Genomic DNA, 68,541 nt, shown 5'->3' on the forward strand with positions numbered 1-68,541 from the left:
ATTCAAGCTTCAGATCCGTGTAAAGTTAAGCCTAATGGCTTCAGCGTATGGCTTTCATCCTTGCTGTAGCAAGGATGTATGTATGTATGTATTGCTGTATGTGATATATACCTGCAACACAGCAGAACAAACCTTCATTCACATGTTCAGAGAAGAATGGGCTTCGGAACCTACAATGCTGTTACATTGTCAGAAATGATCGCATCGAAGTGATGGAAACGGTTTAATCATAATAATGTTTAGGGACTGGTTTGTACGGTTTAATCATAATAATTTTGAGGGACTGGATTGTACTGTCATCTGAGATGCGGCACAGTTGCGCCCCTTAGTTGTTCTGGGATCAGCTGATCAGATGACGGTACAATCCAGTCCCTATAAATTATAATGATAAAATAAAAACTGAAGATAACATCCTAGGTATTTAGTGACACACTTGTAGCATAAGTCTTTATATCTTCGTTGATCAATGCTTAATTTGACTTTTTCCCCTATATGTTTGATGATATGTATATTTATTTTTTAGGTGAGCGCATTTGCCACTAATGAGCTAGGATTCGGGAATTTATCTACCCTCTGATATAGCTCTTCCAATATATATCTTGACAAGGTGACTTTGCCACGAAGGGCTTTTTCACCGCCATCAATTATCATGTATCAAAGCAGATGTTCGTCTACGCCAAGATAAAACATGCCTGTTATAGGGCTTATTCCTGATAGCACTGCCGTGTTAGTTTGTTGAACCATTTGTCCTCATCCACGTGTAGCCGGCTTAAATGAACTGGTCCACCATTGTGTAGTGAAGTCAAGGACTCCAGCTTGCGGACATATACCGTATTTACCATCATAGACACTGTGTCTCTAAAAGGCACTGGATCAAGCATAAATCGAAGAATCAAAGCATAGTCTCCACAGCCGGTCCGGTCAGTGAAAGAGTATGTTTTTACGCCGCTTTATCCACGTCTGGTCAAGAGTACAGACACCAAGGGCAGGGTTTAGTAAAACAACATATGAATTATATAACAGATGGTTACTAATTGACGATGAAGAAATACGCATATGGTTCTTTACAGATATAGGGGTCCTGTTCAACAAAGTGATCTAAAAAATGAAGCATACAACTTCATGGATGACAACTTCTTGTCTGCTTCTATTACCGTAAGTCCATGTTAGATTATTGGAGGCCGGCCTCGACAATCGTAAGTCGACGTTATAGTATAGGATTTACGCTACGGCAGTCGTAGGTCTATGATAGAGTTTGGGAGTTAACATACGTACGACTATCGTAAGTCCATGTTCGCGAATGGGAGAAATGCTGCAACTATCGTACGTCTTTATTAGAAAATGAAAGTTACGCTACGACTATAATAGGTCTATCTTCGAGTATGGGGGATAAGCTACGACTACCGTAAAAAAGTCTGTTTTAGAGTATAGAAGTTATAGGCAACGATTTTCAAAACTCAGCATTACAGTATGGCTCGTTAGCTACGACTATAGTAAGTCTGCCATGGAGTATAGGAGGTCGGCCAAGTATATAATATAGGAGTACTGTTAATCAGTGTTATAGAACAATACTTACGATACAGCGCAAAAACCGCTAAAACTTGGTAAAAACCCTAGTGGCCTATTAGAGGATATACGGTAATATATTTACCTCACTGACACCTACTTATACACGAGTAGTGTCCAGTAACAGTTCCAGCATATGGGCAGGCAACCTGGACTAGCTCAAATGACCTTGGTTGATGGCGAGCGAGCGTACAGCGAATCTTTACGATGCATATCAACACAGCCGAGTAACTGCTTCCATTATAAGAAGACGTGTTATGATGGGCAAAGATACACAGCATGGGCCCTGGATAGTATGGAAGTGATTACCTGGCAGATAATTAACTAAGCCGAAAGCAATGTACAACGTTGTACCTACAAAGTGGGGAGGTATCACCTTACGTACGTTAAAGTCACTGTTTTGTAACCTGAATTGCCAACACACGTCATGGATGTTGACGTTAGGACATATTTGTGTGGTCTGCGTCGGATAAAATCGTTGTGTCAGGGTATTGATGGGTTAAAATGAGGGTGCAGGAAGAGTTGGAAATTCTGGCTGGAGTCATCAGTAGCGCAGATGGTGTAAGTATGAACCCTGGGTCCTGTTTCACAAACGATCGTTAAGTTACTTTTGTTTTAACAAAGACTTGAGTCAGTCGCAGTGCTACGCTCGTTTTGTGAATCGGCACCCTGGAACTGTGGACTGTGATGGTGTTAGATTAGATGGACGACATCCGAACGCTCAGCGCTTGGTTGAGTTGAAATGGATTTATAAGTTGTCACTTTGAAATTTGAAAGTTAAGATCGATCGAAGATTGCTTTATGGAATAGGTTGAAAGTCACGCCTATGTGAGTGAATGAGTGAGTGGAGGACGGATGGGGATGAGGATGGAAATTGGGGGGGGGGGACCCATTTTCATCACTTCGAATCAATCGTTTCTGTCAAAATTACAACATTGTAGGTTCCAAAATATACTCATGCCAATAATGGTTGTCACCCCCTCCCATCCCAACCCCTCACACACCTCACACACCACCCCACACCCCCTCTCCAATTAAAAAAATTGAAGGGGGTGACAACCATTATTGGCATGAGTATATATCCAAAGACAACTATTATCGTCCATTCTTCTCTGAATATGTGAATAAAGATTTGTTCCTGAGTATTGAAACTATATCACATCTGGCTACAGCAAGGATGAAAACCATAAGACTTAACTTAACACGGATCTGAAGCTCAAACCTTACGCATCGACGCATTACTTTTACTAATTTGATTTTCAGTAATAGAAACCTAATCCAGTATAGAACACGGTGTTTGGGAGTAATAAATCGAGCTTACTTTTGTACTATCTACCAAAGCATTTTGTTAATCCGTAATTCTGATTGGTTCACACGCGTACACATATTCGGCTGGCGACATAACTATTATATTGATCATGCCATGATCATGTTTCCTTAACATTTAGTAGAAACACTTCGGTTTAGTTCTCCGTTGCAATGTGTTAACAGGCGGTTGTCATGGAAGCGTTTGCGCAACACATTGCCTGATGACGTCATTGCATTCCACAGTGACGCCATGAATGTTTCACATATGTTTGGTTGCAAGAGTACTTGGTATGTATATGTGTATGACTTATATACATTGTATATCCTATTAAAAATGTTTGCAAATGGCCGATATGAAACTCGTTGCAATTTCACTGAAGCAATGCCAGTGCGGCTGATCATTATACGGATTCGCCTCTACAGTATAATATAGTTGTCATTTGTCATTGAGGGTATCTGGGGCGAAAGTGTGCTTGTTGTTTTGCTCCGCTGATCGCAATATTACAACCAAGTCCTGTGAATATTCCAAAGATCATCGATCATCCAGATCAGTGACTACAAGCAGCAGCAATTACGTATGCAAGGAGCCAGGTCACAGACTCTGAACTACCTCGTGTCGATTCTTTCCAGTATATCTTATTGGGCCTGTTCTGAATCATGTTCGAATCATGTTCGAGTTTGGATTTACACCGCTTCTAGCAATATTCCAGCAACATCACGGCGGGGGACACCAGAAATGGGCTTCACACATTGTACCCATGTGGGGATTCGAACCCGGACACGTGTATGAAGACACACAGACACACTCAGATGTACAACATATCACCTTACACATGCACATGCATGTATATATACAGTGGAAACCTGATAAGTAAAATGTCAAGGGACTCGCCAAAATTGTTTACTTATCAGGTATTTTACTTAATCCAAACTTATAAAAACCAGCAAATGACAACCATAGGCATGTATATGTATGCATATGTAACAATGAACACATTATCAGGGCTGGCCTCCAGTTGTCAGTGTATTGTCAACTGCTTGACGTCAGCGGGCTGTAAGTAAGATGTTTGTTTGACTGGAGACTGACATGACTACCCCTCATGTCGGATTATGTGGTGATCGCTAATTTAGTTATCAAGTATCTTTTGTTAAGTAATTTACTTCCAGGGACAGTGAGAAGACGTTTATTTAAGCGGTATTGTTTACTTATCCGAGTTTAGTTAACCGGACTGTAATAGTGATAACTTATGAAGAAATTTGCCGGGACCAAAGAAAAGTGTTTACTTATCAGGTCTGTTTAGTTAAGCGGTCTTTACTTAGGCGGTTTCCACTGTATGTGAAACATTCCGCTGAATACACATATGACACAGACCTTCGGGGGAAGCAACATGTAGCATGTGCCCTGTGCATAACATACAGCGTCACATTCCAGAGACCGATCTTCGCGGGTTACCGTAACTCCCATAACATGAAATAGTCTTACGACTGTTGTAGATGGCTATGAGGAGCAGGATGCAGGTCTTTGTGGAGCGGGGTTCAAGCATTTTGTGGCGCGGGATCGAGGTACGTTGTGGAGAAGGATCCTGGTGTCTTGTGGAGAAGGGTCTAGGTGATGTTTTGAGCAGGATCCATGAGTGGTGTAGAGCAGGATCCAGGTGCTCTTGGAAGCAGGATCCATGAGTTTGGTGGCGCAGGATCCAGGTGCTTGGTGGAGCAGGATCCAGGTGCCTGGTGGAAAAGGATAAATGTGCTTTTGGTTTAAGAATAGCGATGCTCATCAGGCCGAAGTAAAGAGAGTGCGAGAGCTGGGTTTAACGCAAGTTAGTTTAGATTTGGATCTAACTCTACAGATTCCGGTTAGAATTTATGTTTGAAAGAACCATACCTGTGTTTGGGGATTACTAATATGATGTAATATAAAGTCACGCAATGACATAACTGAAAAGGTGTATTCGTCGATGTAGTCGTCGTATCGTTGTCGTCATTGATGATGATAATTGTTGTTATAGTTCATATTGTTGATCATATATTAGCAGAGCATACTGCGGTAGGATTAACCGGAATAGTTCAAATCAGCAGATACCATTCTTGTTTGAAATGTAAGACAAACGCAGAACACTGCTGCAAGACGGAAACATGGCATTGAAATGACTTTGTGCCAAGACAGTTTACCCTCAGTGCCATCACAGCCCACCAACATTTAGACAAGGTTCGCGGGTTTGCGAGGTGTTTACCTTGCTATCTAAACTGATCTTTTCGCAACAGGAAAACTACGTTCTCATCGTTATCTACACATCTGGATCTGTGGCTTCTAAAGGTTCGAATCTAATTATTTACCTCGTTATGAGGTGGATGATCCCCTACAGCAGGTGTAAATGCAACGGTGGTTGTACCACGCTCAATGTAGCAGTAAGTGAGTGAGTTTGGTTCAGCGCTGTGCTGAAGTATGTCGGTTGCATCACTTAGTGTCAGCACGGCGTGCGTGGAACGACCGGAGTTATGACGGTTCCAGACATTTACCATTTTGATGAAACCATAAGAACCAGTATGGTGTTGACAAATCTGAAACGCATAATCAGGGACAATTTAGGATTCGAACCCACGATCTTAGGTTTCCCAGCACCTCTAAGGGACGCAACTCTGTACACAGTACACTGATACGACTTATTGCGGAGTGCGGCGTAAAACAAATAATTCATCATAACTCGACTGATCTTATTAAAACTTAAAAGACATTGTGGCCCCATGAGTCCCGATCAACAGAGCATTCGAAACGTTACGAGCTGTCGTAACTTTACAGTTTCCCATAGGCTTACGAATGTCTACAGGCGGTCATTGATTCTAGGATTATTTACACATAACAGATATTGTGGGCTTCGGTGATAGTTATATATAGCAGAGGCGTTTTGTGTATCGGATTCCCTGGGAGTTTCCCACCTCTAAATGATCTCCGTCACATCATAAAGATGTAGAACAGCCCTTATGTCTGACAAGGTCATTTCATTAAGGTGCTTCGAATTATATTTCCATTACCAAAGATATGTTAATCAAACTGCACTTACGTTGCCTCATCAGATGCAGGTAACGTGATGTCTACAAGCGCCGAAACAAGTTCTATCCACCTGCACGGTTCTCACTTCATATGGCATGGAACGCCCATCAACATGTTTCTTTAATTACACGAACTTGGAGATAGGCACACAAGCCAATCTGGAATTTCATTTGAACTTATCCAAGCAGATCCCAACGCTTCGGGATGTTAAAATAGATCATGAAGTGATTTATGACATGAAGCGAGATATATTTTCTGATTAAGTGACGTGGAGTGGCATATCTTGTGCTACTGACATTTAATTATGCAAAGGAAATGAAGGATTAGATGTGGGGTTACATACACAGAAACTGGGTACCGTTATCGACCTTCACGACTGCATAACCGGTTCACTGTTGTTTGTGCTGAAGGTTATTCTGCTTCCGTGTAACACGATAGTATATCAGTGTTAAAGACACGCCTGGAATTAACCTGTCAAGATTATCAAAGTCATAACCTCAGGAACTGATGCTTTAAGCAGGTGTTAAGTCAATCATAAGTCAATCATTTTCTGAATTATTTATTCGGGCAAAGAGCATCACTCGAGGGATGACAGGATGAGGTCGGTAGCTCAGTGCAGTCACTTTGGGAGAGGGTGGTAGCTTAATGATAGAGGCGAGGAGAAATGATGAGATCGGTATAATGGTGAGAGGAGAGGCTGGTAACTCAATGTTGTGACGAGATGGTGGTGAGTTCAATATGTGATTACACAATGCCATTTTCAGAAAGTGGTCAAATGTAACATATGTTATATTTGGGATTACACTTTCTTAGTAAAGTACAAATTCTAGTACCTTTTGGGGTTGAGTCCCATCCGGGATTCGAAGCCACACCCTCAGAATCCCGGATGGGACTCAACCCCAAAAGGTTCTAGAATTTGTACTTTACTATGAAAGTGTAATCCCAAATATAACATATGTTACAGAGTTCAATATAGTGATGAATATTAGATACCTAGGGAGAGTAGATCAATATAGTGATCGGAAGAGGGTTGGTAGCTCAATGTAGTGATGAGAGAAGACTGGTAGCTCAGTGTTGTGACGAGAGTCGTTGTGAATTTAATATAGTGATGAATATTTGATACCTAGGAAGAGTAGCTCAATGTAGTGATGAATAGATACTTAGGGAGAGACACTCAATGTAGTTTTTTTATTATTATTATTTATTAATTTTTTATTTTTTTTTTTTATTTTATTTTATTTATTTATTTTTTTTTTTGGGGTGTAGTGTAGGTCAGTGATGATCAGGAAAGAGGAAGATCTCTCTACCTCAGGGTAGAGATGAGGACAGGGTGGACGGCCCACAGGTGGCAACAGAGGGTGGCAGATCAAAGACTGTGAGATGGGTGGGTAGGCAGTGACGATGTTAGCAAAGTCTGATCGGTGGTAAGGGTAACTGCAGACTGGACAGCTCAGTTTAAAATGGATACGATCGTAAAGAAAGACAATTATTAACTTACTTCATTTTAACAAGCAAAATATTAGGTTCTGCAGATTCTGCGAAATATGTAACAAAACGTAAACAGGAAGTCGAATAATGATCAGCAACATATCATTTAGGAATCTTCATCAATGTGGCACACGCATGGGCCAGAATGGACGTTTGGGGTACTAAACTATAACAAGTGGGTTTGAGGATAGTTAACGTCAAAAGGTTCCTCTAAACGACATGTATACATGATGTACTGCCCTGCACGCTGTGATTGCTTCAAACAGCCACTGCACGTCACTACACAATACATATAGAACCTGGAATCCTTGGAGTGAGTGAGTGAGTTTTAGTTTTACGCCGCTTTTAGCAATATTCAAGCAATATCACGGCGGGGGACACCAGAAATGGGCTTAACACATTGTACCCACGTGGGGAATCGAACCCGGGTCTTCGGCGTGACGAGCGAACGCTTTAACCACTAGGCTACCCCACCACCCCTGGAATCCTTGGAATTATCATCAGCTGACCAGGGGCTAGGGGTCTGTGAGGTCCGAATATCAATGCGAGTAATTTGACGGCAGCCAGACTTGTGATGAAAGTCAGCAGCTGCCTATATGGCACCAAGCTCTACCTGTGATACAATATCAAGCATTTTTGGTCTCCTCATGCAAAACACTTTTTAATTGCTTTTAAATTCAAAGTATATTTTACTCGCCGTTAAATATAGGTTTTGGGACATTTACATTGTCACTTATTGTGTCGATTGCTGCAATGTTCAGCTAAGAACATTGGTTGTTGATGTTCAGTTACACGTTAACGGATCATTTCAGTACTATCGGGGTGTATCCGTATTCCTATTACATATAACGCATGTTCATGCTTTGTACAAACTTATAACTCATGTCCACTCATGGTAATTATGTAATCCTCATATGATAATTATCCTGGACCCATCACTACCAATTAGCATCGTTAGGGGAACGACTTGACCACCTCATCCCTTTTCTCGTCTCGTCCATTGATGTAATTTGATTGGTCGGCTATTTTCTTTACGCACTGTCAGTTGATTCCAGCTGGGAGAAGCTGGTGGAGATGAGGACAGTATCCTACAAGCAATAAACTGACCTTTGGCCAAGGTGTCTTGAATGAACACACTATTTACTGTACCACCCAACTGCTGTAATGCAATGAGGGCAGATAACTTGAACCTTCAGTGCGTGTATCGTAGGTTGTATACAATGTGCATGTACATCCAGGAGGAGAACGTCATCCTGCTGACACTAAAATAAACGTCTTGGCAATTACTCCGGGGAATGTTAACGAATGAGAAATAAGTTTACTAGTACATAGTTTATTCGATTTTCAACATTGTCGGGAAAAACACTCCATTCCAATCCAGTTGCTGGAAAGCGTGCCTGGAGCGTTCACAATTGAATACGATACTGTGAGGAGGCAAAAGCAGCCCAGTCCATGTACAAATAATGGTCCTGTGGCTTACCGATACATTCCTTCGAAGTCCAATGAAACATACTTTCTAATACTAATCACATTGACATGTAAAAACATGTCATGATAATTTGGTGTATGTTTCAACCAAAAACAAACTACCCACAAAATGATATTTTGATAGCAAATGCTTTACCCTAGTATGTGCATATAACTCTAGCATTTTAACAGCATTCTCCCCAAATTTGTTCCTACGTTTATTGTTGAGTAAAGGATCTTTTACACTGCTGAACAACTAAAACTGTAAACAGCATATTTAAAAGAAAGTGGTTTTACGCAACAAGAAGCAGTGGTCCATCACATGGTTTGCCAACATGCCCCTTTAAGTCGACTGAATCCTACTCGAACTCCACCAGATGCCCATATCCATGAAGACGATGATACTAAGAGGTCATGCGTAAATCTTGGCCACTAGATGGGTGGTAGGAATCGTTGGTTGATAGCACGTTATCATAATGACTGCATTGTCTGGTCCATGCTCAGTTATATACAGGCTGACCCATTGCTGGAATATTACGATTGTCAAGCTTAACAAAACCTAACAACTCGAGATACGTCCTTTATCGGAAAAATGCACCAAGCGATAAAGCAGGATCGGAAGCGTCAGGAATTTAACAAATGTGCCTATAATGAACTCCAGCACTTCTTTGACCACCATTACAGTCTGGAGTAGGGGGATCGGGTGAAATGTTCACCTCTCTCCGAACTCATTCCAGTTTCTAATTGGATTACACCAGGTACATTAGGTTGTATACCACGTAATCAACTTGAGAAGCAGTTCTTTTTCTGCCTCATTGAAACACTTCAGAGAGTTTTTCGTGCGTTGGATTAGTTTCGTGACGTCATTGAAGTCACAAAAAAGCCCCTTTACACCATTTGAATAGTTCAAAGACATCTATATATTTGCATTGCAGAGAAAACACAGAAAAACTGAGAGCAGGATAGTTGAGATAATACTTGGTGAATTACAGTTGGTTGGCAGTGCTTTGATGATTTAATTCAATGAGGGAATCATCTTCTGGACAACTTGGGTGGTCTAAAGTAAACAAGTTGGCTGACGCCATAGTACAATATCATACCACATGAAATAATTGTATACAACAGAACTAACAACCTCAGACGCCTTGTTGCAACTGAATCAGCTGATTTGCTTGGCGCTGGTGGATCTTACAACCCTTCTGACTCTTTCGACGAAAGAAGTGGGCCTAACGGTGAATACCTTTTGTGACATTTTTAAACACATGGTCTGTGCTTAGGCATATTACTATTCCAAATCAACCTTTTCAACTGTAATCCTGCGGAAAACAGATTTTCAAACGGACTGCATATCTTGTTAGATTCGTGGCTACCTCTTGTGGTTTAGAATGGTGAAGTATGTTCCTTGTAGTGTCATAATCTAATTGTGGTGACCGCCTCCGTGGTGTAGTGGTTAGAGCGTCCGCCCGGAGAGCGGAAGGTCGCGGGTTCGATCACCGACCGCGTCATACCAAAAGACGTTGAAATATGGTACTTGTTGGTCCCTGCCTGGCGCTCGGCATTAATGGGTACAACAAGGACTGGTCGGCTCGGAGTCAGTATAATGTGTCTGAGTGGGGTATTCATGCTTCACTGCGGCATGGTATCTCAGTGGGCTAGCACTATAAAACCAGCTTAAGTCTGGGCTAGTACAAGCAGCCGCACATACACATACACACGCATGCACGTCGTCATATGAGCGAAATATTCTCAAGCACGACGTTAAACCCAGTTTCACCTCACCTCTAATTGTGGTACATGCAAAATTATTGTTCTTGTGTGCATGCTGGATAGATAAACAATTGGCTCAGTGAAATGAACCCTTAAAATGTCTCCATGTTGATTATATGTTTGTAAACAGGTACTAAAGGAATTAATCTACCCTCATTTTATTCTAGAGGCACAAGTAGTCGTTTGAGGTACCACAAGTCTCTGTGAAGGGTGGAGAAATCAATGAGAGTGGGCTGGAATCCCGATTCGGCCTGATCAGGTTTCTAGGTTTGTCAGCACCTTAGCCCTGCTAGGGGATTCACCAAGGTGGAAAACATCCACAATGTCCATTTTGATCACATTCATCCCCCATTAAGTCGACAGTGGCTGAACAGGTTAGGCGGCTGACTTTGTGTGCTGCCGAATAGGTGCCGGAGTCTGAGGGTGGGGGTTCAAATCCGGTTGGGACTCAACCCCCCAAGAGTACTAGAATCTGTACTTTACTAAGAAAGTGTAATCCCAAATATATCATATGTTACATTTGACCACTTTCTAAATGGCATTGTGTATTCATAGAATGAGGAAGTCACCAAGCCTGACCACCGGCTCCATTTAGTCGACTCTTACAATTTGCAAAGTTTGACAGCAGCCTGCTCTGTTCATATAGATTCCCTATAGCTTCCCCATTTCGTTAACTCCTATACTCAGCAATCGAGTGCTGGGTTTACATTCTACACCAGGTCATCACTGAGGGCTAATAGCGAGAGTGTTGAGGTCACTCTGTTCCTACTTCCAACAGTGGGTCTTTATTGTACATCTCTTGCCAGTTTAGACCCTCAGTACACATTTTGGTGACTTGGACATGCCACACGGTATATCAGCATAGGTATTAAATCCATTTTCACATTTTGATGTTATCGGATGCAAAGTGATTGCCCTTGTTTTTGCAGTTTCTCAATTATGTTGTTGGAGGTAAAGCTCTTACCCATGTTTCTGTATTTTCCCCTGATGTTGGAGGAAAAGACATTTTCCCCTTATTTCTCCCTGATGTTATTGATGGAAAAGTGTCCTTTTCCCTGATGTGGCTAGAGGAAATGAACTTGTCCCTTTCCTGCTATTTCCCCTGAAGTTGTTGGAGGAAAGGAAGTTGAAAGTTGAAAATCTCTTGACATTAATCCTTTGTTTCCCTAATGATTTTGCTGACATTGACATTAATCCTGTATCTCCCTGATGTTGTTGCAGGCAAAGCTCTTGACATTGATCCTATACTTCCCAAATGTTGTTGCAGGCAAAGCTCTTGACATTGATCCTGTACTTCTCTGATGTTGTTGCAGGCAAAGCTCTTGACATTGATCATGTATCTCCCTGATGTTGTTGCAGGCAAAGCTCTTGACATTGATCCTATACTTCCCTGATGTTGTTGCAGGCAAAGCTCTTGTAATTGATCCTATCTCTGTTGTTGCAGGCAAAGTTCTTGTCATTGATCCTATACTTCTCTGATGTTGTTGCAGGCAAAGCTCTTGACATTGATCATGTATCTCCCTGATGTTGTTGCAGGCAAAGCTCTTGACATTGATCCTATACTTCCTCTGATGTTGTTGCAGGCAAAGCTCTTGACATTGATCATGTATCTCCCTGATGTTGTTGCAGGCAAAGCTCTTGACATTGATCACGTATCTCCCTGATGTTGTTGCAGGCAAAGCTCTTGACATTGATCCTAATCTTCCCAAATGTTGTTGCAGGCAAAGCTCTTGTCATTGATCCTATACTTCTCTGATGTTGTTGCAGGCAAAGCTCTTGACATTGATCATGTATCTCCCTGATGTTGTTGCAGGCAAAGCTCTTGTCATTGATCCTATACTTCTCTGATGTTGTTGCAGGCAAAGCTCTTGACATTGATCATGTATCTCCCTGATGTTGTTGCAGGCAAAGCTCTTGACATTGATCCTATATCTCTCTGATGTTGTTGCAGGCAAAGCTCTTGACATTGATCATGTATCTCCCTGATGTTGTTGCAGGCAAAGCTCTTGTCATTGATCCTATACTTCTCTGATGTTGTTGCAGCCAAAGCTCTTGACATTGATCATGTATCTCCCTGATGTTGTTGCTGGCAAATCTGTTGCCCTTGACATTGCTCGTGACATTTTCCCTTTCTTTCTGATTTAAAAACCAAAGTCTTTTTAAAAAATATATTATTCCAGTAAAAACAGTAAATATAACTCATATTATGACGTAGATATCTAGTGTGTAATATTGGATCTGACTATTTGCACATAAGGAAATATTTGGCAGACAGTTGAAAAGCAATGTCCGATCCAACCTTGAATAGAAAGATATTTCAATAAAATGTTTCCAGTTGAGAGGCAAATATTATTGGAATTTGAGACAGCAAACTGTCACAGAGAAATGGACATCACATTGACAAGGCACACTAACTTCCCTGACCAGATACCTGTCTGGGATGACTCAAACTGACATGGCTGAATAGATACAAGTATGGCTCATTCAGACGAAATGGATATGCAGGTATCTCATTTTGAAATAATTCCAGGAGAGATGTCTCTTCCATTAAAGATTCCAGGGATGGCTCATTCAAAAGTGATATCAGGAGTCTGGGGACAACACATATAGAAATGACACCAGTAGACAGGAGGCTACACATTTAGAAAGGAGACAGGGGACAAAACATTTAGAAAGGAGACTGTGGACAACACATTAGAAAGGAGACTGGTAATGACACATTTAGAAAAGAGACTAGGGACAACACATTAAGAAAGGAGACTGGGGACAACACATTTAGAAAGGAGACTGGGGACAAAACGTTTAGAAATGACACCAGGAGACTGGGGACAAAACATTTAGAAAGGAGACTGTGGACAACACATTAGAAAGGAGACTGGTAATGACACATTTAGAAAAGAGACTGGGGACAACACATTAGAAAGGAGACTGGGGACAACACATTTAGAAAGGAGACTGGGGACAAAACATTTAGAAATGACACCAGGAGGCTGGGGACAACACATTAAGAAAGGAGACTGTGGACAACACATTAGAAAGGAGACTGGTAATGACACATTTAGAAAAGAGACTGGGGACAACACACTTAGAAAGGAGACTGGGGACAAAACATTTAGAAATGACACCAGGAGACTGGGGACAACACATTAGGAAAGGATACCGGGGACAACACATTTAGAAAGGAGACTGGGGACAAAACATTTAGAAAGGAGACTGGGGACAACACATTTAGAAAGGAGCCTGGGGACAACACATTTAGAAATGACACCAGGAGACTGGGAACAAAACATTTAGAAATGACACCAGGAGACTGGGGACAAGTCATTTAGAAAGGAGACTGGGGACAACACATTTAGAAATGACACCAGGAGACTTGGGACAAATCATTTAGAAAGGAGACTGGGGACAACACATTTAGAAATGACACCAGGAGACTTGGGACAAATCATTTAGAAAGGAGACTGGGGACAACACATTTAGAAATGACACCAGGAGACTTGGGACAAATCATTTAGAAAGGAGACTGGGGACAACACATTTGGAAAGGAGACTGGGGACAACACATTTAGAAATGACACCAGGAGACTGGGGGTGATTTTTTCAAAAATGGCTCCAAGATTCATCTTTGAATACTGAATCTATTTTTCTGGCAAGATATAAGGCAAACTTTTATCAAATGCTCTTCACAAAACTACAAAATTGTCATAACCAAACACAACCCTACACATCATGTTTGGATTATCATTGAATCAAACCTAATTATTACCCATTTGGGGTCAATAATAACATTGCTCAAATATACAATGGATATGTATTAACAAAACCTGTGTTTACTGCTATGGAAACTCACACGAATCTCTGGATTCACATTCCGTGAACAATTCACCTAAATCAACTAATCATATCTTTGTAATTTCATGGAATCTTACTGGTAAATGGGGAAAAACAATAACTACTAGAATCAGATAATATCTCAGGTATTTCTCTTGAACACAAGACTTTTAAATGTAATTGTCCAAATCCACATGAAACTGTGGAGTCACAGAGGTCAATATGTCTTATATCTTGAACTGAATGTCAATTCATAACTACAATTTGCTAAAATCATCTTCTGGTTAGTCGGTGAATCTGTTCCAATCCAGCATTTACTGTGCCTTGGCTTTCTTGGAAGGTGAGCCCTGGTTTTCCTGTGACACAACATACAAAAGTAGCAACAGATTCATCTTAAAACAGAAACACAATCAGGCGAGGATAATGACTTAAGCAGGATGGTTACTGTATGAGGAGTCTTAAATGTTTATTCTGGTGTCCCCGCCATGATATTGCTGGAATATTGCTAAAACTGGTGTCAACCTAAACTAACTCATTCACTCACTCACTCATTAAGGTATGTTCAATTAGGTAATTTAAACTACACTTCAGACAGCAGTTATGGAATGAGACACCAGGGAGCCGTCTATCTTAATCTTTGATACACCAAAGTTACAATGTGATATAACGACATAGAGATTAGAGGTCTGTAAATTAATTTGATATATCAAAAAGGAAAAAAGATTTGAATGCCCCAAATACTAATTAGAAAGTCAATATCAGAGGTCTTCCTGACGTAAATTGTTTTAAATCCAACATTGATTTTATGAAGAGATCAGATCACCGAGTTTGACATTAATGTTCTTCAATGAATGTTTTCAGCCTTATGAAAAACGTGCATAGGTCCATGACAAAATATAGACATTTCACCTACATGTGGTACAGAACTGTTACAAACCTTTGTGGTGCTGATATACTCTTCTATGGCTCCTTCCAGGAAAGTGAGTGGAACAGGCCCACACTGAAGAACTGCTGCATGGTAGTCTCTCACATCAAACAAGTCTCCTGAAACATTGAATATGTCACCTGAAACATTCAACATGTCACCTGAACATTGTGGCCAGGTCTCCTGAAACATTGATCATGTCACCTGAAATAGTGGACATGTCATCTGAAACATTGAATTTGTCACCCAAAATAGTGAGCAGGTTTCCTGAAACATTGAATATGGCACCTGAAGTAGTGGGCAGGACTCTGGAAACATTGAACATGTCACCTGAATTTGTGGGCAGGTCTCCTGAAACATTGAATATGGCACCTGAAGTAGTGGGCAGGTCTCCTGAAACATTGAACATGTCACCTCAAACTGTGGGCAGGTCTCCTGAAACACTGAACATGTCACCTCAAATTGTGGGCAGGCCTCCAGCATTTGTGGGAAGGTCTCCTGAAACATTGATCATGTCACCTGAAATAGTGGACATGTCACCTGAAACATTGAACATGTCACCTGAAATAGTGGGCAGGCCTCCTGAAACACTGTATATGTCACCTGAAATAGTGGGCAGGTCTCCTGAAACATTGAATATGGCACCTGAAAATGTGGACATATCTCCTGAAACATTGAACATGTCACCTGAGATAGTGGGCAGGTCTCCTAACACATATAACATGTCACCTGAAATGGTGGACAGGTCACCTGAAACACTGAACATGTCACCTCAAATTGTGGGCAGGTCTCCTGAAACACTGTACATGTCACCTGAAATTGTGGGCAGGTCTCCTGAATTTGTGGGCAGGTCTCCTGAAACACTGTACATATCACCTCAAATTGTGGGCAGGTCTCCTTAAACACTGTACATGTCACCTGAAATTGTAGGCAGGTGTCCTGAAACACTGTATATGTCACCTGAAATAGTGGGCAGGTCTCCTGAAACATTGAACATGTCACCTTAAATAGTGGGCAGGTCTCCTGAAACACTGTATATGTCACCTGAAATAGTGGGCAGGTCTCCTGAAACACTGTATATGTCACCTGAAATTGTGGGCAGGTCTCCTGAAACACTGTATATGTCACCTGAAATAGTGGGCAGGTCTCCTGAAACACTGAACATGTCACCTCAAATAGTGGGCAGGTTTCCTGAAACACTGTATATGTCACCTCAAATTGTGGGCAGGTCTCCTGAAACACTGTATATGTCACCTGAAATAGTGGGCAGGTCTCCTGAAACACTGTATATGTCACCTGAAATAGTGGGCAGGTCTCCTGAAACACTGTATATGTCACCTGAAATAGTGGGCAGGTCTCCTGAAACATTGAACATGTCACCTGAAATAGTGGGCAGGTCTCCTGAAACACTGTATATGTCACCTCAAATTGTGGGCAGGTCTCCTGAAACACTGTACATGTCACCTGAAATAGTGGGCAGGTCTCCTGAAACACTGTATATGTCACCTGAAATAGTGGGCAGGTCTCCTGAAACATTGAACATGTCACCTGAAATAGTGGGCAGGTCTCCTGAAACATTGAACATGTCACCTGAAATAGTGGGCAGGTCTCCAGAAATAGTGGCCTGTAACCTGATAAAAGGATTGGCAACTGATCTGTAGTATCAAGAACCTCATATTGATATATAATACTGTTTACTGTTTACTAACAGTACAAGCCATAACATTGCCATGATATTGGTACAAGCAGACAAGTGCTCACTGGAGACTATTTGGAAGATTTTATGCAGCTTCAGTTACTTACCAAGCTCCTTTTCTGCTTTGTGTCGAAGTTCCCACAGTTTCAGTTCACCAATTTTGTAGGCACAAGCCTGAATAAATGATGCATATCATTACGATAATCAGTTCAAAATATTTATAAATAAACATGCCCTTAGTAGCCATAGATACCTCATACTAGTTTTGTCAATGGCTGGTAAAACATACACATCAAGTTTTTATATATTCAGACACTTGTGTAGATTTTCAACAGTAACCCCTCTTTGCCGTAGGAGCCGATGAATCAGGACCAAGTTTGGTAACTTAGCAGGTTGTGTGTAAATGGGAACTGATAGCACAAACCATTCTGCATGCATTCTGTTGCCATTTGTCTGGCACAGAGTTGATTTATAGTAGGCTGAACACATACAGCCATAATTTCACTGATTGCATACTTTCCTCAATCAATGAATACTTTCTGTTCCTAAAATGTAAAAGTTCATATTGTTCACTAAACAAGAAACTTAGTAGGAAACACAGTGTTTCTCAAAACACTTGATCATGTGGCCAGGCTTGGTGACTTGGATGATTGTGTTTCATTCATACTGTCATAGTGAGGTGTTCAAACTATCTTCACTGGATATACTAGATGGTTCATGGGCTGCCAACATACAGTCCAAATGTTTCTGAGTGTCATGATAAACAAGCAAGCTTATGCCTTCATATAGTTCGTCTCACAGTCCCTGAACCCAGATGTCCAGATAAGATTTAGCTCATGTGGGTACTGTACCCACTGTATCTTTTTGGAGTGGGTATTATGAATGTTGAGTGGGTATTTCATTTTCCGTTACCCACTGCTTTCAAATATGTGCGTATTTCAGTCATTTTACTCACCTAAGTATTATGTCATTGAGTAAATTTACTAAGCAGGTATGTCCTGCCTTATGTTATACCTAATCAAAACCAACTTAAATATAATGGAAATGATTTCATAAAAAATCACTCATCCTATACTGACAGTACAACACTTGTCCTATACTAACAGTACAGCTTGATAGCAATTGATGTATTTTTCATTACGCGAGCGATTTTTATAAATATATTCTGTACGCATTTGTTTTAAACTTCTTTGCGTATCTAACATTTTAAATGCGTAATTGGTACGCAACAATTATTTTTCAATGCGTAATTGGAAATTTTCTATGTGTATTTTACCCGGATACGCAGCTTATCTGGGCCTCTGCCTGAAGACATTATTTTCCCCTCCGTCCAACCATGTCTGTAATGCATATTCTCCAGATGGAGCAAGTGTAGATTTCTTCAGGTTTGAATCTCTGAGCACACTGGGTCTCCTTTTCGATTTTTGTTATTTTTGTATCAGAATTAAATCTGTATTCAGAGACTAAGCTCTTATCTTGCCATCATACAGCGTCACTGACCTGAGCAGGAATGGTGATGTACCTGTTGACCTCATTCCTCATTGACCACTCATCAGACAGAGTATTGTCCACCAGGTACTCCACAGCCTTAGCCTGGGTCCACCTGGAGTAGTCATAGAACTGGTCAGTCTTCAATAGGCTCCATAGCTATATTTGTTACCAGGTTAGACAGTGTAACAATATCCTGAATCTGATTGGAACAATCTTGGACTCACCCTCTCCAGGGTATATGTTACGATCACTGTCCACTATACCCTGGATGCATCCAGGGCTTGGCCCGATGATTTTATTACCTCCCTTTGCTAGCTTTTTATCCAATCAGGTGTCTACGCTGGGAAGTTGAGCGAACCAATCATAACTCACTTTCGCTTCTTAAATTATCTAGCCATTTAAACTTGGCAACACAATTGATGCAGAGGTACTCTGAAAGAGGTAGAAGGAGTTCTTTCATATATTTTTTAAAAGTTTCAGATCTGTCAATTTGTCTGTATGATTTCCCCCCAAATCTGAGTGTCACTGCTAACAAACCCTCGCGACTGCGACCGCTATCTTTGTTGACACTGGCAAGCTTGGATGTAACGGCGGCTTAGCTGATTGGCTACTGTGAGAATGCGGAGCCAGCAAAGGGAGGTAATATAATTATCGGGCCAAGCCCAGGATGCATCCAGGGTATAGTGAAGAGTGATCGTAGCGTATACCCTGGAGATTATCGAGGATGTCTTGGACTTAACTCTTGAGTTTCTTCAATTTCGTCAAGCAATGATTAAAGATCCATATTTTCAAACTATCCTTTGTTGACAGCTTCAAGCATCCAGTGCTTGTGAGGTTACGCACTGAATTATTATTGCTGTTTTTGTTGTTATTGAATTATTATCATTGATATTATTATTACCCCATGGCGTGGAGTCCTGTGTCTACAACAAGTCTAGCTGCTCGCAATATTTCAAAACTGTAGCGACCAAACCTAAAAAAAGACAGGCATTGTATAATTTCATGAAGTTACAGATGGAGTCCCTGCAAGCACCCTAATGCTTCAGACAGTTCTTCAAATATTCATTATACTTATGTGAAGGGGCGGTGGGATAGTCTAGAGGTTAAAGCTTTCGCTCGCAACGCCGAGGACCTCGTTTGATTCCCCACATGGGTACAATGTGTGAAGTCCATGTCTGGTGTCCCCCGCCGTGATATGGCTGGAATATTGCTAAAAGCAGCGTAAAACTAAACTCACTCACTCACTTATGTGAAATATAGTATAACACTGCTACAAACTACAATTCAGTCTGACAGAGGATAATGATCCAAAATAGTAGATCCTGACAAGCTAAGGGACACAACTCCTTCCACCAAGACAGATGTCCGGAACATACATGCTACTGAATTAAGAAAGAGTGTTACCCATTGTAAAATAGGAAGGACTTAATTTAGTCCTGCACCAAGAGGATCCTGACACAGCTAATGGACACAACTCTTTGCAAAACGACAGATGACTATAACACCTATGCCGTTATAGGGTAATACAGGTAGTTACCAAATGTAATAAAAGAAAGGCACAATTAAAGAGACAGTACAAGACTCTATGAACTTACAGGGAGTAGTTGTCTGTGTACATTCCTAGTTCCAGGCCCAGTGACTCTGAGTACAGGCCCCAACCCTGTGTACCAAGACAGAAAGTAAGGATAAGTTTGTTACATTTTTACCATTTTACGCTCAAAAAGCGCATCTTTACTGAAATCACGAAGGAGAACAATTTTTTTATGGATATACAACTGTGTGACACAAGTACCACTCACCTCAATGTATGCTGTGTGCATGGGGAACCTCCCTGGTGTTAAGCAGTACTTGCTGTCCTCTACATACTGTCTGACACAAGGACCACTCACCTCAATGTATGCTGTGTGCATGGGGAACCTTCCTGGTGTTAAGTAGTACTTGCTGTCCTCTACATACTGTCTGACACAAGGACCACTCACCTCAATGTATGCTGTGTGCATGGGGAACCTCCCTGGTGTTAAGTAGTACTTGCTGTCCTCTACATACTGTCTGACACAAGGACCACTCACCTCAATGTATGCTGTGTGCATGGGGAACCTTCCTGGTGTTAAGTAGTACTTGCCGTCCTCTACATACTGTCTGACACAAGGACCACTCACCTCAATGTATGCTGTGTGCATGGGGAACCTCCCTGGTGTTAAGTAGTACTTGCTGTCCTCTACATACTGTCTGACACAAGGACCACTCACCTCAATGTATGCTGTGTGCATGGGAACCTCCTGGTGTTAAGTAGTACTTGCTGTCCTCTACATACTGTCTGACACAAGGACCACTCACCTCAATGTATGCTGTGTGCATGGGGAACCTCCCTGGTGTTAAGTAGTACTTGCCGTCCTCTACATACTGTCTGATACAAGGACCACTCACCTCAATGTATGCTGTGTGCATGGGGAACCTCCCTGGTGTTAAGTAGTACTTGCTGTCCTCTACATACTGTCTGACACAAGGACCACTCACCTCAATGTATGCTGTGTGCATGGGGAACCTCCCTGGTGTTAAGTAGTACTTGCTGTCCCTCTACATACTGTCTGACACAAGGACCACTCACCTCAATGTATGCTGTGTGCATGGGGAACCTCCCTGGTGTTAAGTAGTACTTTGTCTGTCCTCTACATACTGTCTGACACAAGGACCACTCACCTCAATGTATGCTGTGTGCATGGGGAACCTCCCTGGTGTTAAGTAGTACTTGCTGTCCTCTACATACTGTCTGATACAAGGACCACTCACCTCAATGTATGCTGTGTGCATGGGGAACCTCCCTGGTGTTAAGTAGTACTTGCTGTCCTCTACATACTGTCTGGACACAAGGACCACTCACCTCAATGTATGCTGTGTGCATGGGGGAACCTCCCTGGTGTTAAGTAGTACTTGCTGTCCTCTACATACTGTCTGACACAAGGACCACTCACCTCAATGTATGCTGTGTGCATGGGGAACCTCCCTGGTGTTAAGTAGTACTTGCTGTCCTCTACATACTTGTCTGATGGGGAACCTCCCTGACAAGGACCACTCACCTCAATGTATGCTGTGTGCATCCTCCTGGTGTTAAGTAGTACTTGCTCACATGACACAAGGACCACTATGCTGTGTGCATGGGGAACCTCCCTGGTGTTAAGTAGTACTTGCTCACCTCAATGTCCATGGGGAACCTCTACATACTGTCTGACACAAGGACCACTCACCTCAATGTATGCTGTGTGCATGGGGAACCTCCCTGGTGTTAAGTAGTACTTGCTGTCCTCTACATACTGTCTGACACAAGGACCACTCACCTCAATGTATGCTGTGCATGGGGAACCTCCCTGGTGTTAAGTAGTACTTGCTGTCCTCTACATACTGTCTGACACAAGGACCACTCACCTCAATGCATGCTGTGTGCATGGGGAACCTCCCTGGTGTTAAGTAGTACTTGCTGTCCTCTACATACTGTCTGACACAAGGACCACTCACCTCAATGTATGCTGTGTGCATGGGGAACCTCCCTGGTGTTAAGTAGTACTTGCTGTCCTCTACATACTGTCTGACACAAGGACCACTCACCTCAATGTATGCTGTGTGCATGGGGAACCTCCCTGGTGTTAAGAAGTAGTACTTGCTGTCCTCTACATACTACTCATCTGATACTAGGACCACTCACCTCAATATATGCTGTGTGCATGGGGAACCTACCTGGTGTTAAGTAGTACTTGCTGTCCTCTACATACTGTCTGACACAAGGACCACTCACCTCAATGTATGCTGTGTGCATGGGGAACCTCCCTGGTGTTAAGTAGTACTTGCTGTCTTCTACATACTGTCTGACACAAGGACCACTCACCTCAATGTATGCTGTGTGCATGGGGAACCTCCCTGGTGTTAAGTAGTACTTGCTGTCCTCTACATACTGTCTGACACAAGGACCACTCACCTCAATGTATGCTGTGTGCATGGGGAACCTCCCTGGTGTCAAGTAGTACTTGCCGTCCTCTACATACTGTCTGAACACGGGGACAGTTGTAGCCATAGAAAGGCTGTGCTGCAAAAGGGATTCATATGATAAGCAAGCATAGATGCAGTCGATTAAATGTCTTGATTTTATCATATTAATAAAAATATTCTGTATGCATAAAGCATGGCAATCACGTAACCAAAAATACACTGACAGCCAATAAAAATGCAATTGGTATTTGTTGTCCTGGAACTTACAAAAGTTCTATTGAAGATTTTTTCCTGTGATACAGAGGATGTAGGAATAAAAGGCTGCTATTTTGGTCTATTTCGAGTTCGAGTCCCCAAGCATTCCTCTCACATGAACTTTGATGCTTAAAACTGAACCTTTGACAGTTCTTGTAAACACAACCACATTCATGAAACACGTTGTGCACGTGCATTACCTGCACCCAGGCCCTTTAAAAGCACAAGGAATTGTGACACTCAATCACTTTGAGAAAATGCCACGCTTGACACAAGTCGAAAGGAATCATGCTATCAGTATGGTCAGCCAAGGTGCTTCAGATGTGATGGTTGCCAGGCACTTAAATGTGCATCCATCCACTGTTGGTTGACCCAATCTTGGCAACAGGCCATGGCGAGATGTCATTTTTTCAGATGAATCCAGGTTTAACGTATCCTTTGCAGATGGACATCAACGGATTTATCGACATCAAGGAGAAAGACTTGAGCCAAAGTGTCCTTGAACATGATCGTTTTGGAGGAGGTGGTGTCATGATCTGACGTGCTATCAATGCCAACTTCCGATCCCAGATGGTAGTGGTTAACAGCAATCTGAATGCTCAACGTAATGTGGACAAAATCCTTCATCCGGATGTACTCACAATGATAGATCAACATGGCGGTCGTAACCATTTTGTGTTTCAGCATGATAATGCACGTCCCCATGCAACCAGGGCAACAAGGGGTGTTTTTAGTAATGAGAAAGTTCATATGATGGACTGGCCTTCATTGTCCCAAGACATGAACCCAATCGAGCATCTGTGGGATGGGCCTGGACGGAGAGTTGTGAGGACAGTTGCTGAATTGACACAGGCCCTTCCACATCACTGGCAGACCATTCCACAGCTGTTCCTGAGAAATTTGTATCTTGTGCACAGTGGGCACACACGATATTGTCTGCAAGTGACCCCTCCTTTGTTTGATGTCGTTGTTGCATCACTGACGTTGTTGTTGATTGGACATTTTCAGATGAAATTATCCACAGATGTTCACTTAAAACATATCTGCCAGTTACATTTATATATGTTCACATTTGTGTGAGTAAAGAAAGTATGAATATCAAATTGCGTTTTAATGGCTTTCAGCATATTTTCAGCCTCATAGAAATACAATCCATGTATTAAGAATAATTCTTGCTACAGTGTCAATATGTGTTCCCCTCTTACAAGCATAAACTGGCACGTCTCCCACCTGATCTAGACTACCAGTTGTCAGACTTCCATTTTTGTGGAAGCTGTGCTGGCTGAGTGGGTTAGATTGCTGACTTGCTACGTGCTGACTTGGTGCCTGACCCTGAGACTGGATTCGAATCCCTGATGGGACTCAACCCGATTAAGTTCTAGAACCTGTACTTTACTGAGAAACTGAAATTCCAAGTATAGCACATTACATTTGACAACTTTCTCAATGGCATCCTGTATTTATTTTCAGTCTCACCAATGTACCATATATTCCAGGAGATAAGCCAATTTTGAGGACCAAAAACAGCCATCTGTATAAGAGGGTTGGCTTATCTACGGGTTACACTTTCGTCAAACTTTTTTCAGGGGTAAGAAAATGACATTGTATCGCTTCGCGCGAACGAACAAGAGAAGATGAACAATGAAAAATTTGCAATTAAACATCACTAGACAAGATTATTTAACTTTTCTGTTCTAATTTGTTTTTGCTAAGCATGTGCATTTGTCATGTATACAAAGCCAGAAATAGCAATCAGCTGTGCACAGGTTAGCCAGCGAGCGACCGGTGATTTAGTTGTAACTATAGGTCATGTAAGGCATATCTATTATAATACCTAATGACAAGTACATTTAGCAATAGTAGCTGTTTACAATAAAGCCATGCAATATCCGCTGGAATTACATCACTTCCTCTACAGTTACAGCTACACATGGTCCCATTCACTGCTGCAGAAAAGCTGGTATATAAAGCTTTCAGTAAACAAACCTAAACCTGAGGAAAAAACATGGCTAATTAGTGACGACATCCATATATCCTGGAAGTTCAGCAGGAACTTTCTAAATGTGATATATCTCAACCTTCCCTGCATCATTCCAGAATATCTACGCACTGCACAGACTGTGGATGAAGACTAGCCTACCTGCAGGTGATGTCCTGGTTCCCCTTCATGTAGACTCAACGCCATAAACTCGTACTTCTTACTGTGAACACATACAATTATCACGACATACTACAATATATACCATCTCAGTGGTGTAGCAGATAGAGTGACTACCCCCAGAACGGATGGTAGGTGGTTTGAGTCCCTGGCTGCAGCAAACGGAAGGCAGGTTGAGCATTTGATAATGGGAGCATCCAGACTACTCAAATCATCAACATGAACAAAAATGACAAAGATGGCTTCATTGTAATCAGTAAATGATGAGAATCATGCACTCATTTTCTCCTCGCCAACTCCCCACTAATATGGTCTAGGATGAACTTAAGGATGTTCCTTAAAGACTGTGTGCATCTCCATAAAACTCATAAGTAATACCACCAAATTTTCTACATATAAATGTACTCAGTGCATGATATTCAGCACTGGAAGTCCCAAAGTAATTCAAGACAGGTAGACTCAACTAAGTTGTGAACAGGGGTGCTCTAGTACCTGATGGCAGGGTTTGCCCAATAAACAGATAAACCTACATGTCAACTTTCATTTATGGGGAAAATATATTACTTACCAAGACTCCAGCTTATTCGCATTGATCTGGTAGAGGCCTGGCCTGGACTTGTCTGCTGTCCCAGCCGTGTAGAACCCAGCTGGGGAATTGGCCATGGATGGTGGTGTTAACTGTAACCTGCAAGGGTCACAACATCATGTCAACACTTGAGAGTTATCATCATACACAAATGACTACTCTTGTCAAAGTCAGCACAGAGCTAATAATAATTAAAGTTTTGGTACAAATTCTTTTTTTACAAAATCTTTAAGTTCATCAAAATTTAGTTCTTGAAAACTCTAATCAAAGAGATAAGGACATGCTGCTTACACTCTGGGAATGTCATTGAGAGAGTGGAATATCTTCCTATACCAGTACTTACTCTAGAGGAATGTCTGGGAGAGTGTGGGTTATCTTGCTATACCAGTACTTACTCTAGAGGAATGTCTGGGAGAGTGTGGGTTATCTTGCTATACCAGTACTTACTCTAGAGGAATGTCTGGGAGAGTGTGGGTTATCTTCCTGTACCAGTACTTACTCTAGAGGAATGTCTGGGAGAGTGTGGGTTATCTTGCTATACCAGTAGTTATCTTGTGATTATTCAGCCATACCAGTACTTACTCTAGAGGAATGTCTGGGAGAGTGTGGGTTATCTTCCTGTACCAGTACTTACTCTAGAGGAATGTCTGGGAGAGTGTGGGTTATCTTGCTATACCAGTACTTACTCTAGAGGAATGTCTGGGAGAGTGTGGGTTATCTTCCTATACCAGTACTTACTCTAGAGGAATGTCTGGGAGAGTGTGAGTTATCTTGCTATACCAGTACTTACTCTAGAGGAATGTCTGGGAGAGTGTGGGTTATCTTGCTATACCAGTACTTACTCTAGAGGAATGTCTGGGAGAGTGTGGGTTATCTTGCTATACCAGTACTTACTCTAGAGGAATGTCTGGGAGAGTGTGGGTTATCTTCCTGTACCAGTACTTACTCTAGAGGAATGTCTGGGAGAGTGTGAGTTATCTTGCTATACCAGTACTTACTCTAGAGGAATGTCTGGGAGAGTGTGGGTTATCTTGCTATACCAGTACTTACTCTAGAGGAATGTCTGGGAGAGTGTGAGTTATCTTCCTATACCAGTACTTACTCTAGAGGAATGTCTGGGAGAGTGTGGGTTATCTTGCTATATACTTCCCTGTACTTGCTATACCAGTACTTACTCTAGAGGAATGTCTGGGAGAGTGTGGAGTTATCTTGCTACTTACCAGTACTACTACTCTAGAGGAATGTCTGGGAGAGTGTGGGTTATCTTCCTATACCAGTACTTACTCTAGAGGAATGTCTGGGAGAGTGTGGAGTTATCTTACCAGCTATACCAGTACTTACTCTAGAGGAATGTCTGGGAGAGTGTGAGTTATCTTGCTATACCAGTACTTACTCTAGAGGAATGTCTGGGAGAGTGTGATCTTGTTATCCAGTACTTACTCTAGAGGAATGTCTGGGACCAGTACTTACTTAGAGGAATGTCTGGAGAGGTGTAATACTTTACTCTAGAGGCATGTCTGACCTATGAGTGTGTGGGCCTATCTTATACCAGTACTTACTCTAGAGGAATGTCTGGGAGAGTGTGAGTTATCTTGCTATACCAGAATGTCTCCGGGAGAGTGTGAGTTATCTATACCAGTACTTACTCTAGAGGGAATGTCTGGGAGAGTGTGAGTTATCTTGCTATACCAGTACTTACTCTAGAGGAATGTCTGGGAGAGTGTGGGTTATCTTGCTATACCAGTACTTACTCTAGAGGAATGTCTGGGAGAGTGTGAGTTATCTTGCTATACCAGTACTTACTCTAGAGGAATGTAGAGTGTGGGTTATCTTATACCAGTACTTAGAGGAATGTCTGGGAGAGTGTGAGTTATCTTGCTATACCAGTACTTACTCTAGAGGAATGTCTGGGAGAGTGTGAGTTATCTTGCTATACCAGTACTTACTCTAGAGGAATGTCTGGGAGAGTGTGGGTTATCTTGCTATACCAGTACTTACTCTAGAGGAATGTCTGGGAGAGTGTGAGTTATCTTGCTATACCAGTACTTACTCTAGAGGCATGTCTGGGGGAGTGTGTGGGTTATCTTGCTATACCAGTACTTACTCTAGAGGAATGTCTGGGAGAGTGTGGGTTATCTTGCTATACCAGTACTTACTCTAGAGGAATGTCTGGGAGAGTGTGGGTTATCTTGCTATACCAGTACTTACTCTAGAGGAATGTCTGGGAGAGTGTGGGTTATCTTGCTATACCAGTACTTACTCTAGAGAGAATGTCTGGGAGAGTGTGGGAGTTATCTTCCTATACCAGTACTTACTCTAGAGGAATGTCTGGGAGAGTGTGAGTTATCTTGTCTATATCTTGCAGTACTTACTCTAGAGGAATGTCTGGGAGAGTGTGAGTTATCTTGCTATACCAGTACTTACTCTAGAGGAATGTCTGGGAGAGTGTGGGTTATCTTGCTATACCAGTACTTACTCTAGAGGAATGTCTGGGAGAGTGTGAGTTATCTTGCTATACCAGTACTTACTCTAGAGGAATGTCTGGGAGAGTGTGTGGGAGAGTTATCTTGCTATACCAGTACTTACTCTAGAGGAATGTCTGGGAGAGTGTGAGTTATCTTGCTATACCAGTACTTACTCTAGAGGAATGTCTGGGAGAGTGTGAGTTATCTTGCTATACCAGTACTTACTCTAGAGGAATGTCTGGGAGAGTGTGAGTTATCTTGCTATACCAGTACTTACTCTAGAGGAATGTCTGGGAGAGTGTGTGGGCTATCTTGCTATACCAGTACTACTTCTAGAGGAATGTAGAGGAATGTCTGGGAGAGTGTGGGAGTTATCTTCCTATACCAGTACTTACTCTAGAGGAATGTCTGGGAGAGTGTGGGTTATCTTCCTGTACCAGTACTTACTCTAGAGGAATGTCTGGGGAGTGTGTGGTTATCTTGTGATACCAGTACTTACGCTAGAGGAATGTCTGGGAGGGTGTGAAACAGTCGATGGAGTTGGGGACGGATCTGGTTAAAGCAGATGTCCTTGACGTAGTTCATCACTTCATCCTGTAAGTTACACCAACAAGTCACAGTTTGACACGAAATACTCACATATAAAACAAATACTACGAGTGAGTGAGTGAGTGAGTTTAGTTTAACAACGCTTCTAGCAATGTTCCAGCAATATCACGGCAGGGGGGACACCAGAAATGGGCTTCACACAGTGTACCCATCGGGGAATCAAACCCAGACCTTTGGCATGATGAGAAAATGCTTTAACCACTAGGCTACCTCACCGCCCCCACAAATTACTAAGAGCCACAGACTATACAAACAAAGTGGAAAAAGGAATCACCAGGCTAACTTGATCAGATGCAGGAATCACCATCTCTCATAGTGTTAATACTTCAACACTAGTTACCATGGCAATATGTACATATTTTACAGATTCTCATGCACTGCGATGAAGGCAAATAAGATGTCATCTGCTGTTATGTTATCAATCAACTGAATATCATCTGGATCAATATGTCAAGCATGTCCTGCTTGACTGTATCAAAATGATTTTTCCATCACAAGGGATAAATATTTCAGTGTTAAAACTGTTAAAGATCTTTTTATAATGATAATCATCATTTTATTATTGAATTTTTAAAAGAGATAGAATTGATAGACAAATTTTGATTAATATGTCTTGTAAATACATGTACTTTTATGATTGGTAGTTTAGATTAGTAACTGAGATTGATAGTGGCTGTATCCTCGATGGGGTTCAAAGTACTGTAAAACTATTGTCCTCCTGAGAGGATACGTAAGTCTCAAAACATTCAAAAAAATGTAAACCTACCACATTATTTAATCGTAGGAGATATGTTATTTTAACTAAAGGCTAGATTTGTCTACAATCGCTAACATCTGAAGGGACGGTGTAAATCCAACTAGGGTCCATCCAGGTAGCAAAGGCACTGTAAGTCCCCATGGTCCCTAGTATGGTGATCTACCTTCAGTTGTTGGCGATCTATAGCCCATTTTAATACTGTCTTGTCCTAATTTGAAATCTAATTTTAGAATGAGATGTTAGTTTTAATTCTTGATACTGTGATATTCTAGTTGGTTTTACTGTCCTTCGTTGACAGGATTTTTATAATTTACATGTATTCATGGTCAATTTGAAACTTGTTTTAGTCTTGATATGGCTGAAATACTGCCGATCTGACTGTAAATTTAAACTTTCACTCACTGAGTCAATGCTCAATATGAACACACCAGACACATCAAAGTAAGAATTTATCATTAAACAGTTTCCATTTTCAAGATCTCTACATACAGTTCCTTTTCCATATCTGTTTAAGGATTTTATTTTGTTTCAGGATTTTATTTTGAATAAGAAAACAGAACACTGTCATAAAGATATCTGGCTTGCCTTGTCAAATAACAACATTGTTATTGAATACAGAGACCTGAATCGCAATTAAAAATGTCAAGTTTGGCCACTATATGATCAGATAATCAGTAGGGATGGGCGATAATACCGGTTAACCGGTATATTGCAATTCTAACTTCATAATACGAGATAATGCGGTACACTTTTCGCGAATCGGTTTACCTGATATGATCGGTAATTTTCGTACTTGTAGTCAAAACTAGTAGTAATACCATTTGTATTTCCTTTATATTATTATACATTAATAGTTTTGAGAATGTTTAATGGTCACATAATTGCAGTCATGGAAAAGGACTCAGACTAGCAATAGTACTGGCGAAAGTGATAGAGGTGAATAGTTGGCAACAATTGGCTTTTTTGCTTGTACACATAAATACATAGTGAATTGAATTCCTCAAAGCAATGCACTTCTGTAGAAGGCATGTTAAATTCATATTCTGATAAATTTATGTCAAAACTTATTACCACTGAACTGAAACTGAATTCCTTGCTTGTATGTAATTTCTTCTGGAATGCTTTAAGATCTTGTCCAAAACCTTCTTTTTCTGATATTTCCAGCATTTGTTTGCGTATCCTAGCAACCTCCTTGAGACCAAGGTCATGCACTTCCTGTGGTGACATGTCACAGGACAGGTGGAAGTTGAGGCACATCTGGTAGAACTCCACACCATTCTTGAGCGTGCACACCCCTTCTGCTGCCCTGAGGTGTTGCATGTATTCCTGCAACATCACATTATCTTCTGACAATACCTCTTATAATGGGAAAAGGTACAACAATTTGCTGTGCAAAGTTATTTCCATTATATATGCCAGAGTGCTTTCATCATGGGTTGAATCCAAAAAGATACGTCTGCACAACTAGGTGTACAGACTAATGTCCCTTAGACGTGCCAGAATACTATGATCTTGGGTTCAAGTTCCATATTAGTTATTAAACTAATTCTTGGTTGTCTTCATCAAGCAACTGATGGGTTTAATCAAATTTGCACCTAATTATGAAACAGCAATATCTATGCAGTCTCAACATGCTGACATATTTTCTGCATCCCAGTGAGCACACATGAATTATTCAGCGTTTATTGTGTAGTCTGATGTACATGGATTGCTGGATTCCTGTGGTGATACTATTTCTAACCAGGTTTGAGCAACTAACTGCTTGGGGCTTTTTGGTAAATCAGAGTTAAATCTACCTCAGTTGCTTGAAAGTCAGATGAGCTAAAAAGACAATGTCTCCAGCAACTAATCACAAGAATAAACTGTAGAGATTGAGGGATCCAGCTCCTAAACTGATTGTCATGTCATCGTATACCAACTGCTTTGATTGATGCTCGTGATATCAACCACTAGTTTGCCAGGACTTGAACATTTACAGATGTCTCGCATATAGTTATATACATACATTTACTAGGAAGTCTTTCAGCTTCTCCAGACAAGGCCTGATGTTAGTAATGAGTACACTCTCGGCCTGCTGTTTCAATGTGTCTCTGTAACAAGACAAACATGTGATAAAATCAGTTATGAGAATCTTATTTAGAACATTTATCATCCAAAACTGTGTTCCACAGGAGATATTGCTTGTGTGAGATCATATGATATCTCCTAGGAGATATCCTTTTGACAGTAGATTTTGTACAATGCCCTGACAATGCTATGACATCATCAACTTGATGTCATCACAATGCTATGACATCACTGCACTGCAAGTCTAATTGGTAGTACAGTGTTGAGAGATGTACATTTGTCATTGAAAACTAATGAAGAATGATTTTCGATGATGATAAATAAAATCAATCACCACTCGTTGATAAGTGTAAAAAATATCCCTGATATCATATTACATCAACACTTTCGTTGATATAATTGATATCAGTAGACACTTGGGTGAGATTCTCTATATGTCATGAAAACAATGTCAATTGTTCTTAATACATCCATCTTCGCTTGCTTCAGTACTGAAAACAGTTTCATCACCACTTGACTACTGAACAGAACATAATAATTCATATCTTGTCTTTAAATATTGAAGTAATGAAAATCCAACCAGATGTCTCAACCATGAACAACTCTTTTGCTTAGTCAACCATTGTTTCTGTGTTTCGTCGTCTGTGACATCATTAAACAATTAAACGTGACGTCAATGAAGAGGGCTGTCACACTTGATTACTGAGTTTTACTGCACAAATGCACATGAATAAAATGGATAATAAAGAAATGATCACACGTGAGCAAGTTTGGGCAATTATTTAGCTCAATCAAGGATAGAAATGCAATTCTTTTAAGGAAATATGTGTGCTCCTGCCTTTTGATGACATAAAACAGTTATGTTTATTTTTTTATTTTATTTTATTTTATTAAAGGATACTTATATAGCGCACATATCCAGGCAACTAGTGCTTGCTCAAGGCGCTGATATTTTTTCCCCCTCGACCATTGGATGTCATTCTCAATGGCACATCATATTATCAATCTCAACTCCCTGGAGAGTATACAACTCTTGCAGCCAAGATTAAGTCTTTGTAACATGAAACAATTTCAGCAAAATCTTCATGATTGATGATACAACACATGCTTGAGTACCATTTGAAGGGTTAAAGCTATTGGAGAAGAACTGGCCAAGGTTGGGTTCACATTGGGAGAAGAATTAACCTTGGTCAGTTCTTCCCTGAGGAAGAACATGAATCTGGAAATGTTACAGTGCAAGAATATCAAGGTTTTGTTGTATTACTGAGAACATACAGCTCTTCTGTAGAGAGTGGCCCTTCTGATTTGAGGAACGGCTGTATCAGTACAGATTCTTCAACAGGTTCTGTTATCATCATCTCCAACTGGCTTGGCACCGATTCCTGAATGAGAGACAATAGAGTGGACATAGTCAGAGGGGTAAATTTAATATGTGATCTTGACTATCAATTGGCAGACTTGTGGAAGCCGTGATGGCTGAATAGGTTAGATCGCTGACTTTGAGTGCTGGCAATCAGGACTGTGGGTTCGAATCCTGGAGAGGACTCAACCCGAAAAAGTACTAGAATTTGTGTTTTACTGAGTAGGCATAATCCCAACTATAACATATGTTGCAAAAGAGAGGTCAATCAATGGTAATCAAAAGTGTGTCAGTTCTTTAAAGCCAAACTCACTGTGTGGAGTAGGAGATGACAGGAACACAGGACTGAGATAGGGATTTCATCTTATTTTTATATCAATTTACTTGTCAACAATCCTGTCAACATACTACCTTCTAATGTTTGTCTTTTTAACATAGCACATAACATTTCTTCAGGTTTCCATTGAAGTTTCCATTTTTTGTATCCATTGTGTGTGCACTCTATCCCATGGATGGCACTATCATGTTTGGTACTATCCAATGTTTGGTACTCTGTCTAACATTTGGAACCATCCTATGTTTGGAACTATCTATTGTTTGGTACTATCCTTTGTTTGAGGCTATCCCACATTTGGTACTCTATCCAATGTTTGGTAATGTCACAAGATTGGATTTATCCAATGTTTGGTACTTTCCATTGTTTGAAACTATCCCACATTTGGTACTCCATCTCATGTGTGGTACTATCCAACATCTGATACTCTATCCCATGTTTGTTACTATCCAGTGTTTGGTACTATCCCCTGTTTGTTACTATCCCCTGTTTGGTATTGTCCCCTGTTTGGTATTGTCTTCTGTTTGGTATTGTCCCCTGTTTGGTACTATCCCCTGTTTGGTACTATCCCCTGTTTGGTATTGTCCCCTGTTTGGTATTGTCCCCTGTTTGGTACTATCCCCTGTTTGTTACTATCCCCTGTTTGGTATTGTCCCCTGTTTGGTATTGTCCCCTGTTTGGTACTATCCCCTGTTTGGTATTGTCCCCTGTTTGGTATTGTCCCGCGTTTGGTATTGTCCCCTGTTTGGTACTATCCCCTGTCTGGTACTATCCCCTGTTTGGTACTGTCCCCTGTTTGGTAGTGTCCCCTGTTTGGTATTGTCCCCTGTTTGTCCCCTGTTTGGTATTGTCCCCTGTTTGGTACTATCCCCTGTTTGGTACTATCCCCTGTTTGGTATTGTCCCCTGTTTGGTACTATCCCCTGTTTGGTACTGTCCCCTGTTTGGTACTGTCCCCTGTTTGGTATTGTCCCCTTTGGTTTGGTACCTATCCCTGTTTGGTACTATCCCCTGTTTGGTATTGTCCCCTGTTTGGTATTGTCCCCGTTTGGTACTATCCCCGTTTGTTTGGTATTGTCCCCTGTTTGGTACTATCCCCTGTTTGGTATTGTCCCCTGTTTGGTATTGTCCCCGGTATTGTCCCCTGTTTGGTACTATCCCCTGTTTGGTATTGTCCCCTGTTTGGTACTATCCCCTGTTTGGTACTATCCCCTGTTTGGTATTGTCCCCTGTTTGGTACTGTCCCCTGTTTGGTACTGTCCCCTGTTTGGTATTGTCCCCTGTTTGGTAATGTCCCCTGTTTGGTACTATCCCCTGTTTGGTATTGTCCCCTGTTTGGTATTGTCCCCTGTTTGGTATTGTCCCCTGTTTGGTACTATCCCCTGTTTGGTATTGTCCCCTGTTTGGTATTGTCCCCTGTTTGGTACTATCCCCTGTTTGGTATTGTCCCCTGTTTGGTATTGTCCCCTGTTTGGTACTATCCCCTGTTTGGTATTGTCCCATGTTTAGTGTTATCGCATGTGACACAATGAATGTGAACTAATCACAAAGAAAATATTCCAACATATATCAAATACACTCACCAAGGAATGTTTGTGCATAGTGAGTCCTTCCTTTATTCCTTGTTTTAAGACAGGAATCACTTGGAGAATCTGTAAACCATTCGAAATATAATTCTCATGTGTGTGTGAAAACTCATTTTGTAAAGTATTCCAATACAATAATTATCAGACAACTAAACAAGTTGAATTAAATTAAATTTCAAAGGGATACTTCCCTCCTAAATATATCTCCATCAAAGATAACTGAAATTGGTAATTAGATCCATCAAGGAAAAACGACTTTCCTTAATGTCCTTTTGCATTACATGGGACATTTTGGATCTGCACAGTGGATCAATAACCATAGGAATCAAAGGAAAAGTTATATCTAGGTTCCTGAGAATAGAAGATTCTATCTCTATACGTCATGCAGGTGACACATGGCTAAATGACTTCATTACCACATCATCTGCAACTGTACAGTACACTTCAGTAGTAAATGAGAAACTGCTGTTAGGATGCACTTGAATTGTTTGTTTGTTGTTTACACAGCACTCAGCAATATTCCAGCTATGTGGCTACGGTCTCTAAATGATTGAGTCTGGACCAGACAATCCAGTGATGAACAGCATGAGCATCGATCTATGCACTTGGGAGACGATGACATGTGTCAACCAAGTCAGCGAGCATGACCACCCAATCCTGCCAGCACTTCTTACGACAACATCGGTAACTGAAGACCAATTCTAACCCGGATCTTCACGGACCATTATCCCCTTTAAATAACATAGAATGTAGTATATCAGATATTACAAGGTCTCCCCAGGGCTTACAAAATATAATGCTCTTGGAGAAAATTGGTAGTTGAATAAAACTACAACAAAATTACAAAAACAAAATCTAAAATGTGCATGCCAGTAGTATGTAGAGGATATTATGTGAGTGCCCACTATGTTTACGACATGAGTGCCTAAATGTTGGTATTTCCTGAGCGAGAGCGAGTGTCGTAAACATAGCATGATATGGGCACAAATATGATATTCTGTTTATTACCGAAGTCGTCAAATTCAGGAAAATAAACCCAAATCTACTTTCAAACATAGGCTGTCTACCCACCGTCGCCGCATGTAGAACGCAACATCATAGAAGAAACATGATGTCATAACATTGTTCATGATGTCACGTCACCATGACAAAGTGATATTTTGCCCAAGGGCATTGTATGAAAAATATTAACCCCGATATTATCGCCCTCATAGGTCATAATATCCAATATTGATACCTCCTGTTATTATTGGTGTCTGAGAATGACTGGTTAAATCCCCGGTATGACTAAAACAACTGGCATTCACGTTGTGTATGTGACTTACCCTGTGAGGCAATGCCTTGAGCTTGGCCAGATACTTCGTGTAGCCAACGTGGGAGTTGAAGTCTTGGTAGCCTAGCACCTGGTGCAGCTCATTGTGGATACCCTCCATGAAGTTTATAGGGAACAGGTAGCTGCACATGAAGTACAGGTATTTAGTAAAATATATTGTAGTAGTAGTTGTTGTCGAAGTAGTAGGTGTTTTCACAGTAGTAGTAGTAGTAGCAGTAGTAGTAGCAGTAGTAGTAGTAGTAGTAGTAGTAGTAGTCGTAGGCAGTAGTCTGTAAAAAATCGAGTCTGGACCAGACAACTCAGTGATCAACAGCATGAGCATCGATCTACGCAATTGGGATATGATGACATGTGTCAACCAAGCCAGCGAGTCTGACCTTTCGATCACGTTAGTCGCCTCTTATGACAAGCATGGGTTGCTGAAGATCAATTCTAACCCAGATCTTCACGGGTAGTAGAGTGATTGAGTGAGTTCAGTGTTACGCTGCACTCAGCAATATTCGAGCATCATACTGCGCATTTGGGATATGATGACATGTGTCAACCGAGTCAGCAAGCCTGACCACCCGATCCTGTTAGTCGCCTCTTACGATAAGCATAGTCGCCTTTTGTGGCAAGCATGGGTTGCTGAAGACCTATTCTACCCCGGATCTTCACGGTTCTCACAGGTAGTAGTAGTAGTGGTGGCAGCAGTAGTAGTAGTAGTAGTAGTAGTAGTAGTAGTAGTAGTAGGAGCAGCAGCAGCAGCAGCATTAGTACTAGCTGTAGTTAGGGGTGACTAGCGATAGTCTAATGCAATATACTAATGCGATAGCGATAGTCTATTGCGACCAACTATTGCAATACTAATGCAATAAGTTTTTCTCCTTGAATTATCTCATTTGAAGTCATTTCCCAATTGAATGTATAGTTTAAATGAAATAACTCTTTTAATAACTCACAAGAAACTTGAAACCCAATCAAGTAAACATTTAAAACAAACTCAATGAAGCTGCAAGTCTGCATCCAAACATCCTGTATTTTGCACTGCATATTTATCAACGGAAGTCAAGTACTAAACTATCGATAGCCACACATACTATCGATGCATCGATAGTTTTTCATTTCTACCATTGATTAATTGATATCAGAGACTCAACAATTGCAATCTATCGATAGTTAGAAGCATCCTTACAGCCCTTGTAGTAGTAGTGGTAGTAGCAGTAGTAATAGTAGTAGTAGTAGTAGTAGGAGGAGGAGGAGGAGGACTAGCAGTAGCAGCAGTAGTAGTGTGAGGCAATGAGTGGTGTAAGACTATGAATAGGAGTGAACGCCAAATTGTTCAAGCCATACCACAGCTGACTATAAATAACCAAGTGAAAATACAGAAAACAATGGTTGATAGCATGACCGACTTCTGACACCAGGATATCTGTTCAGCAAAGATTGCTACCAAACATGACTACTTACCACTTAAACTTTGCCCCATCTAGGTAGGATTTCAGGTCTTCCTTGATGATGGCAAGGCTGTCTCTGGTTACCTGGGAGCACGACCTGGCATCCAAAGCTTCAGCTTCTGACAGGAACTCTCGAACCTTAGCCTGAAAATATAACACAAAAGGCTGACAGTGCGAAGATATTACCAACAATATCTGACTATTTTCTCTACATCTTCTTCTGGCTATTACTTATCAGATATAGTGAAGGGTTTTGTCAAATGTGTAACTTGATCGAGGTGGCTGCCAAGTTCGAATGATACTTAAAATAACAACTAAGAACTTTTTAAAGTTCGAATGATACAGAAAATAACAACTAAGAACTTTTTAAAAATTGCCAATGTTAAATATATCAATGTCTTTTTCCTTGATTTAGGTACCATTAATAATTTATGGCTAGCGGGGGATGATTTTACGGGGGTCACCCATTTTGTTCTGGGGAGGTAGGGGGGTCATCGATTTTGTGACATGTCGTTATTGATTTTGTACATGACATGCAGGGAGGTCACTTACTCTTTACATAAATTTTAGGGTATGTCATTCACATTGTACATGCTTCTCCATAAAAATCATCATCACCTCCCATAGCCATAAATTATGAATGGTCCCTTGATTACAGCCATGGGCATCAACTTTTGATTCCTAGATAAATCCCCATTACACATCCAAGCCATATTAAATAGTGAATACTGCAAATACTGAACAAACTGTTGACCTCTCTGTTCAGATATGCTTCTTCGCTGATGTCATCCCAGCAGTCCTCGTTGTCATGGTTACCACAGTAGGAAGCAAACTCAGGACTGTCTGCGTGTCTCCACTGCCAGAACCTGTCAAACAGGGACTCCACATCCGCTGTGCTACTCATAGCTGATACTCAGGCTGAAATGTAACAATACCAATATAAGCTACACAGGAGAAACAAAACTAAAAGGGGCGGATACAGCTTTTTGAGAAAGGGGGGGTGCACACTAATGAGAAAAGGAGGGGTGCACACTTCATTTTCACCAGCGTTTCAATGGTCATTTAATAAATTTAATAAATTTTCAGGGCAAAAGGGGGGTTTGTGTGTGCACCCACCCCTGCATCCACCTTTGGTTTCACATTTCACAGAAAGAAGAAGAAGAAGAAAATAGTTTATTTGGGTGTCCAGTGCTGTGTACATGAAAATCACATAAAATGATAAAACAATGTAAAAATACACAACACCCGCCAACGCTGGGCGTTAGGGCTAGCCTCATTCAGAGTCACCAAGCCTATTCTAACACATAGGCTATCAAAGTTAAGAATTCAAGGGCTACTTAACGCTTTAATAAGGGCTACTGCTAAAATACATGTATGCAAAATTTAAAAGCACTTTACAAATACAAATACACGGGGCATTTGATAATCATTTAAAATACACGTTAATATATACATTAAAAAAAAATAAAAATTAAAAAAAAAATAAAAAATAAAAAAATAAAAATATATATTATCGTATCCTAGATAGCGTATTGATATTTACCAATTTACACTTGTGACAATAGGGGATTGTGATATAACCTGCGCCTGTGCATGGATTTAATTAGTGCGGCTACGGAGTTGGATAAGTTGTCGCACTGCATGAGAAATATGGTCTGTTCTACAGGAGTCAATAAACCAAAATTTGGATTAAGAGACGAAGCACAGTCCCAAACATAAGTTCTTAAATCTACATAAAGGTTACATGATGTTAGAAAATGAACCTCGCCTACAATGCTATTAGCGTTACAGTGTTTACAAATACGGTCAGTTAATGGGGTTTTTGGAAAAGTTTCAGTTTCGAGAGGAAGGGTGTCACAACTTTGCCAATAAACTGCGATGTTCTCTACTGGATACATTAGTCACATACTGGGAGGTATTAAGAGACATTTTGAACTGTCGATAAGTTCTCAGTTTATTACCGTTAGTTAACCCTTTATCATCCCAAATTTGATTCAACCATAAATCCTTATTATTATTAATAAGCGCATTTGCTTTCACATCAACTGTTTTTGACTGACCAGTTTGTTTTTTTCACAATAGGTTTTTTGACAAAAGAATCCAGGTGTATACATCTGTGCGGGCTGAAGGAATTTGATAGTGGCTTTTGAGAGAAGGCTTTTGTCAGCTACCAGTTATCATCGTGTTAACATAGATGTGACAATGCATGCCTTATGGATAGCTGCATTTGTGTCCAGCATCACATTCACAACCAACAATGTGTTTTGTTCACTGCAGAAGTGGCTGATGTATGCCAACTGCTACACTTTAGATAGGATGTTGAACACTGCAACATGCACTTCATCCCATTGAATCTTTGTTTGCTTATCATGTTTTCTTTCATTTAAAATTTCAATTAAATTTTTTATCATTAAATCACATGCACAAATTCTGTACTTTTCATATAAGCAAACTTAGGTTCATTATAATATAATGCTGAAAAAAGGAAACATGTTTGACTTATCTTAATGATGTGATCATATATTGTTTGCAATTCAAATTAAGGCCAGACCAATTTTATTTCTTGTTTAACGGATTTGTTGGTCATATATTTTTAAGAATAAAAAAAGAAAGAAATTAATTTTCCCCACTCAAAAAAATAAAATCCTCATGTTTTTATTGCCCCAAAATGTAAACTTACGAAAAAAGTTTTTATTGTTTTTTTACCCTTATACACTTCATAAATTGCCAAAAGTAAAATACTTTTAGTATTCAAAAGGAATATTACTTTGACTGGTGATTTGTATTTTCTATTTTTTCCCCTCCTGCCTTTAGGTTTTCTGAGGACAAAAATCTTTAAAACAAGAAATAAAATTGGTCTGGCCTACTGCATAAAAAACACTTGTTCTACCATGTCTTTACAACAATGTTTTTCACCCTATTTTTAACCCCTCACATAGACAAACAGTTGCAGTCATCGGTGTAAAATATATTATAGTAAAGGAAGAGAAGAATTCCAAAACTGCTATGATTTGGATTTGCTTTCCACATCGAATTGAGCTTGCTCTGATAACGGTGACCCTACCACCAAACAATAGAGAGAAAAGAAAAAAACAAGAGTGCACTCCCTTTGATCCATGACCGGCATTGCAAGGCCATAAACCCATTAAGTACACATCAAAATAAGTAAATTCACGCCATTAATTGTGTACTGCTGGATGCAGATACCACATCGACACAAGTAAACATGCACAACCAGTGACTTACATGTATCACGCGATCACGATCCCGTTTTGACAACAGCCGGCGAGGTCAACTTTCTGCCCGGGATAGCGGAAGTTCTTGATGACCTCAATGAATATTCAGCGCCGCCTATATCCATTCGATTTGCCGCATAATATCGATAACCATTATACATTGCATGTATATATCATGCAGAGATGTCGTTCACTGCATAAGGACCTTTCATAATTTATAGATAGGGGAGTGATGATGATTTTAAGGGGTGTGGGGTGGGTGGGTTAATTGTCACTCATTTTCTTCTGGGTAGGTAGGGGGTCATCAATTTTGTACATAAAAATATTTTAAAATTATGGGAAGGGAGGGTCATTCATTTTGTACATGACATGCAGGGGGGTCACTTAAATACTCTGTACGTAATTTTTTTTATGGGGGGGCATTCACATTGTACACCGTTCAGCATAAAAAATTCATTACCCCCAAACCCCCACCTTTTCTTGATTTATGATGTAATGTGAGTGAGTGATGTAATTTTCGGATCAGAGAGAGAGAGAGAGAGAGAGAGAGAGAGAGAGAGAGAGAGAGAGAGGTGAAAACGTAAAGTAGAACTCGTACCTCTCTCGTCCAGGCTAGTGTCCCTACTAGACTCTAGTATATTTCCAGTGCACCATAAACCTACTGACGTCACATGTTATATTTACAACGTGAGGATATAAAGCTATATTTATGTCAGTGCAGAGATATTTGTAATCTTTATGGATGTGTCTGGATGCTCGTTGTAACGTGAAACCGAACTGTGTTGTAAGCTGTTGTTATTGTGCTGGCAAATGTGTTGAAATGACATGTTGTAACGAATAACCCAAACTTGTAATTTTCAACTTTAGTTTTGACTTACAAGTAATAATGTTACAATCTTAGCTTACTCATAACACACTGATTGTATTACCCGTAGAGGTTATTTATGAGTTTGTTGTTTCAACTATTAACACTCTCAGCAACGGGGACAGTGGGGGTAGCCTAGTGATTAAAGCGTTCGCTCGTCAAGCCGGATATCAGGGTTCGATTCCCCACATGGGTACAATGTGTGTGTCCCCGCCGTGATATTGCTGGAATATTGCTAAAAGCGGCGTAAAATCATACTCACTCACTCAGAAACTTTCCAGCAATAGCAATCTGTAAATTATCGAGTTGGTCCTGGAGGTTGATATAATGAACATTGACTTATGCACATGCATCAGCTGACTCAGCGCTACTGACCACTATGAGTCGACTCTTTATTGGGAAAACACGTTATGTGTCACAATTTAATGCTTTGTTTCGACAATCTTCAGTATAAATTGTGTTGGTCAAAATGATTTTACGTCCCTTCTAACAATAACGTTCCTTTCCGAGTGAGTGAGTTTAGTTTTACGCCGCTTTCAGCAATATTCCAGCAATATCACAGCGGGTGACATCAGAAATGGGCTTCACACATTGTACCCATGGGGGGAATCGAACCCGGGTCTTCCAAATGGCAGGCGAACGCTTTAACCGCTAGGCTACCCCCCGCCCCGTTCCTTGCTGAAAAGCCACTGAATGGTTTGTGTCTCCCATTTTTCCTTATAAATAATAGATTCTGGATCAGACCATCCAATGATTAACATTCTTAGCATCGATATATGATATGGAATACGATAACATGCATGCACCAAGTCAGGCTTTAATAATGTTATCAGGGGTCGGCGACCCCTCGATTTTCATTCTCAGCTCCCTGAGAATAATACAACCCCGGTGAGACCCTGGTGAGGATCATTACATAGGAATATTACAATCCCATCCTACCTTGAACCCATCTACAACTGGATAAACTGGCGAACAAAGTCACTAGCAATTAATGCTCCTTCTGCATTCTACACTGTTGTCAGTAGACATGCCAACCCGAATCCTGTCCCATGGCCTTCACATACCCCCCACCCACCGCCACCCCGAAAACTAACATAAACTTTAACCAACAACAACAGAAAGAAGAATGACACCAACAAAAATAGAAAAAAAAAGAATAAAACCCCACCAAAAATCTCTTTATTTTAAAGACACTGGGATATGTAAAATAGTGCTATATTCAACAGCAAACCCATATTCATTCATAACTATTATCTCTAAGATTTGATGATATATCATTCTTGTAATATGTATTACATTGTGTCAGAATTGATCAATATTGTGTATGTACACAGCAGACCGCTAGTGAAGACAGACTTGGTTATTGTTAACCGCCGTTTCAAAAACGTATAGATTAAGAAATTCCTCTGAGATTATAAAACTCTGTGGAGACATATGACATCATTATACAAGTTTGAAATGTTTTCATTTGATTGAGAAAAAAATCAACATGTGAGTATTAGGGACTGAATTTATATGTAGGGCAGCGTGCATAATCGGCAAACAACGCATTCTTTGACTGGCCAAGAGATGGAGATAACGGAGGTGGCCTAGCAGCGTACAAGATTTGTTTGTTTGTTTGTTGTTTAACGCTGACTCAGCAATATTCCAGCCATATGATGACGGTCTGTAAATAATCGAGTCTGGACCAGACAATCCAATGATCAACAGCATGGGCATCGATCTACACAGCTGGATTACGATGACATGTGTCAACCAAGTCAGCGAGACTGAACACCCGATCCCGTCAGTCGCCTCTTACGACAAGCATGGGCTTCTGCAGCCTGGTTCCCTGGGTCTGTTGCGCCTGCGCTACTCTCGTGGTTCCCTGGGTCTGTCCCCGCAACAGACCCAGGGAACCAGGCTGGGGCTTCTGAAGACCAATTCCAACCCGGATCTTCACGGTAAGCATCGTGCACATACTTCAGATAATATTTTCTCTTACAACACAACTGACGAACGGAAATAATCAGACACACGACTTGTGTAAACCACTTAAAATTATGAACGCCGAGGTTAACATGTTCTTTTTGTTTGTTTGTTTTTTATTTCATTTTGTCAAAAATGAAATGTATTCAGAGTCACGGGGTCCGTGCACCTGTACCCCATTTAAACCCTCATCAAAGCAAACACATCGAGTTAGGTGTTAGCAACACAGTTACTTAACCCTTTGAGTAGACCAAGTAGACCGCTTTTAGAAATATTGTAGCATTATCTCGGCGGGGAACCAAGATCGGCTTCACACTTGGTGAACATATGGGTGAGCGAACGTGTTAACCACGCGGCAACCTTCCGCCTCTGGTAAGTATATACGTTTCCTCCCATGCAACCTAAAGCATCAACATCATCTGGACAGGGATGAGAAGGACCTAGCCATGGTGGATCTCCTGTGTTGAAACACATTCGGTTGCAACAGGGCATATGATATAATTCATCTATCATTCGATTATGAAGATTTGGCAAAGTTGTAGATTTGCTTACAATTGTACTGCTGTTATGTATAATTTCTCGGAACTAACATAGGTTTATTTATATCAGTTGAGTTAATGAACAAAATGAAAAACAAATCGTAAATGAACGGGATTCGTACGTGCACTCTACCACTGATGCATAAGTTAGAAAAGTAGAGTTGCTTCCCTTACATCGACATGGCAAGGGGAGCGGAAAGGTTTCAAGTGTGGCCATGTGTTATATACATGAAAGTGGCTTTGGACCAGCACACAGTTGAACGTTATGAGATTTGCTTAAGCTTCTGAAATTTCCTCCGGGTAAATTGTACCACGAACATGGGACCTAGCTGAAGAACCGGGTTAGAATTAACCTTCAGCAACCTTTGTCGTACGTAAGAGCTTAAGCAATGCTACTGACAGGAGTCAGGCTTGCTGGTGTGGTTGACGAATGTCATAGTATCCCAACGCTCATCGATGCTCATGATGTCAATCACTGGATTGTCCGATTCAGACAGGATCTGAATTATTTAGAAACTGTCGTCATTTAACTGGAATGTTGATACCTGCCATTAAACAACAAATTATGTTGCATCTGTAAAGGATATTATATGAACTAAATTTTACCAATGGGTAGTATTTGATCACATATAAATATATAAATTAAGACAAATTAATTACCTGTCTTATTTATAACACTTCGTTGTCATGTCAGTGTATGACCTACACTATTTCAGCACAATATCATGGCAGATCAGTGAATGATTGACACTACCTGTGTTATAACACATCAATAGTACACAACACTATACCTGTCTTAGTTATAACACACTTCGTTTCAGCATAATATCATGGCAGATCAGTGAATGATTGAAACTGCCTGTGTTATGACACATCAACAGTGCACTATCATAGTAGTTTATCAGTAAATAAACACTATCATCATGTCATACCTGTCAATGATTGAAACTGCCTGTGTTTTGACACATTAACATTAATGCTATCATCATGCTATATGAGTGAATGATTGATACTGTATTTTAATCAATCAATAGCACGCTATCTCCATGTCAATTCCGTGAATGATTGACACTAACTACGCTCTACATGTAATTGATCAACAGCAGGCTGTCATCATCTCAGATCATTCACCAGCTAACTATCATGATATAAGATCAGTGAATGATTGACTCTACCCGTGTTTAGACACATCAACGATCACAGCATCGTTATGGCAGATCAGTGAATGAATGACACTACATGTACTTGTGTTTGAATTTATCAACAGCACGCTATCTTCGCGTCAGTTCCGTGATTGATTGACACTGTGTTTTAATTCATCAACAGCACGCCATCTTCATGTCAATTCCGTAAATGATTGACACCATCTACGCTATGATTGATCAACAGCAGACTGTCATCGTCTCAGATCATTCACCAGTTCACTATCAAGTAAGATAAGTGAATGATTGACACTACCTGTGTTATAACACATCAACAGCACACCATCGTCATGTAAGATCAGTGAATGATTGACACTACCTGTGTTGTTACACATCAACAGGACACGATCGTCATGGCAGATCACTGAATGATTGACACTACCTGTGTTATGACACATCAACAGCACACGATCGTCATGGCAGATCACTGCATGATGGACACTACCTGTGATATAACACATCAACAACAGAGAATCGTCACGGTAGATGACTGAATGATTGACACTACCTGTGTTGTAACATATCAACAGCACACCATCGTCATGGCAGATCAGTGAATGATTGACACTACCTGTGTTATAACACATCAACAGCACACCATCGTCATGGCAGATCGGTGAATGATTGACACTACCAGTGTTATAACATATCAACAACACAACATCGTCATGGCAGATAACTGAATGATTGACACTACCTGTGTTATAACATATCAACAGCACACGATCGTCATGGCAGATTGGTGAATGATTGACACTACCTGTGTTATAACATATCAACAACACAGCATCGTCATGGCAGATCAGTGAATGATTGACACTACCAATGTTATAACACATCAACAGCACAGCATCGTCATGGCAGACCGGTGAATGATTGACATGACCTGTGTTATGACACATCAACAGCACAACAACAGGTAACAAATGCCGTTTATCCCCTGAACCATTACGCAACAGTAGACACAACACCATCTTGACTCCATTCTGTGTTTATCACATTCATCAAAATGTGGAAGTACTTCTAAAAAAAATAATGCTTTTCTAGTGCGTTTCCTCTACAAACAGAGCCACATGACTACCTGGCTCGTTTGAGGTTCCAACAACCTTCATTTTCCTATCTCCGACGCGCTAGAGTATACAAGAATTTCTTGCAACTGTCTCAGCATTTTCCTCGTGAGATTTACTGAGTGACTTTACAAGCCGTGCATAAACTTTGGAGATATTCCATGTTTTTAAACACAAGAAACCCATTCTCCAAAGTGCATGTCAACAATGCTGTGAGTTAAACAGCTACTGCATATCAAGATTTACCAGGATGGGTAGATCTGGACGAAGGCATAAAAATACTTACAGTATTGTACCTGTCTTATTTTTGGAGTCTGGAATTTTTCAAGTCGGACCAGATCGTTCCCATTGGATGAAAGGTACCGTGGAGAGCACGCGACAATGTAAGACTCTAGATCGCCATATTGTCAAGAAATTAATTCATTAGAACCGTTTTTCCAGTTGTTTCATGATAAATTTTTCGTTCACTGTTTAAAACTGGAGCAATTACGCAAAACTGTTTAAATCTTGATGTGGGAGTTGGTTTTATTTTGGGGGTTTCTTGGTACCATTTGACGCCGCTCTCAGTATTCCAAGTATATAGATTATGCACAGTGGTATATAAATAATACACTTTGGACGAGATAATCCGGGGATTATATTATGACCAAGGTCCATGCCGTTGTTAACAGATACCGATAGGGGCGGTGGGTAGCCTAGTGGTAAACGCGTTCGCTCGTCAAGCCGCTGACCCGGGTTTGATTCCCCACATGGGTTCAATGTATGAAGCCCAAGTTTGGTGTACACAGGAATATGGCTAATTATAACAGCAAGCAGGGCTCCAGATAAGGGCCGTATCGGCGTATGTACGGATATAAAATATGCACGATACGGTAGGAAATAATATAGAAAACGTAGCAGATACGCACCACAGCAATGCTGCACGGTCTTAGAATCATTTACAGACGTATTTATCTGAAAAAATATTGTTTTATTGTTAATTGACCTTTTTACACAAAGCGTAGCTATGTTGTGGTGCATATATGAAACGAAACACAGGATTACTGATCCGCCATTAAAATCCATTCAGTACTCAAAATGTACTCTTTAGGTTTTCCAGTACTCCTATATTCAAAAAAAAAGCAGTACGTACAGATGTTGAAAAATTATCTGGAGCCCTGAGCAAGGTAAACCGTACTCATTTAACATAACGAACCCGACCAGCCAAACCATTAAGTCGCATCTGACGACAAGCATAGGTTACGAACAACAAATTATAACACAGGGATCGGCAGTAACGCAGGGTATTTAAGATCGTCTTTATTATTGACTCCATACCAAACTCATCGTTAGTCGTGCACCCTTCCTATGTGTTTAGCCAAATCTGGTTGATTCGACGTCCATGGACTCGCTAAAAATGCGGATTATACATTCTTATTCACACACAAATCTCATCAGCGCTATGATCTCATATCCGCCAAAACTACTTGTCTCAAAGCACTGTTAACTCGAACCGCTCTGTCGATTCACTGTATAGTCGATATCGACATGACTTTGGTAAAGCCATAACTACTTTTCTCGAGGCACTGTTAACTCGAACCGCTCTGTCGATTCACCGTATAGTCGATATCGACATGAATTCGGTAAAACCTTGTATCCAGTATGTGTTTGACGCTAGACAAATCACGATTGCTGCGTTTTAATGCACAGAGGAATATACTGCCGAGGAGTGAGTGCGTTTAGTTTAAGGTAGCTTGTAGCAATATTCCAACAATATCACGACGGGGGACACCAGCGGGGGCTTCACACATTGTGCCTATGTGGGGAATCGAACCCGGGTCTTCGGCGTGACGAGCCAACGCTTTAACCACGAGGCTACTCAATCGCCCCATACTGCCGAGGAATGAAAAGAATCCATCCCTGCTTGATGGTGGCTTAAACTGAAAACAAACCCAAATAAACACAACAACAACAAGGAGACGATTGTCATAGTTGTGTTTAGGAGCTAACGTTTGCACTTGTTCTGCGAATGTTTAAAGCCCACTAACGTTTTGATAACGTTTACAACTGTATAGTCACATCCAATTTCCAGGCATATACTTTTTCCGTCCGTCACTTTGTTAACTGAGCAATTTCGTTTCTGAGAGGGGCGGTGGGGTAGACTAGTGGTGAAAGCCTTAACTCGTCCCGCCGAAGACCCGGGTTCGATTCTGGTATCCCCCGTCGTGATGTTGCTGGAATATTGCTAAAAGCGGCGTAAAACTAAACTCACTCACTTTTCTGAGACCTGAAATACACGGAGAAACAGAAAACAATGCCAACAAACACGTTGTTACCATTGAATACTTACCATTCCCGTAGTTTAGTATATTAAGAAGTGTGCTGAAAAGACTATGAATAACATCCAGCTTCGTTGCAATGTCTGATTACCCTGATCTTTGTTACCAGACTCCACAGTTAAACTTTGCACTGAGAATACTTTCATAATGAAAACATTTATTCAATAACGCGGCCTGATTTGTTAATGGTATCATCAAATTAAATTCATGGTCGAGCGTAGCAAGTGAGTAGACTGATGTCGATGCAAGACGCCCGCTGTGAAAAGATGTGAGAAACATCAAGGAGTTGGAGGGGGACATCTTTCATGCAACGATATACAGATACTCGACTATACGTCGACCACACAGCGATAGTTTAGGATACATTTCACCACAACCCTCCTCAACCCAATATAGATGGTAAATCATTGCATTGAGTGATGTTCTGTACTCGAGTTAGCGTTTCACGTCAACAGTCCATCGTGTTGGAGGAGATTTCGTAGTATTCAAGGCTCTCTATTTTGGTACCATATTAATTATTAACTGATACTATTCAGATGAAGTGGAATGTTGGAGGATCAAACGGGATCCCTTAAAACGCGTCTGTCAAGGATGAACTATTTTGGTTCTTTTGAATAATTCCTTTTCATGATTCCTTTTCAATACGGAATGCAGTTTGTGTGTTTTTTCTATTTTTTCTATGTTTACCCCGTTTGTGTCTTGCACATTAATGATGACAAATTAAGCTTCATTGCTGTAAAAAAGATTATAAGAAATGTCACAATAATTTTTTATGCGTGCAGCGCTTAGTATATTTGTTATATTTTCATAAACAACTTACGTTCTTCGTTTTGAAAAACTCGGTCGGTAGTCTCTGTGATTCCCCCATCTGATATAATTATGTTTCCAATTCAGATGTACCTTTTTATGGAGCCGTTTAGTTTATATTGTTCCAAAGAAGCTTAACAGGTGTCGTGACTAATGAATGTTTGATTAGGTTGAGTTTTGTTTTGTGCCTTTTGTATCAAAATAGAACATAGATTATTGATCTAACAACTGGTTGTCGATAGTGTGTATAATATTCCACCGTCGGTTTATGATGATAATGAACCAATTGTGGTGATGACAAATAAAAGTCATACACAGAACCCGCGTAGATCGTAGGCTTGTCGTAAGAGGCAACTAACGGGATCGGGAGGTCAGGCTCGCTGACTGGGTTGACACATGTCATCGTATCCAAGGTGTGCAGATCGATGCTCATGCTGTTGATCGCTGGCTTGTCTGGTCCAGGCTTGATTATTTTCAGACAGCTGCCATATAGCTGGAATATTACTGAGTGCGGCGTAAAACTAAACTCACTCACTCACTCACTTCAAGCACAGTGGACATCGCCTAGAGATTGGCCAGTTCATGTATTTTCCTAAGAAAGTAAAAGTAGGTCGCTCACAGTGTCTGCAACACAATGAAAGAACGTATCTATTGCGGATGCTTCGAAGAGAACTTCTGCTTACCTCTGGTAGTCCACACAGCTGAACACGTTAACACGACCACAGTCGTAGATGTAGTTCGAGAGACGAGTGAGTGAGTGAGTGAGTATGGCTTAACGCCGCTTTTAGCAATAATCCAGCAATATCACGGAGGGGGACACCAGAAATGGGCTTCACACATTGTACCCATGTTGGGAATCGAACCTGGGTCTTCGGCGTGACGAGCGAACGCTTTAACCACTACCCCCACCGCCCCGAGAGACGAGTGAGATGTGGCCATTGAACCACAATTAAGATCCATCTAAAAAAGATTTTGTTTTACTCCGCTATAAACAATATTCAAATAATCTCAACCACAAGGACACCTCACCGCACCTCACTCTAACTGAGAAAGAGATTTTGATAGTTATAATTGTGTCAAAATATTATTTGACTGTGTATTCAGGAACCGTCACCTCAATATAGGCGATGCTGGTGATACGCCTGCAGAAACTCCCTTTGTGATGTGTGGCGTCACCTACATTGACTGCTAAAATACCCATCCAGTGTTGAACGTTGGCGTAGTCTGACTACACGCTCACGAAATAATAAAACGATTGCCCGATTTTTACGAGTCTCCATGAGTAAGCAACGCTTAACGATCAATTTGGATGATCGATCGGTTGTAATAATCCGATCCTCGTTCTAATAAGGCGTAGTTACCCAAAATAAAATGGACAATATACGTAGAAAGAAAAGTGAATGTTTCCTTCAGAATGTAATAAGGGCAAAGTTTTACACTCTTAAGTCTTCGTCACCTCGTTAAATACCCCATATATAACTCCGACCCCCCTCCGATTAGGACCTTGCGTGACTCCAACTATTGCCGAGGTTCGTTCAAGGTAGTCAGCTTAAAATCGCACCTGTGCAGGTGTGGAGGTTCAGATATTGATTGACACGGTGATCAATTCACAGCTGGACCTTAACAGCAGCTCTTTGTATTCCCATGTGACTTTGGCTTAAAACACGATTTGGATGCATAATGTAGAGGAAAGGGTTTACTCGGCAAAGCGAATACTTCCCAGATTGCTTGCTGAAAGCCATGGTCTGTCTCACATAGGCTTCCTTGAATGTTGATTATTTATAACTCGCTTTTAGGATGATAATATCGATATGAAACACTTTCTGAATAGGCTTTCCATTTAGATTTTAAACGGTATGGAACATGTATTATGTTCTTTGCTTCTATTACAAAATGGACAAGGTCTTAAACTGTGAGATATGGTAGATAATAGAAGAGAAGATAACGTGCATCTGAATTAAATACTAGAATAGTTGATAACATTTAAGACTGAAATAGGTGATATCTTGCAGTATAATTTAGTTTGCAGAATAGTTTAAAACTTGCAGGATATGTTACAGCTGCGTATAGTTAAAGTATGTGCAGGATATGTAGGATAATAGGATGGTTGATAAAATAATGATGATGTAGTTGATACGTTACATGATTTGTTTCAAAACAGAATAGTTGATATCTTACATGATTTGTTCTAAAATAGAATAGTTGATAGCTTACATGATTTGTTCTAAAATAGAATAGTTGATAGCTTACATGATTTGTTCTAAAATAGAATAGTTGATACCTTACATGATTTGTTCTAAAATAGAATAGTTGATAGCTTACATGATATGTTCTAAAATAGAATAGTTGATAGCTTACATGATTTGTTCTAAAATAGAATAGTTGATAGCTTACATGATTTGTTCTAAAATAGAATAGTTGATACCTTACATGATTTGTTCTAAAATAGAATAGTTGATACCTTACATGATTTGTTCTAAAATAGAATAGTTGATAGCTTACATGATTTGTTCTAAAATAGAATAGTTGATAGCTTACATGATTTGTTCTAAAATAGAATAGTTGATAGCTTACATGATTTGTTCTAAAATAGAATAGTTGATAGCTTACATGATTTGTTCTAAAATAGAATAGTTGATAGCTTACATGATATCTTCTAATTGAGAATAAACTATAACTTACATGATATGTTCCAAAACAGAATAGTTGATATCTTAAATGATTTGTTCCAAAACAGAATAGTTGATAGCTTACATGATTTGTTCTAAAATAGAATAGTTGATAGCTTACATGATATGTTCCAAAACAGAATAGTTGATAACTTGTGTAAATAAACATGATATGTTCCAAAATAGAACAGTTGATACCTTACATGGCATGTTCTTAAATATAATAGTTTATTACTTGCAAAATATGTTACGAGATAATAGACTATTTGATAAGCTATGCATCTTGTTATGCAGGTAACATAAGAAATAATACAGTCAAACTCCGACCTCCTTGCTATATAAATTCCTGATGTACAATGCATACTTGTTTTTGTTGGTAGTTTTTGTATTCCTTCTTACCGAAATGAAATGCAACGAGAACTAAGTATATGTATTACTGTTAACCGTTTTTGCCATGGAATAGCTTACCATACACGTCGATTCGGTGAGCAGTCTTATTTCCTGGCTTATCTACACAATTGTTTAAAATCGATTCACTATTGTATTAATCGATGACAACAAAATATGTCCCTGGATTGACTGGTCCAGAACCGATTATTTACAGACCGATGCCATATAACGAAAGGAGTTTTATGGATGTCAACTTCTTTATTATGAGGAACACAACGATTTGGAGTATACCCTTATTCCTTCATCAGGTGAATGATGAAAGAATAAGGATATACTCCGAAACGTTGTATTCCTCATAATAAAGAAGTTGACATCCATAACCTATCTTCCTTATGTGTAACACTTCTGAATGCCATTCAAAGACCTGATGCCATATAGCTTGACCAATGCTGAGTGAAGTCGCTAAAGAAACAAACAAATTCTGGTGTGGTAGAAGGTCCCCTTTGGCATACTACAGAAGAGACTTTATGCAGCCTGTGGGTAAGGAAATGGCCGAATGGACCGGACACTGCCCAGTGCCAAGGGTGCGCCAAGGCAACGTGCCGTTCCTGCTGGCGGAGCCAGATCACGCCACACACATCTATAAACACATTTGACAGACGAGGTCTGGCCAGCTAATTTTAGACCGGCTTACTGCTAACTTCGCTATGTTTGTTAGGTCTGTGGCCTTTAATTATAAACACCAGGCTCCCTAATAGCCCAGGTATAACAAGTCTTGCAGTATAGATCTCTCGTGACTCGGCAGTTCTCACATATAAACACAGCGTTCCGAGTGGGGTTTGATAATATCGGAACTGTGTTATAAACGTTATTCGAATAAGGGGCCTGGCGAAGGGGTTTAGGGGCGCTGATGGATGACGACAGTTGCTGATTTCTCAACCTTGATGGCCAAGTGCACGTCTGATGAATTGATTTTTTATTCATGTCACTACATCATTCAAAGCCTTTTAGAAAACATTTCTTCTTATTGGAATCGACTAGCATTTGTTTCCTGAAATTTATCCTAAAACTTTTGGGATGTAGTGATTTTAACAAATTGTCCAAACCGAAACATGAGTCTCATTAACCTATTCAGACAATGACTTACTTTTCAGCCGATCCGAATTTTCTCGTGTGAAAGTGAAAATAGACATCATAAACAACAATGGTTACACTGAATTCCAATTCCTTGTTTCATATGAAAATGGTAATTTCAAATGAATTTTAATTTTAAACTATAATAACATCGTATTTCTATATTTTATGGCGAGGTTGAGGCAGCATGACCTTAACCAAGACGTCACAGACTGCCCTTGTTTGATGAGGTCGTTAAATGATTCACAATGCATTTGGCACACTGGTTTCACCTGTTATATGTTTTTTGCGCTTATTCGGTGTAGTTCGGTAACGCACAATGTGATTGATATAATATCAAGTCCGTACCAGACCGCCAAACTTTTCTAGCGGGAGAGCCTCGTTTTGAGATTTCCACGATTTCCAGGTTTCCGTTTGTCAGAGCTCGCTGTACGACAGAGCACGCTGCACGACGTGTTTGCAAGGATAAGAGGGAGCGTATTGTTACAATATACAAGTGCTTAGATGTATCAGATAATACTGATTAATAAGTATGCATCCAGTTAAATGAATTGGTCACCAAAATTCTGGACTAGTTATTGTACTAAGTTGCGCAATATGACGGGACCCAGTCAACAGGAAACGAGACTGTTGTGTAATCAATGTTTTGACTTGTTCCAGCCACCACATTATTCAAAGCGTTTTAGAAAATTAATCATTACCTCTTATTGGAATCAACTAGTATTTGTTTTCTGAAACTTTACCCTAAACCTAGATTCAGTCTCATATTGGACTGTAGTGATTTTTGTAAAGTCAACATATTTATATATCATAATCTGTACGTCTACCAAATCCTTATTAACCTGTACAGAACTGCCATTAGGACGGGGGCAGCGAGGTAGCCTACTAGCTAATACGTTCGCTTGTCACACCAAAGGTCCGGGCTCGATGGATACAATTTATGAAGCCCATTTCAAATGTTCCTGTCCGTGATGCTGCAGGAATATTTCTGAAAGCGGCGTGATGAACAAATCATTCAGTCAATTTGGACAGGAACTGAAAACATTAAGATGTCCATTTTTAAGTTTACAAATCGGTTATTCCACATGTGATTGATGGTAAGATTGCTCACATCGTTTTCTCCTTCAGTGACTTCTCGACTTATAAAGCCGTGAGACGAGGTGGGGGATGGTTCTATGTTAATTAAAAGGTCTTGGAGTTCTCTGAGGCTGCTTTCCAGGGCATTCCGAATTCAGTCAAATGTCGGTCACATTGTCACTGTTGACGTTTGTATAAGGTCGCCACTCGATGACAGATCACCGGTTCCGCTGAGCGCCATTTCAGCTGATGTATTGACAGATATGTGATGGTAATAAGGCCTAATATTCCGATACGAAAAATGGTATTTGAAAGGATACCAATAACCAATATATTAACGATTCCTACCTCGGTGTGACTCGTTAGTACATAATTGTTTTTTCATAACATCTGAGTGTACCTATTTATGAAGTTTCGGGAAACGTTTCCAAAGCGCTGCATTAAAGATTACAATATGACATTTACCTCGGAATGTCTGCATAAATGGAAAATTATGGATTATGCCTGAGTTTTTAAGCCGTATTTGAAATACACATAAATGGAAGTTATATATATTTTAGTGCTCCTGAAAATGTATATGTACGACATATGGGAAAATATATTTATTTGACGTTACATGGAAACTAAGTCAGCTGACTGCGTTTGATGCTGAATGTTAACGGAAAAGGTTTGGTGTCATCAAGTTTCCTTATCCTTGGGGATGGTGTTTTCAGATAAATGTTGATCCGGACTGATCTCTGCGCCCATAAGGCACGTAACTGTTTCACTCAGTAGTTGTTTAACACATTGTATATAACTAACGTTACTTGGGGTCGAAACCATGAATATATTTATTCCAGAGATAAACTAAGGAGGTAGCAGATCACCCTGTAGTACTCCATCCATCTCTGGCAGCCACAGCAATAGATCATGTAAACTTTGGTCACACGGAGGTAAAGCAAGCTGTAGATGTTTGGCACATCTAGACCTCAGTGGAATAATAATTTATCGTTGAAATATGTCTTAGGGGTATGTCTGTACCAGACACTGGTCAGGGGTATAATACTGCCCCCGGCTTTCCTATGAACATGACGAATAAACAAACAGTTAATTATGCAAATTTCTTGTATTTAAACTGAAATCAGTGTTAAGGTGGGGTAGCATATAACTGTTAAAGCGCTTGCTCGTAAAGGGCTCGGGTTCGATCCCCTGATGTGCAAACTCTGGATCTTCTTGGAATTCTTTCTTGAGTTTAAGTGATTGCGCTAGTTTTGGTTGTACGCCTTTAAGCAGCAACGAATTATCGTGACACCTAAAAAGGTCTCAGTCATTTCGACCTTTTTGGAAATGGAACTCATTGGTGTAACGGGTAAACAATTGCAATGCATTTTATGCCCTGGATTTATTTTGTCTAAAAGTAGCAAACGTAATGCAAATTGACATATGTCATAGAACCATATATTTTGGAATGACGTTGAGTAGCACTTCATGTTGTTATCACATTACAAGTAATTAATGGAAGTAAAATGTCAAAAGCTCACCTCAATTCTAAAATTGCACATCCAGTTTAAAGATTGCTATTAATTAACAGTAACGGGGATTTAAATTTACGCTAGGAGTACCCACGTTCTTATACACAGTCCTGCTTGAGAAGAAATTTACGTGCCAAACCCTATGACCTTAAAGAACCTGGGAAGGCCAACATTTCACCGATCACGCATTTGGGACTAAATCTCCTATTACCAGCCAGTCAGGGCAGAAATTGGTCATTGATTCCAACGCTTGGTAAACTGCTTAACTAAACGTGAAATTGAAAACGTATACCCAAATAATCAAAGTTTAATGGTGCTCTCCTTGTGTTATGTTTGCCTTCAGACTCAGCCTTTGTTCGATAAAACGTAAATCTTCAGTTTTAGAGGATGAAAAGTGAAGCCAACAGGTGGCGCTGTCGACAGTTGATGAGTTGACCAGCCGCGTTTCGTATACATTTCTTCCGAGTCGGCCATCTTGTTATCGTAGGCGTCTTGACGTACTCTCAATTGAAAACACGTTGCATAAGGACCACGGCGCTATTTTGGGCAACTGCAGGACCTTGGTTACTTTGCAGCATGTGCCGGTTTTCTGTAACCATCTCCTGATATTTTCCCCCTGTCTGTATAGGTTTCTTTAAACGATAAAAACAGTAAATTTAGCAGAAACGGCGGCAGCGACCTGTCTAATTTTAATCACATTGCTTCCTGGAGGGCCGCACGCCGTCCTTCCGATTAGTGATACAACACGTTTCGGGAACGTCGGCACGGCCAGGCACGTTGATGTCGTATACTACACCCGAGGTACATTACACCAGACGAGGGTCCACATATACAGGGCAACTGCGCATGTCAGCTATGTAAAGTTACTTACTACATGCTCGACTCTAGGAATAAACAATAGTCAATATGGAGATTTGTTTACTATCATGGCTGCGAGTTCCTCTCGTCGTGTTCTCCGGGTTCGAATCCCCACGTGGGTACAATGTATGAAGCTCATTGCTCGTGTCCTCTTTATTTTATTATTGGAATAAAAGAGCAGCGTAAAGTCTCACTCACTCACTCACTCACTCACCTCTTCGTTGTCTGAATGTGTCATGTGGTACAGCCAAACATCATTGTGGTGAAGTTGAAGGCACAAATGTTCGAGTTATCTATTGTTCGACACAACCGAACAATCATGAATAGAGAACTAAGGGACAATGATTTTACTTCGAGACAACCATAGTTCGACAAATCCATGTTCGACACAAATGGACAGTAATATTCCTTTTGTATTTACTGACCGAATGTGTAGCCTCTGCTCATAGACGATTGCCCATATCCATCTCCGTCTGAAGCTGTGTCACAGAGGGGACGGTGGGGTAGCCCAGTGGTTAAAGCGTTCGCCCGTCACGCAGAAGACCCGGGTTCTATTCCTAACATGGGTGAATGTGTGAAGCCCATTTCTGGTGTCCCCCACCGTGATATTGCTGGAATATTGCTAAAAGCGGCGTAAAACTAAACTCGCTCACTCACTCACTGTCTCACTGAGGCCATTTAAGATGCTAGCCAAACCTGGTATTTTGAAACTAAATGGAAAATGAGTCATATTTGTTATGTATTGACCACAAATGTAGCCTTTGATGATGAACGATTACATTTATCACTTTTTCATTGATCTTGTCTCGTTGAGGATATTTAAACATGCAAATAACACCTAATATTTTGAAACTAAATATAAAAGTGGAGTTGTCTTTGAATACACAATGCCTTTTAGAAACGTATTGTTCTTATTTACCAGTCTAACGTGTCTCGTTGAGACGATTCTAACATTTAAATATAGCTAGTTATTTGAAACAGCATAGAAAAACGGTATATTTCCATAAACTGATCCATCAGTTGCCTTTCCTGATAAACAGACAGCCTTGTCATTTTCTCATTGAACCCATTGTTGTCTGCTTGAGTCTACTGGTTCACTGATGTCGATTATACTTGAATTATGGTAATGAAACAGTACCTCCACCGCTGTGATCTCCGACTGATGCTGGGCATTTATGCATCCATCCTTCAGCTCCCTCTCTCCAGCTTCCCCAGCATCAATCAAATGCCCAGACATGCTTTACGTGGCTGCAAACATGCCCGAGTCTTTAACACATGTTTTGTTTAATGGTTTTAGCAAGCGACGCCATATCCCCGTGCGGATATATTTCACATTGCCAGAAGTTAACGTTGGGAAAATTACAGGTTTGTGTGTGGTTTGGATATTCAGGGATATATTTAGTTCTTAAAATGCTTTGGAATGACAACGTTACAGTCAGTTTGAAAGATCGACACATATTCCCTTCAGACGTTTCGGTTAAACATGCTCAATCGTTGTATTTATTGTTTTCGCCCAGCGTTATGTTTCTCCCCAGACAATTTTATGATGTTTGAAGAGATTATTGTCTAAAGGTTTAGGTTTTATTCTGCATGGTTATGTGTGAACGCGCTCGTTACACGCATATAGAGCTGCTTCGAGATTTCCTGAGTTGCATAAATATTCATTACCGGTACGTTCATGTCGCAATGTTGTTTTTGTGTTTTTTGCAAGCCCATGGAGGCACGGGTGTCCCAGACGCCGCAATTAACTGTGCATAGTGCATAGCTGTTGCGTCCCCTCTGCCACCCGGAAACCGTTAACGGTAGGTTCGAATCCCGGTGTGTCCCATATATGATTCGGGGCTTTTCGGCACATTTTGGCGTTAGGTGGAACACCCTTAAATAACTTGAATTCTGTTCAAAGAGGCCTTTAGCTCAACTCACTCAGTCACTCACTCATTATCTCACTCACTCACCCAGCCACCCACCCACTCACTCACTCACTCACTCACTCACTCACTCACTCACTCACTCACTCCACTCAGGCGATGGAACAGTAAATATTGGTATTGGCTTCGAAGACCATAAGACATTGACTTTGATGTGTCGAAGTTACGGTTGTCTCGAAGTGTAAGCTCGACCCCTTCAATTAAGTTTAACTAAGTCTTGTTATTCATCACTTTCGGTTGTATCAAACTCGGATAACTTGAAGTATTTATGGAGGTCCCTTCATGTTCGACACAACCGTAGCCTTTTAGACGAGTTTTGCTTTCAGTCGCTTGTATAAAATTCGTCGAAAACCAGCAAGTTGTGAAACAACCCTTCTCCAAACGATTTGAGATGGAATTCGCCAGTCGCAAAAATTACTCCCAGTGTTGTAACGTCTTTTAACTTGTGTCGAAATCACAGTGAACGGTTAACGTGCTCTCCGCGTTTCCAGATGTACCTTGTCCGAAGGAACCGTAAGTATACGCCAAATCTATAACATTATTTCCGTAAAAGACAAAACACCAGAACGGAAAGTATAATTATGGCTGTCCATGTCTTGGCAAACACGCACTGTCGTCTACGACGTGATCTACTGCGCATTAAAGACGTGATCTACCGCATATTAACGACGTGATCTACCGCATATTAACGATGCGATCTACCGCATATTAACGATGCGATCTACCGCATATTCACGACGTGATCTACCGCGCATTAGCGTCTCTGTTAAAGACATTAACATAGTACCGACGTTATGGAATATGGTGTTTGTAACTGAGCATCAAACGCCGTTATACAAGCCCCTGAGCTTTCTTGGCTTGTATATTACACACAAATGGCAGCTGATTTGCTTATACCTTCTCATATACGGATTTGGTCTTGTAGAATTTAGAGCTGAACAATAAGTCGTGCCGGAACCAGCTGAACAAAAAGTCAATACAAAAATTAGACCGCCTTCCGGGTATAGCGGATAGAGCGCCTGTGTGGAGAGGGGCATGTTGTGGTTCAAAACCCGGGCTTGTCGTAGTTAAAGACGTTAGAAGGTGGTACTTATTGTTAGCCTGCCTGGTTCCAGGCCAAAGGGTAAATCTAGGTCACAATCAGTAAACTGTGCCTCAGTGTGGTATCAATGATAAACTGGGTCTTTGTAGCTCAGTGGAATAGCACTATAAAACACACACACGCACCAACACATGTGCGTGAAAGACGGCTATGCAAGTGGTATCATCACCTTAGTGTCCATGTAACCTGACCGCTGGCGAATGTGTCGAATTCACTGCGATAATTACCAGTGGACGTTTGGGACTGTAGTGTCATTTATTTATGTGGGCCAAAGTTCATAGAAAATGATGAAAATGTTCCAAACTACAATGGATAGTTTAAGAAAATTTTATACGAATTACAGCAAGCAAGTTGGAAATGTTCGTTTCGCAATACAGAGTTAAGTCCCTTTGTCGTGCCAGAACCAGCTGATCATTGGTTATAATGCTAAAGCTGTCAAAACATGCCTGTGCTTGCGGGTCCAATACCCGGTAAACTTTAACTTTCGCCACTTTGGGTTTTATCGCTAAGGAAACTGCATTGCTGTGAAATCCAGAGTCAAGCCCTAATCTCTCATCCTGTTTATAATAACACGTTGCTAGTATAGCGCTAGCTGAAGCACTGTCTGTGGCTGAAACAAAACCAGGGATCGAGTTCCATTAATATTCTTTGAAGCCGGGCACTCTTCTTAGAAATAGTTGCTACTTTAAGTGTTTAAAAAGTTTTAATTATACTATAATGTCAAAGTCAAATAGTAACCAGTCTCGCTTGCACCCGTACATCCCAAAATAAAATAAAATAAAATAAAATAAAATAAAATAAAATAAAATAAAATAAAATAAAATAAAATAAAATAAAATAAAATAAAATAAAATAAAATAAAATAAAATAAAATAAAACATATTTTTTAAATGAAATGAAATAACATAAATTAATTAAAAAATTAGATACGGTGTAGGCAAAACAGTTGGGAAAATTGTATGAACTGATCACTGAAAATCAGAGATGGCATCAGGCAACAGGAGAAAAGGGGTACTCCTATCCTCCACTAACGGTAGCACCTGCCACACGTACAAGAGAGAGCGCTTAAGGCTGAGTTCATTTACTCGTGTACATAATGTATGTCTGTGCCTAACGCCAGCCTGTGAAATTGACAACAAGAGGAGAAACAAAGTGTGCCAGGACATATAAAAATGAAATTTTAATGACAGCAGCATGAAATATGTTCGGAACATGTGCAGAACAGTCATTTATGTCGGCTGTAGTGTCACGAGTTCTCTGTTGTACATTCTGAAACAATGATTCATTTCGCCCGGACGACTGATTGTATCAACAAGGCATTACTGGACTGATTCCCAGGGCTCCAGAATATATTATTGATGGCCAAGTTTGGGTCCATTAATTGATGAACTGTGCTGTCGTAGGTACATAGAAATTAACTGCAAAATGCGATTGAAACACACAGCTTAAGAATCATGCTTTGCGCCAACATTTTGAACGTATCTTCATGAAACCGATGACTGACTGACTGACTGAGTTTGGTTTTACGCCGCTTTTAGCAATATTCCAGCAATATCACGGCGGGGGACACCAGAAATGGGCTTCACTCATTGTACCCATGTTGGGAATCGAACCCGGGTCTTCGGCGTGACGAGCCAACGCTTTAACCACTAGGCTACCCCACCTCCCCTGAAACCGATCAATTATGATTACATGAATGTTAATGTACAATGCGATGCGTTATGGTGCACGTATTTTAACTGAAGCTGATGTAAGGCTAATTTTTCTGTGTTTCCAATTTGCCACCCGAGGTGAAGTTTCATTTCGACGAGCAATGAAAGGTTTTCTTATCTCTTAGTTCCTTGCCGCTGTGGAAATATATGACCTGATAAAGTATACCCTTGCTCAGGTCAGCTTGATCTTTCTCCTTGTACATTTACATTTGTTAATACAATGTTTCCGAAGCAAAAGACCCGTAAAGATCAGGATTAGAATTGGTCTAATGGACGACTGAGGTTATTGGGTGGCCAGGCTCGCTGACATATGCCATCGTATCCCAATTGTGTAGTGAGGGAGTAAATTTAGATTTACGCCGCTTTTAGCAATATTCCTGCAATATCACGGCGGGGGACACCAGAAATGGGCTTCACACATGGGGAATCGAACCCAGGTCTACGGAATGATTAGCGAACGCTTAAACCAGTAGGCTACCCCACCGCCCCCCGATTGTCTGGATATATAGCCATAACCATTGCCTTAAGCATTCATGGGCCAACGGCAGTCACAAAAATGGAGAAAATATAAATTGATTCGATGCTAAAATGGTGCGTTTTTATGGAGTATAAGAGCGTAACAGATGACTGCACTCAGGCTTGTCACATGCCATTTATGTTCCGATTCGTTGTCTCGAAACGCACCAAACTTGTTTTCGCTCGTTGTAAGATTAATGGTAACTGACAGACAACTGTATATAAATCTCCATTAATGTCTTGTGCATTTCTGCATTTTGTCTGCAGCTAAAGCAGCGAAGGTTTTGTCAATATGTTGTTTTCTCCGTGTAGCTATTGAAGGGTCAACTTGGTATATACCACAAGACGAATCTTATGGATAACCACTTCTTGATTTATTTTTCACAACGTTTCTGGGCGCGTTCTTTCCCCTTCTTCAGGTGGATAATGAATAGTGAACAGTACAATATATACTTGTCAAAAATGAATGTATGCCCACAAGTGCCAATAGGTCCGAGTATGAAGACTATGTACAGTGTGATTAACAGTTGAAGAACGTGTCGTTCATGTCACTGGATGCATTTTTATGAATCTCTAATGAATAAACAATAGACAAATATTACCCAAAATGGAATGCTCAGGATTGAAATGGGTGAGTTTAGTTTTACGCCGCTTTTAATAATATTCAAGCAATATCACGGCGGCGGACACCAGAAATCCGCTTCACACTGTACTCGAGCGAGCGCTTTCACCACTACGCTACTCAAAATTGGAGGTGTTGGAACAAGCTACCCAAACCACAGCCTAAAGTAAACTAACTCTTTAGTCTATGCACCCGTGAAGACCCAGGTTAGAACTGGTCTTCAGTAACCGATGCTAGTCGTAAGAGGCGACTAACGGAATCGGGTGGTCAGGCTGATCTGATTGACACATGTCATCGTATCCCATTTGCGTAGGTCGATGCTCATGATGTTGATCACTGGGTCGTCTGGTCCAGACTCGATTATTTGCAGACCGCCACCATACAGCTGGAATATTGCTGAGTGCGGCGTTAAACAACAAACAAACATACTTTAGTCTATGCACGTGCAGTACGTGACAAGCAACAGTCAATATCGGACTACTTGATACATTCCAGATTCAATTGAACTGTGTTCATTAAAGTTAATGAAGCGGCATAAAGCAATATTCATTCATCCATTCATTCATGAAAGATAAAAATGCGATGAATTCGTTTCTCCCTTTTCTTTTCGATCCCTCAATAATCGCGCTGAACAATTATTTAACGAACAGACTATTCCTTTTTTCAAGATCTTAAACTTTGATTGCTTTTGTGCACATTTCTGATATTACCGTCACCATCAGCGCACGGACAACGCATATGCTGCATTTAGAGAAATCGCACGAGTCTCACGTAATGTGCGGCCGTACTGTAAATCCAGTCTGGATACCATGGACTCCGCGAGAGACATAATACTCAGAGGTACTCCAAAAAACATATCTTTAAAAACAATTAAGGAAATAATGATCTATTCCCCGCTATGCAGCACGTAACACAGAGGTAACTGTTGGCTAGAATATCTTTAGGATGTTGTCTGAAGAGAAACTAGATCCTCTGAAACTACCCATTGAAGATATGTTCTTCTCGAAGATTGACATATCTAAGAAGCAAATTTCCCCCTTATCTGTATCCCGTAATCCAGCTGTTTCACGTATACCAGTTACTGTTATCTCCACTGCTAATAGATTATTTTTTAGCACCACTTAATTATTTTTTTACCAATATAGCGAGGCATGGAATAATGTGCGGTTTGATCTGGTAGATGTTGTTACGATACGGCAATGGGTGGTGCGAAAACTCCTCCTTAAAGAAGAGATAATAGGAAAAGTCTTCATTTCTCTGAAGTACATACTTATTTAACGACATTGTGAGTACGCAAGGTCTGGGGAACGTTTATGGGCGAAACTTCCCATCGTATAGTATGAAAGGTGGAAGTGGGGATGTTGAAAGTTATTTGTTACTCCTTTTAGACTAAATATTTATGGGACATATTTTTAGCTCTCTCCAACTCACTTTAAAGATGAAAAACTATTATCTTTTATACTTCGGTTAAGGACTGTAATAAAAAGAAACCGAATGCCATTTCTCAATTTGTTGTTGCTATTTGTTAAAAGAGGAAGCCCTTGTAGTTTAAATGGGATAAATAATGTGTGATATAATGTTACTATTTTGAGTAGCTTCACGTTCAGCTAAGAAATGTCGATTATTAATCTTTATTATTTTGAATTGTATTAAAACATATTATTGTCATTGCGTTGGCAAATGTGATACCGGTCAATATATAGATAGCATGTAACCAATTTGTCGAAAAAATGTACAGTTGTTGTCAAAACGTTATTACGTAGCTGAAAGCAGTTGCCGAAATCCTGGAAATCAGAAAACAGGCATGATACACGTACACAACTGACCACCATAAAATGTTTATGCTTGTTTTATATTTGCAGCCAACAAACATTGAGGTTTACAAGTTAGCCCACCATATCCTTTTTTCCTAGTGACTTAAATCACCGGGAAAAAAAGGATGTGGTGGGCTAACTTGTTTTAATATATCGGTTTTTTTTAAATATTTAAGTTGCTTATATGTGTTATTAGGCATGATGAGAAAGCATATTTGATGTATTAACGTTTAACACTGCATTGTTTTCTACAAAACATTCAATAATAAATATTCCTAATATATCAATACCGCCTCCGTGGTGTAGTGGTTAGAGCGTCCGCCCAGAGAGCGGAAGGTCGCGGGTTCGATCCCCGACCGCGTCATACCAAAAGACATTAAAATATGGTACTTGTTGACCCCTGCCTGGCGCTCGGCATTAATGGGTACAACAAGGACTGGTCGGCTCGGAGTCAGTATAATGTGTCTGAGTGGGGTATTCATGCTTCACTGCGGCATGGTATCTCAGTGGGCTAGCACTATAAAACCAGCTTAAGTCTGGGCTAGTACAAGCAGCCGCACATACACATACACACGCATGCACGTCGTCATATGAGCGAAATATTCTCAAGCACGACGTTAAACCCAATTTCACCTCACCTAATATATCATGCATTGTGACATCAAATAAATACCATGTAGATAGCCACTATGTGTTTATACGCTATTGTCTGTACGGGTGCCTCCGAAGCAATCAAATTAATCAATTCTAAATCAGATACTAGATAGATAAATTACTAAAACCATATTTTTTACGTTTCTTTCATATAAAAGCGATTTAGGAGCCAAAATGTGTCAAATGAAGCAAGCAGTGTCACACACAGCAGATGTCTGCAAGCGGGTGTTGTTAACTGCCGCAATCAGAAATACCCAAGTTTGTTATACAGACCCTAAAACAAATATATCCAAGAAAATTCATGCAAGCCTAGAATGTTCGGGAGGTCTTAATGACCACGGTTTCATTTCTGAAAATGAAGAAAGTCTCTGGGTTCCTTTTCACTATATTTTATTATTCAAATTTATGTCTGTAAAATATGTTCATTTCAGAGACAAGATGTTAGTTTATAAATATCGTCGATAACGAGGTTGTAAATAATGTAACTGATGTAGTTTTGACCAGACATGGTACTGAATTAAAACATCAGCAACAAACCATGACATCAGGTCACGATGACATGATAGCAATATTGACCACCCAATCACCTTTAGTGGCTCTTATGAAGAACACCCTTAGAGACTACCAATTCCCGTAACACTAACCTTTCCCTGGACTTGAAGCTAGTATACCATCAGCCTTATACAACACAATATCTACATCTCCCTTGTAATATTTTAGACAAGTAACTGAATTCGTTTACAGACAATAGTATTAATTTATATATTGAAATAAAATGGGTTTCCTTATTGGTCATGCCTTGATATCAAGTGGGGATGATGTATCTTTTTGCAATTGTATTGAATCGCCTAGAGGATTTAAAAAATAGTATTCTTTGTGTTACGTACATCAAAAACCAGCTAAAACCCAACTCTCTCCCTCTGCAAGCGGATCAAAGCAGGTAAGGTACAGCGAATATCGAGATACCATGGTCCACGATATGAATCATGCCCCTCTACTTTTCGTCGATGCAGAGATTCATGATGACATGAAGAAATGGCAATACCGTTCCCTAAAACAAAGTTTCTTTGAATATTTATCTATAAATGATATACCATTGCGAAAGGAACACAAAATGGTCAGCAACAATCAGCCTACACATTATCTCTGAAACGCCATGACATGACATTACTCCGTCTAGAAGCAGGGCCATATGGCTCAAATTGGCGCATGAGTTATATATCAACATTCTTTAATGATGCCCTGGCACCTTTAAGACTGTGCAGCGCAAGGTCACGTGGTGCAACCCTAGTCGTAGTTTCAGATGAGAGAGCATTAAATCCTTGGGGTAATGAATCCAGCTTTAGCAAAAAAACATATAATTATTAAATCAATTGACTCTTTTGTTGGGGTGAATTATACATGTCATATATCTCATACGATTATCTCATAACTTCTGTCGAGAAACGACACGCCTCGACAACAATACACATGAACAGTCCCGAATTCAGTTCACCGGCCTCAACAATGATCAAGTACTACTTTGTATACCTTCAATAACAAACCTTTCGCTGTCTAATGTAACGCCCCTTAACCTCGTACAGGTCATTTTGTGGGGAGAGAGTGTTTTTCATTAGCCATAAGCTTGGTAAACATCATCAAACTCACTCTCGAGTCTCCGGACCACGTCAGCTGTTAGATAGTTTCGTAATATGGTGAACGTTGTATTTGTCAGAATTCTTTGGGAGCTGTGTGTTCTGCTCTTACTGACCAGCTCGACTGTTGTCACATGTTTACCCTGCTGAAGGAGACCAGCTCCGCCTATGGTCTTATGTTTACACTGCTGGAGGCGTCCAGAAAAGCCCAAGTGCCAACTGCCATTGAACAAGCTACCCGAACACAGAAACACCGGTCATTTACTGGTTGCCAAGAGCAACGCTGTCAGATATAGGTACATACGGTCCACTTCCAGGTACTTGGATCATCAATATCGCATTACACGGCATTGCAAAAACATCCCAAATATAATCGCCAAAATAATAATCCAAAAGCAATCTGATACTACTTCTTATATAGATAGGATCAGTTTGTTTAATGTTTGCAAACAAGTGTATTTACAAAATGTTTGATCTGAACAGAGTTTTTACGAACTTTATACTTTTTATTAGCCATTATGCCTTTGATATTGCTTGACGTACAGTACGTATAACACGATATGACGTAACAGTATTAGGCAGATATAAATGATTATAGAAGGGTTGCTTGTAGAATGATAATATATCTCTATCAGTTAATCAGTACCAAGCAAGGTAGAAATACAATCACGGTTCGTTTTAATTCACTTTTCGTTTTACATTCTTCGTTGATATACTTCCTGATAATAGAAGTAGGAGGTTCGGATTGGTCTGGTATTGGCAGGTTGTCTAATTTGTCAGATTTTGTCCTAATCAATTTCCCATCTAAGTTCCACAAAACTTCGTACTGTATTCCAAATGTCAAATGGATATGCGACATGACGTACATTAGGACGACTTGTAAAGGATATTTTAGGATATCATCTGGTCTGTCCATTCTTGTCCAAAACACATTCTGTCAATACGTATCATCTTCTAAGTTGTATATCTCGTGTATACACAGCAATACCCAACTATACTCATGCCAATAATGGTTGTCAACCCCCTCCCTACCCCAACCCCACCCCACACACACCTCACCCCAACCACCCGACACCCCCTCTCCAATTAAAAAATTAAAAAAATTGAAGGGGGTGACAACCATTATTGGCATGAGTATACATGATGGCAGTGTGTGAATAATTATGTCTGAACCAGACAATCCGGTGATTGACATCATAAGCATCGTTCTACACAATTGGGAACCGATGGCATGTGTCAACTAAGTCAGCGAGCCTGAGTACCCGATCCCGCTAGTCGCCTCTAACGACAAGCATGGGTTGCTGAGGATCCATGCTTGTCGTTGCTTGATGCTCATAGTGTCAATCACTGGATTGTTTCATTATGAAACCACCGTCATATAGATGGCGTCATATTTCTGTG

The 68,541-nt window shown here is 40.4% G+C and overlaps 1 protein-coding gene across 4 annotated transcripts; it reads right to left on the reverse strand.

Moving 5' to 3' along the window:
- Positions 1-12,802: 12,802 nt before the first annotated feature.
- LOC124280374 lies at positions 12,803-41,431 on the reverse strand. 4 transcript variants are annotated; one of them, XR_006899666.1, is made up of 19 exons: positions 40,764-41,013; positions 38,272-38,435; positions 37,531-37,661; positions 36,074-36,203; positions 34,746-34,814; positions 32,745-32,851; positions 31,408-31,492; positions 30,474-30,728; positions 28,536-28,630; positions 25,554-25,670; positions 24,968-25,028; positions 22,562-22,669; positions 20,187-20,251; positions 19,493-19,564; positions 18,601-18,703; positions 17,208-17,274; positions 15,417-15,523; positions 13,843-14,835; positions 12,803-13,732 (listed from the first exon to the last, which is right to left on the reverse strand). XR_006899666.1 is itself a non-coding variant. In XM_046716281.1 (19 exons), the coding sequence occupies exons 3-19, from the start codon at positions 38,419-38,421 to the stop codon at positions 14,794-14,796; spliced, it is 1,764 nt and encodes a 587-aa protein (XP_046572237.1). In that variant the 5' UTR covers positions 38,422-38,435; positions 40,764-40,868; positions 41,352-41,431; the 3' UTR covers positions 12,803-14,793. The 4 variants fall into 4 exon arrangements, 2 of the variants coding, with proteins under 2 accessions (XP_046572237.1, XP_046572238.1); XR_006899665.1 differs by having other exon boundaries at positions 12,803-13,281; positions 13,417-14,835; XM_046716281.1 differs by adding an exon at positions 41,352-41,431 and having other exon boundaries at positions 12,803-14,835; positions 40,764-40,868.
- Between the last annotated feature and the right edge of the window lie 27,110 nt (positions 41,432-68,541).

The sequence above is a fragment of the Haliotis rubra genome, unplaced genomic scaffold (assembly GCF_003918875.1).
Source record: "Haliotis rubra isolate DU_JTF1 unplaced genomic scaffold, ASM391887v1 Scf266, whole genome shotgun sequence".
In the NCBI taxonomy this organism is placed as follows: domain Eukaryota; kingdom Metazoa; phylum Mollusca; class Gastropoda; order Lepetellida; family Haliotidae; genus Haliotis; species Haliotis rubra.

Excerpts from the sequence above, each read along its gene's own strand:
- LOC124280374 (XM_046716281.1), bottom strand. The coding sequence starts at position 38,421 with ATGAGTAGCACAGCGGATGTGGAGTCCCTGTTTGACAGGTTCTGGCAG. Across the intron at positions 19,565-20,186 it reads TACACAGACAACTACTCCCT|GTTTGGTCGCTACAGTTTTG; the intron begins GTAAGTTCATAG and ends GTCTTTTTTTAG. Across the intron at positions 17,275-18,600 it reads ACATCACCATTCCTGCTCAG|GCTTGTGCCTACAAAATTGG; the intron begins GTCAGTGACGCT and ends TCATTTATTCAG.